Source organism: Panthera uncia, chromosome B1 (assembly GCF_023721935.1).
Source record: "Panthera uncia isolate 11264 chromosome B1, Puncia_PCG_1.0, whole genome shotgun sequence".
Classification (NCBI taxonomy): Eukaryota; Metazoa; Chordata; class Mammalia; order Carnivora; family Felidae; genus Panthera; species Panthera uncia.
This window is the reverse complement of record NC_064811.1, coordinates 56587745-56650647: the sequence shown is the minus strand read 5'-3', so window position 1 is coordinate 56650647 and position 62903 is coordinate 56587745. Positions and strand designations below refer to the sequence as shown.

Genomic DNA, 62903 nt, shown 5'->3' with positions numbered 1-62903 from the left:
CCAAAAAGTGGTGTGAATTAAATATATGTATATATAAATATACATATGTATATTATATGTATATATAATATATATAATATATATATAATATATATATATGTATATATAAATAAATATATGAAAAAATAAAAAATTGAAAGTTTCAAGAGCAGACACAAAGGAAAGTAAGGGCTCTCCCAATGAAAACAAAGGGAACAAAGACCTTTGGAGACCCAGCAATGCAATGTGCTCAGTAAACCACAAGCAGTTCAGCTGTACTAAATTTTAATATGCAAGGCAAAGAGTATCTTACAGAGGTGCATAGAATGTAGTCATGAACTTTAAACAGAGGCATTCAACTAAAGGTTATAATTAGGCAATAATATGGTCTCATTTGCTTTTTAGATAAATAATAGCAACAGAGGGAGGATTGATCTAAAGATCGGTTAGAGAGCCTTGAATTGCAGATGACCGGAACTGCAGCTTGAGTCAACTTAAATAAAAAGGGAGATTGGATATTGGAATTTCTCATGGGAGTCAAGAACAGGAAAATTGTTTGGCTATGAAGACTACCCTGTATGAAAAACAGGGCTTTCCCCATAAGGTTAGAAACAAGACCAGGATCACCACTCTTACAACTTTATTCAACATAGTACTGGAAGTCCTAGCCACAGCAATCAGACAACAAAAAGAAAAGGCATCCAAATTGGCAAGGAGGAAATTAAACTCTATTTGTAGAGGACATCATACTATATATAGAAAACCCAGAATAATCCACATACACACACACACACACACACACACACACACACACACACACACACCTACTAGAACTGATAAATTTAGTAAAATCGCAAGATACAAAATCAATGTACAGAAATATGTTGTATTCCTATACACCAATAGTGAAGCAGCAGAGATAGAAATTAAGAAAACAATCCCAGGGGTACTAGGGTGACTCGCTTGGTTAAGTGTCAGACTCTTAAATTCAGCTCAAGTCATGATTACAGGGTTGTGGGATTGAGCCTCGTGTCAGGGACTGCACTGACTTTGGAGCCTGCTAAAGATTCTCTTTCTCTACTGCTCCCCACCATCCCCACTTACAGTGCTCTCAAGAAAAAAAAAAAAAAAAAAGATCAATCCCACTTACAATTACACTGAAAATATTAAGATACCTAGGAATAAACTTAACCAAAGAGGTGAAAGATCTATACTCTGAAAACTATAAAATACTGATGAAAGAAATTGAAGAGGACACAAGGAAATGGAGACAATCCATACTCATGGATTGGAAGAAAAAAATTGTGAAACTGTATATACTACCCCAGAATACTATACGGTTTTGTAATCCCTATCAAAATACCAGCAGCATTTTTCACAGAGCTAGAAAAATGCTCAAGTTTGTATGGAACCCAAACAGCTAAAGTAACTTTTACAAAGAAAAGCCAAGCTGGTAGTGTCAATTCCAGACTTCAAGTTACATTACAAAGCTGCAGTGATCAACACAGTATGGTGCTGACACATACATAGGCACATAGATCAAAGTAGAAAGAGTAGAAAACCCAGAACTAAGTCCACAATTACTTGGTCAATTAATCTTTGACAAAACAGGAAAGAACGTCCAATGAGGGGAAAAAAAAAACCGAAAACAAGCAGTGTCTTCAACAAATGATATTGGGAAAACTGGTCAGCTACATGCAAAAGAATGAAACTGGACCACTTTCTTATACCACACACAAAAATAAACTCAAAAAGGAAGACAGACCTAAATATAAGACCTAAAATCATAAAAATCCTAGAAGAGAGCACAGAAAGAATGGTCTCTGACATCAGCCAGAGCAAAGGGTTTTAGATAGGTCTCCTGAGACAAGGGAAATCAAAGCAAAAATAAACTATTGGGAGTACATCAAAACAAAAAGCTTTTGCACAAAAGAATCAACAAAACTAAAAGGCAACCTGCCGAATGGGAGAAAATATTTGCAAATGACCTATCTGAAAAAGGGTTAGTATACAAAAAACCTACAAAACTCAATTAAAAAATAAGCAGAAGACATGAACAGACATTTCTCCAAAGACAACATACAGATGGCCAATAGATGTATGGAAAGATGCTCAACATCACTCGTCATCAGGGAAAGGCAAATCAAAAGTACCATGAGATGTCACCTCACACCTGTCGGAATGGCTAAAGTAAAAAATACAAGAAGCCACAAGGTTTTGGCAAGGATGTAGACAAAGGGGAACCCTCTTGCACTGTTGATAGGAATGCAAACTTGTATAACCACTCTGGAGAACAGTACGGAGGTTCCTCAAAAAGTTAAAAACAGAACTACCCTATAATCCAGTAATCGTGCTACTAGATATTTGTCCCCCAAAATGCCAAAACACGAATTCAAAGGAATACATCTATTCCTATGTTTATAGCAGCATTATTTACAACAGATAAATTATGGAAGCAGCCCAGATATCCATCAATAGATAAACGGATAAAGAAGATGTAGTACATGTACACAAAAGGATATTACTCAGACATGGAAAAAAAAAAATGAAATCATGCCATTTCCTACAATATGGGTGGAGGTAGAGAATATCATGATAAGCAAAATAAGTTAGAGAAATACAAATACCATATGATTTCACTCATACGTGGAAGTTGAAAAACAAATGAACAAAGGGGGAAAAAAGAGACAAGCCAAGAAACAGACTCTTAACTACAGGGAACAAATTGATGGTTACCAGAAGGGAGGTGGGTGGAGGGATGGGTAAAATAGGTGATGAAGATTAAGGAGTACACTTCTGGTGATGGGCACTGGGTGATATATTGAATTGTTGGATCACTATATTGAACACCTGAAACTACTATAATACTGTATTTATACTGAAATTAAAGAGCTTAATAAAAAAAAAATACCCTGCAATCTAGGTTGTGTTCAATTCCTACTCTGCACATCAACTTTAAGGATAATTACATACTTTATGCTACTAACATCCATCTCATCAGGTCATTCATCAGGGCAAGATACTGATAATGCACTTTATACTATTAAAGAGAATCTAAATGAAAAGAACACTCTGGGAAATGAAATCATTCTGAAGAAGGTCATTTGTACTATCATACTATAATGGGACAATTTCTAAACAGCCTGTAGGATCATAAAAATGTTCAAGATACTGCTCTGGTAAAGAGTATATGGTCTAAGAGTTAGTAAAAGAGCATAATAGGTAAAGAAGCAAAGATGGGCTTTGTTTCACAATTTTGCCTAGAACTATTTTTTTTGTGTGAAAAACCTACATTCCTTCCAAATCCAGTGACAAGATAAAAAAAGAAGTAGTGTTTAAGATTTTAAGTAGTTTCTATACCCAATGTAGGGTTCAAACTTATGACCCTGAAATCAAAAGTCACATGCTCTACCAGCTGAGCCAGTCAAGTGTCCCAACCAATTCTTTATAGGCAAGACAACTACTGTAAAATTCTACTTAAATATTTAATAAATCTGTTTAAAAATATATTTCAATAATAAATTTAAGTGGCCATAACTGCTACTATAATACAGTAGCAGATTTCAGTTGGCTGTTTTCACCTTTTGTCCCCATCTGACTTACTAGTAGTCATTGCGACATGAGACTTCTCATTTAAGCCAATTATGATTATTTCTTCCCAGTTTTAGAATAGTTATAAGCAATGAACACTTGAAAGATTAAAGAGTGATACACAAATAATACTGAGCAAAGGCTCATATATTTAGCTATTAGCAGGTGAGAGCTAATTTTCAGTTAGAAAAAGAAACTCAACCAAGAGAATGCTTTTGGCAGCTTGTGTAGAGATTACTCAAGAGGACTCCTAAATGAGATGTTGCAATTCTTGTTACATGTAGTTTGTCATTAAACAGAAGTGATAGAGGTTATTGCAAAAGCAGAGATAAAGTTATTTTTTAAGTGAAAGAACAGGCTGATCTTAAACTCTGTGGCAAATTTAATAGGAAACAATATAGTCTATCTTTGAATGAATCAAAAGAGGACTGAAATACTGTTAAGTAAACTAAGAACGTATGTTGTGTTATCTTAATGGAACTTATCAGTTATTCTCAAGTCTGGGCTTCTCAGTTATTTTTAAACTCTTTGGCCCTAATTTAGAGTGGATTTCCAAATAATTCACAGTAAGACTAAAACATTTTTTAATTAACTTACAAAATAAACCAGTAGTTTAGCCAAAGGAAAAGTTTAGAAGATTTTGAGGCGGCAGAAAATTCATCTTTCAACACTATAGAGTCGGTTCTTGAAGTGCAAGACTATCTTCCCATATGGTCTCTAGCAAGGTTTGTAGTATCTTTTAATCTCCTTTACCACATAGATGTCCATTGGCCTTACAGCAGTAACTAAACAAGATCAAAGCAGAGATCTTTTTCCAACTAACAGGACTCCATTTTCTGAACCTAAAACCCTACTATTTTCAATATAGATGGTGGATCAGACTAAAAATGTAACTGTTTAGTGCAGTTTACCAAGATTTGGAAGGAATCTGCCCATGTAATTAATCCTTTGCTACTAAATCATTACTGAAATTCTAAATTACTTGTCTGTGATGGTCCTAAAGCCAAGATACAGTGTTGGCTTTAAAATATTCTGCTGAGTTCCAGTGATCTTCTCAGTTTGGAGAGCTCTGCCAGCAAAGAAATTGGACAACAGCTAAAATAAGAGTAATAGCTAATGTAAACAACAGTAATAGAGAACATTAATGTTATTATGGGTTTGATGTCATGGTAAACTCTGTACATGGATTATCTTCATTAAGCTCACAACAATCTTGTGACAAAGGTACTAAGAGTTATCACTACTTTGTATAGGAGAAAAAAATCAGGCTTAAACAAAACTTCCCAAGGCTATAGGGTCAATAGGAGCTGAGGGAGGATTTGATTTCATAGCTTATGTACCCAACCCTTACCTGACTCAGTTTCCTGAAAAGAGGGCTACTCCAAGACCCAGGGACTGACCTGATTCCAACGATGGGATGAATGATAACTATGCCTTTCTGGGTAATTTACAAAACCTATCTGGGGCTTGGTTCCCTCTTCTGCATTCTACAAGGCCACTATGAACTCTCAAGTTATACTATTCCCAAACATATTAATTGTAGAGTGTTTGTAGAAAGAACTTTAAATGAGCTCCAGGGAGTCCAACATTTGCCACTAACTTTTGGGATTTGGGGCATTTACCACCACCACCTCCATCACCCCTAGTTATTTGCCCTTCAAGAGTTATTTTTAATATGTAGGTCAGTGCTTTAAAAAGTGTAATATAGGACATGAAGTACTATCCCACTGTATTCAATAAAATTTTAAAACATTAAAATTATGGAATGGGTGATAAGTTGGCTTCTCATTCTCTCCCTGCCCCCTTAGGACTTAAAAACAACTAGTCTGTGATATTTTAAAGATAATCCTTACTTGTTGTACATTTAAAGAAAGGCAGACCAATAGAGAGAAACCTCCAAGTTTCCATTTATACATGAGAAGGGTAGAGACAGTCCCAAGATGCTTAACTCACAGGGCAGGTGGGAAATGTGCCCATTAATACATTAAGTACATTTTAGTAAAAAGCAGCAGTGGGGGGAAAAATTCTATATATACCCTGACTCTTGCAGTTTGACAAAGTTAATGATTAAAATCTTCTACATTTTCCCCCAGGGTGTCTATTTGTCTTGATTGATATTATTTTATCTCTTATGGTCCAAGGATGACTGCCCTTGCTTCTGTGTAGAGATTAATAATTGATTGGTTCATAGTCAGGAATCTTAGTAAAAGGGAATTGGTTACTTTGGGCTGTCACTTTTACTGGGTGACATACAGGAGACGGGGTGCTGCAGAACTCACCAGCAGAAAAATGAAGAGAATCCTGGTTCTTCTGCTTGCTGTAGCATTTGTGCATGCTCTAGAAAGAGGTAAGACTTCCATTGGTGTGATCATTTATAAAAACTCTTAGTAGTCTGATTTTCCATTACCCTTTTGAAAAGTTATACAAAAATTAGAGAACAGAGAGTTGGTATATAAGAACAGAGTTGGTAAACATGTTGAGAAAGGATAGAATCAAAAAGGCACTAATGTGAGCTCAAATGTGGCATATAGCATTTAATTGGAATAGACAAGAAATCAAGAATCTCAGAAAAGAAAATTGAGAAGATTATTGTCCTTCTTTGATTTTTTTGAGAGCCAAGATTTGGAGAGAATCGCTTGAAATTAGAAATTCAGTTGTTAGAAGATAATGCAAATGGAAGCTGTGGTCAATCAATGAGCACTTTTCCCCCTAGACTTCAAAGATTGATGGTCTTTGAGAGCATAATACATTCTATCAATGATGCGTGAAGTCAGCAAAGATCCTAGATCCTCTTTAAGGAATTCTGTGTATGTTTAATATTTGAAAGTGCATTATAGTTTCTAAAACATCCACATGAAAGAATATAGCTTAATTATCTTGATAACCATGTTTTAGATTTTTCATTAATATTCTTTAAATGGGAGGGGCACCTAGATGGCTCAGTCAGTTAAACGTCTGACTCTTGGTATAGGCAAGGGTCATGATTCATGATTTGTGAGATCCAGGCCTGCATTGGGCTCTGCACAGAGATTCTCCCTCTCTCCCACTCTCTCTCTCTGCCCCTCCCCCAATTGCTGGCTCACTCTCAAAATAAACGTTAAAAATTTTTTTAAATATTCTCCAAATGGCATCTCGTCTTTGAGCAACGTTTAAAAATGTTTTTAAATGATAGAAGCTGAAATAGAAGCATGCGACTTCATGAAAAGTTCCCAAGCTTCAAATTCATAATCCTTTCCAATTTCCTTCTCTGGTTGATGCTTTAGTGCTTCTAAGGAAATCTGCATTCATCTTGGAGAAGTGAAACTTACATTTAGTGCTATCTGTGAGCAGCCTCACTCAAGTCATGTGGTAGTATTCATATTAACAACATATCTAACCAATAGAACAAGATGTATAACCCAAAAATTACCAGTTACTGTGACATGAATAACTTTATTCCTCTTCTCTGTACATTCACTTTTCCTTGATCTTTTATCCAAGTTATTTTACATTTTAAGTTCTATATATATATATATTTTTTTTTTTGATGTTTATTTTTGAGAGTGGGATAGGAGCAAAGAGAGAGAGGGAAACACAGAATCTGAAACAGGCTCCAGGATCTGAGCTGTCAGCATAGAGCCCCACGTGGGACTTGAACCCACAAGCCATGGGATCATGACCTGAGCTGAAGTTGGATGCTTAACCAACTGAGCCACCCAGGCACACCTCATTTATAGATTTTTAAGTAAGCTACAGATCCTATGCTCGACTACAAAGTCTGAGATCTCATGGGGTATAAATTGTGTCCTTTACAAGAGCTCTAAATAGGCCACGTCCCAGGAAACCCTGAAAGCTTACTCCTTTGCCTATGGTTTCCCTGGGGCATATACGAACCTGAGAAATCCTACTGAAATACGTTCACATCAAGATCTTCAAAACACAGAAGATCTAGTAATGGCTAGGTCCTGGGATTGTATGTGGATGCCCAGCATAGGGCAGGGGTCATCATTTTGGACTGCTGACTCTGTAAGTGCATATTGGCTTCCCAAAGGATCACAAACGTCCCCTGGAAAACAGTATTCTGCAACCTCTATTTTGACATTCAGCACTCCCTCAGGCTCTAATGAAATGGATCCTGAGAACTTCAATTAAGTTCAGACCTTAAAGGAAGCTTAACAATGAACTTCAGATTACTTAGATTCCAAAGGTCAGATGATAACCCCCAAGACATAAAATACATTTATAAGTAATAAATGTCCAATATTTGGAAATAGTACTCCTGACCCACCAGTCCTGAGCATGACCCAAATGATGAAGTCAATGATTTATTAGGGAGCTAGGTAGGCTCTCTTCTAGCAGAAAGTTACTATATTTTATATATATATATATATATATATATATATATATATATACACACACACACACACACACACACACACATACGTATATATATGTATGTATATAAAATAAATGGAGTTGAGAGGAGGCTTGGATGGTAGACAATAGGTATGTGTTGCAGTTCGATTATAGTTCTAGAGAGCTGATCAACAATCCACAACATGTATCTAGAAGACCTTTTTCCAAAGTATATTTCATTCAAGACTCATGTTAGGAAAAGTTTTATGGCCAAACACATATAAGAAATAAGCCATACATTAGTCTCTCTTGGTTGGTTTACAATCCATGTCTTTGTTAAGGTTCCAAGAAGTCATACAAGAAAGAAACCTTACTTCACCCAGTTTCCCAAACACACGGGCTCTTTCCTGAAGTGTCCAGACACCATGGAAGTATTCTTTGGGAAACCTCAGGTTTAAGATGGATACTGCTGCAGCTCAACATGAATAGCGGCTCCAGTCAGGCCAATCCTGTCCTATCAAATGGCCCTGGAGACTTAGTGCACAAGCCCTTGGGTACATCTTGGGAGAAAAGGGCTTACCAAGTATGCCAAATCCGGATGGAGTCATAAAAATACCTCCACATTAGCTACCCCATGAGAGGCAAGAAGTCTGTGTATGCCAATCACCTCTCCACTCAAGTTTCTTTCCTCAGGACTGAAATCTAAAATCTATCTCTCCCTCTCCCCAAGAAAGCAGCAGGAAGGCTGACACAGCTACACAATTACTAAGGAAATAATGCTACGGGAAATAAGCCTCTGCATTTTATAGGAGCTGTTGGCAAGAGCAGGATCGATTATTACAAACATTTTCCTTTTTGCTTGAAGTATCTCATTCTCAACATATGTACTGTTACTAGATGGGGTATCAAATAGCAAGAAGAAAGTAAGGAAGAAAGTAAGTTCTTTGAGTTGTGGGGGAGCTGCAGTTATCCTTCTCCCGCTTGCCTGTCAGAACAGCCCTAGACAATGTGGGTTATCCCAATCTCCCAAATCACCACTGAATCACCACTTCTCTTTTCCACAAGCTCCACCTTCATCAGCAGCCATGTTAAAAATAAGTTGCTCTAAGCTTGATTCAAGAGGATCGCTGCGCAGAATGTCAGAGAAGTAATTTAAGATACGTAGAGATCTTCTCTGTTTTCTTAGATAGGTCTTTGTATCCTCTCTCCAAAACCTACATAAATGGTTATTGAGGGGGTGACCCAGGATAGGAGGTCTACATGATGAAAAGGAGACAGCCATGAAAAGATCTAGAAGTGTGTTTCAAGGTGAAGGAACAGAGGTATAAAAGTCTTAGAACAAGTATGGCCTGAATCAAGTTCACAAAGCAGCCAGAGAAAAGGCACAAAAGAGGCTTAGCTCTTTTTGAGGGAAAAGGAGGAGCAGCCGAAGTCAGAGAGGTAGCTAACTTTATCACAAAGGCACTGTTAACTTCCCTGGAAATTAATAGCAAAGTTACACTCCACTGTTAGGTAACAAAGCCAGGTACACACTTACCACCATATGGCTAGTATAGGGAGAAGTATGTATGCTTTAAGCAGACATGAGGTTAACCTAGGAGGAAGAGATGAAGTTTTTTTTTTTTAATGTTTACTCATTTTTGAGAGAGAAAGCATGAGCAAGGTAGGGACACCAGATGGCAGAGGGGGATGGTGGCAGAGGATCCAAAGTGGTCTCTGAGAGGGCACCAGCGAGCCCAATGAGGGGCTTGAACTCATGAACCTAACCATGAGATCATGACCTTGGCCAAATTTGGATGCTCAGCCAATTGAGCCACTCAGGTGCCCCAAGAGATGAACAATCCTTAATAGGTGTCTATTACCCTTCTCCCTAGGTGTCTATGGCCACTTAACCTGTTTTTTTCTGCCCACCACTACCCTGCTCTGTCCCCTTCCCCCTTCCAGTTCACTCTGCTAAAGTCACACTGACCTCCACACTATCCCACACACTATGTGCTCTGTACCTAAGGAGCTTGTGCTAGCTCCCCCCCTCCTCTTAGAACACTGATCCACCTGATATCCACATGGCTCCCCTCCTCACCTCCTTTCAAGTGTCTGCTCCAAGTTCATATACATAAGAGGCTTCCCTGACCAACCTATCTCAAATAGCACTGACTATTCCATTTTTCCTTATCCCTTTAACCTTGATTTTTCTTTTTAGTACTCCTCACCTTATCTGATCACCAGCTGTGTATTATAATAAATATAAAATGTAGAACACAACCTCCAGGAAATCAAGGAGTTTATTTTTGTTCCTTGCTTAATTCCAAGTTTTAGAAGACTACTTGACATGTAATATGTGTTCAACAGATTTTTTGCGTAAAATCAGAAAGTTAGGATTGTTAGGTAGTTTTGATTATTTAAGGAAAATTAAACGTCAACTAGGACATATAATAGATATCCTGGAAGTAGTATACTCTGTAAAATTATAAAATAAGATTTATAAAGTATCCAATATGAAACATTAGAGTCTATGCACTAACTATATCCAATATTCATAATGTGTCAGCATGTTCAAAATCTTTTGAATACATTTCATCTTTACAACACCCTGATCAACTCAGTACTATTATCCCCACTTTGAAAGTGAGAGAAATTATCCAAGGAAAATAAGCTAATAAGTGGCAGAATCAGAATTTTACCTAGATTAGTTAGGTTTACAAAGATAATGCTTGAAATCATGGTTTTGCCGCCTCTCATGGGACAGATATCTGAACAATCTCTCACTAACCTAAGGACAAAAGAGAAAAACAGTTCATTAGCACCTGTTTAGGGGGAATTAAGTCAAGTTCACTCTGCCTACTATGGTCATCCAGAACTGATCCAAACTCTAGTTCATACTCCATAGGACTGGCTCTGTCTTCTAACTTCCCTGTTTTCCCAGTACCATAACCTTGGAATTGCTTGATGTCCAATCCTGCAGAGACTTCCTGAGTTTTGTTGTTTTCTTTTTTGTTATCTATATTCAATCATGTCCATATTCTACCAATTTCAGCCCTGAAGTAAATCAGCCTTATACAGAGCATTCCACTATAGGAACCTCCTCCGTATTCCCTTTTGCCTCTCTCCTTTACCTCCTATGTGTATTTAAGCTCAAACCCTGTGAACACTACCTCTCATATCTACATTTCCATATACGGTCTTTGTCCAGGCCCTTGTTCCCCCTTTGCATGGTTATTGTAATGGCTTCCGACCAAATCCCTACCTCTTATCTCTTCCCCACTTGGTTCATATTAGAATACAATACACAACCTGACAATCTGGTAACTGGAGTCCAAAAGATGAATTACATAAAAGTCAGGATCACTACTGAGAGATTAATGAAATGATCAATTTGAGCTTGTACAGCCAGCTGGTAGGATTTCAGGGATCAGGCTATCTAATACAAATCCACCCCAATTCTAGTCTGTTTAAAGCCGCCTAATGGTAAGTACAACTTCAAGCTGAAATAGGAATGAGCAAATGGTAGGCAGAATGGAGCCCTCTAAAAATGTCTAGATCCTAAGGCCCAGAACCTGTGAGTAAATAGGTAGGTTACATCACAAAAGGGAATTAAGGTTGCAGATGGAAAAAAGATTGCTAATCAGCTGACCTTCAAATAGAAAAATAATGCTGGATTACCCGGTGGGGTCAATGCAATCACAAGGTGCTTATGGTGGAAGAAAAGCAGAAGAGTCAGAGGAAGGGGTGACTAAGGAAAAAAGATGCAAAATTCTAGCTTTGAAGATGGAGAGGATGGCCTGGTCCCAAGAAATGTTTACTGCCTCTAGAAGCTGGAATAGAAAAGGAAACAGATGATCTCCTTAAACCTCCAGGAAGAACATAGTCCTATTGGCACTTTGATTTTAGCCCAAGGAGACCTTGGCCAGACTACCCAACAGAACTATAAGGCAGTAAGTTTGTGTTGATTAAACCACTAAATTTGTGGTAATTTGTTACAGTAGCAATAGAAGTCTCATACAGTAGGTTTCTGGGCCCTGTGACAAGTTGAGACTTCCCAGAGAAAAGGAGAAGTGAGGCAAGGCATCTCACGGTTGATGAGCTACCATTTTATTTGTCAGATCCAGTGAAAGCTGGCCAGGAGATGACTGGGGTGCACATTGACTCATTTCGCTGATTTCTTAGAGTTTCTATTTTTATCTTCTCTTTCATATTCCTCTTACCAGAAAGTAACTTAACCTATCTCCTGCAAGGAGGACTGGAACAAATCACAGAATATCTATATCACCAGAGTAGAGAATATCTGATAATATATACCATAATTGGATTTTGCTATGAAAAGTTGAATTTTGCTATAAAAAGTTTTTAACACATTAGGCAGGAGAGGTGTTAAGCATTTTTACATAGATTAATGTAGAAGAACCTTATGAAAAAGATACTATTGATTACCTTAAGCCCAAGATTACTCTTTCTTGAATTCCCCTACAGGAATAGATTTCAATGGATACCCCATACCTTAAAATTAAAACTTTGACTATTAAGTCTGTGTTTAAGTCTCATACTTCAGTTCTCTTATTGGACTATTCATTTTCCAAGTAGGATTTATGATTTTCTAACTTAAGACAGCTCTTCAAGTTGTACCCTCCACACAAATACTTCTCCCAATTCATTTACTCCTGTTAAAATCCTGCCTATTATTCATGATTCACTTCAGGTAATAGTTCCTTTCTTGAGGGTTTCTAAAAGCTCTCCCTTCCATTCTCAAGTTTCATAATGCTTTGTTTCAATCTCTTCTTGGGCAATGATCACTACTGGTATGACATGCTTATCTCTACCACCAGACTTCAGTTCCTTAAGTATCGGGGTCTTCTGAGTTTTGGCATAGCACCTTTTTATTCCTGAAGGCTATACAATGCATTCCAAATTTCCACATCAAGATGTAGAACATATCGCCCTCAAGTATCCCAAAAGTGGGAATATGAAACTTGCTCCCTGATCTTCACCCCTGCAAAAGCATTTGTAGATGACAAGGTACCCAACTTATAAAGGGAAGGGGCAGTGCAAGAAGATGTAGAAAGAATGCCCTCCTTTGAGACTTTGGTGAGACCACTACAGTAGACCCACGGACGTTGAATTTGAGTGAAGTCCATGAGGCCACTCTCTACCACAACTGTCGTTTCTAGAGAACTGACTCACTGACCCCGTATCTCCTACCGTTTAATTTTCAAAATATAAAATGAAGCTTTATTTGTTCTTCTGATGGCATCCTAAGAAGGACATTTCATTTCCTCTAAATTGTTTAATCTATAGAGGTCATGTAGAGTTCTAGGTTTAGTATTAGAAGGATTGAATTTCTTTCTATGGACTCAAACCCAGAAAACTGCACACTGGCCTATAATCATTATCAATGTGAAAGACCAGATCAGTGTTTTACTATTAAAAAAAAAAAAAAACAATAGAAATGAGAACCAAAAGAGCCTGAAAAAAATGAAATCAAGTTTTAATTCGCCACTGCTTCATTAACAGGGATTCTAGCAATAAATCAGTAGTTTTATCTCCAATAACTAGGGAAGCTTCCTAAACCAGTCCAGCAAGGCTCAATTTCTCAAGTAAAATCACTATTCTGAAATCAATATATAGTCTGCTTAGTTTAAATAAATGCTACAAATCATATTTCTAAGTTCACACTCACACACCTCCCCCCCCAAATATATGGACATTTTCTGACACCAATGAGTCTGTCAGTGCATGATGGAAATGAAAATGCCAAAGGAATAAAATTAAAACAATATATAATGCTCCATGGAGCTCTGAAAACCTATGATTCTCCAAAACAAAAAAGGAAAATAGCAACATTAATACGGTTTCAGCATCCTACATAAGCATTTATTCAATTCAATGTTATTTAGGGTACAGCCATTGCTCCTGGTATATAAATGGCTTTTATAGGGGACCGGAATTTGTTTTAGAGAAATACTGTAGCAGTAGTTCAAGCATTCAAAATACATTTTTTAGCAAAGTTTGTACCAGGACAGTAGTACCTTATGGTCTATTTTCAACTAGATTGAAAATTCCATGAGGGCAGAAGGAGTATTTTGCTCTCCATTGTATATTCACTACTGAATCCAACCACCTAGTACAGAGTAGGTCTTCAAAACCTATCTGTTTCATTTATTAATACTATTAGCTCTGTTGAGAGAGAGGAGGTACATAAAGCAATACCAATTTCCTAAAAATAAATCAAGTTTTCAAAAGTCTAGATAGAATTAAACACAACTTACCAGAATATTTCACAATATAGAAAGAAATGGGACAGGCTATTGCAAAAGCAAAAATTCCATTAATTTGTAAACATTTAGTGCTTAGGGGTCACTTGATGTCAAAGTGATTTCACCAGAGTCACTGAGATTATGCCAATATTTACTGGGGCTGTATCAAAGTCCAGATTGCCTTCTTTATAACCACATGGAACATTCAAGAACAGACTGTGTCATTTATCATTCATTCTAGATAGTATTTAATTACATGAATCAAAGTGGGTTCAACTGGTATGAAAACATTTAGCAGCACTCCCTGGAGTAAGGAATCAATTTGTAATAATCATATTGCAAATTAACTTCAGTATTTGTTTTTTCAACCATTAGATAATGATTAACATCTGCTTAGGCTTATAAGATATAGGTATTCTCTGGATAAATAAGTGAACAATTTTTTTTTTTTAATCAGAAACATATTTTGAGTAGTCTATCTGTAAGATACATGGTACAACAGCTTCCTCTACAGGTTATTTGAGAGCTTTTTACCCTTAATTCTAAACTTTCTCAGTTCACTCTCTTGAGCTGCCTTCCTTGCTTCTATCAAGCCCAAGGTTGAATTTCTAGAAAAAATGGTTCCAAAACCATTTTAAATCTTATGTAGTTGATCTAATTTCCCTCCCTTTTTTTGCATCGTTATTTTGAATTTTTTTTAATTTTTAAGTTTTATTCAAATCCAAGTTACTTAACATATAGTGTAGCATTGGTTTCACGAGAATTTAGTGATCCATCACTTGCATATAACACCCAGTGTTCATCCCAACAAGTGTCCTCCTTAATGCCCATCACCGATTTAGCCCATCCCCCACCCAACACTCCTCCAGCAACCTCAGTTTGTTCTCTGTATTTAAGAGTCTCTTATGGTTTGCCTCCCTTTTATTTTTCCTTCCCTTATGCTCATCTGTTTTGTTTCTTAAATTCCTCCTATGAGTGAAATCATATGATATTTATCTTTATTTCACTTAGTACCTAACACCTGTGGATTCTCATGCATTTCAGTACAAACACCAGTTGATTTAATTAAAGCTACTTAACAGGGGCTAATCTGTAGTGTCTGCTTATATCACATGTACTCACATTCCCATAATGCACTGAGTGAAACTTTTTTGGATGAAGTGAGAAATCTGAATCTGGAAGGCCAGAAAAAATATTTCTTTAAATGTTCATCAGAGGTATGCCCTTTGAATATAGGCTCTCACTTTGCATGTTATCGAGTGTTCAGCAATATCAACAAAAATTGACTTCTGTATTTTTATAGGGAACATTAAACAAAATTAGCTCTTATGCATTAAACAGAAAAGTTCTTATTGGAGTTATTTTTTGTGGTTAAAAACACGGTAAGTTCTGGGGGGCAAGGGGAAGATTCCATTTAATTTCTTAATATTTCTAAAAGGAATTATTTTGTAATCCCTTGTATGTGATCTTATTGATACGAGGATATAATCTTGTACTAAATTTAGGAATTTAATACATATGTTTATTTAAATTCCATTTGATTATTTCCAGGAAAAACTCACCTCCTCAAAAAGGTATTCATCATTTCAGTTATTAGTCATGGCTATAATAAAGTTCTCACACATTGAGCTAAAACCTACCACCAGTTTTTCTTAGCTCTACCTTAGGAACAACATAAAACAACTGTGGACATCCTAATGTTATATCCTTCATTATAGGAGGGCAGCTCTCCCCTAGATTCTTTCCCCCATGCCCTAGTGGTCAGTCTCATTGAATATCATTAATGATTAATGGAAGCTTTCAGCCCTTTGAAATGGTGACAATATCTGACCTTGCAAACTTGTCAATACATTTCAGAAAATGTACTAAATGTGAAGGTTCTCAGCTGTAACAAGTTCACTGCAAGTGGCTTTTTATACTCCATTGACTGTTAACTTTATCAATCCTACTGTCTTGTCCTGGTTTCCAAGAGGATGTGAAATTTGAACATGTAGTTTCTTTCCCACTCTGATTTTGATGGTATTTGTAATAAGGGGGCAACTCAAAGTACTGCTTAGGAATGTCTCTGTCCCCCAGTTCTGACTCTTCCCACTGCAGTAATATACTTTGAACAGTCCACCTGAAAGATATAGGGGGCAACAGCTTCTTCTGCAGGAGGTATTTGCCATTAAATCTAAAATCCTAAAGAGAACTTTTCAAAAGAAAAAAATTTTCCCTAGTCTACATCCATGCACCACCACCTCCACAGCAAACCATAGAAGACCAATTTCTACCCTGGATTCCTTATGTTCGTGCTTTCAAAGCCCTAACTGAGAGGCAAGGGCATGTGGGAGGGTAAATGCATGACAGAAGTTGCCATTGTATCACCTGAGATGGTTTTCTCAATATTTACAGTCCAGGAGAAGTTGCTAACCCTTAACACACTTAGAAACTCGGCAGTTTATATACTTCCTACATTTCTTTCCAAAAGATGTATCATTAAATGTTGAAGGTTTCCTAGACTTACTTGCATAAATGAGTCAGGGAAGGACACCATGGACCACTTCCACACATCTATCCTATTGTGTTATGTAGTAGGGATGTTGAGCAAGTGTGTCTTAATCTGTAAAGAACTCTTCTCCTGTGGGAACGAGCTCTTCCCAGCCACTTGAATGGACCTGAGAGTGGGTTCATTTGATTTTTCTGTTCCCTTAAAGAGGTCCCTCTGATCCTTTTGAACCTCAAAACAACTACCTCATAAAAGTCATGGGAAAGGCTGGTTTGTTTAATGGTCAAATATTTGTAAGTTCTTTTGAAGTTGAAACTACTCCCCCCCAGATCAGGACTGTTTCAGTCCTTTTGCCTGTGGTGGCAACAAGAGACATGTACAGTTTCTTCTCTGCTTATTCTTTTCTCCTTCCTCATGCTCACTTAACTGCTTTTACCTCTTCCAAGGTTAACAGAAAAGGGACAAGCTAGCAGGAGAAGCAAGCAGCAGGAACATTAATTCAATGGACAGTTTTGTAAGCTAGTGTTTCCACTAGTTATGGGAAATATTCAAAGTTGACACTTTATGGTTCGTTGGAAAGCTCTTTGCAACATTTCTGGAATCTCTGACATCCAGCTGGCACCTTAAAACTTCCCCTTGGGCCTCTGACTTTCAAGTTGTCGGACTCCACACAGAGATGTCCCACTGTTGGCAGCACACTGCCCTCTCGACAGGCCACCCCTTCCTCCCCCCAAATTAAGACAACTCCAGGTCAGATTGCTCTCCTGCTTGATCTATATAAGGTCCACAGACCACAACACAGCTTCCCACTCAAAGCCCTCACCTTTGCTGCCCCAGGCCACTTCACTAGCCCCTCCAACCCTCTAATATTCTCTAGTCTGAATCAGACACCTGCCATTGTACCCCAAACCCCAGGGGTCACCTATCAAGGTCTGAGTGTTTTCCTTTAAGCCTCTCTCAGTGCTTGAAGCAAGGGAAGTGCTTTCCACCATTTCTCCAAACCCACCTCACAGGCTATTTTTTGGGGGGGAGAAAATTGCCAAATTTCCATTTTCCCCCCTAAGCTGAATTCCTAGCCTTCCTGATAGAATTTGAAGTGGGTAATGGAGTTATGGTGGCAACACCAAGCCACAAATCTCCTTTAAAGTCCTGCATTAGAGGGGCTAGCTCTTCACTAAGTGTGTATGGGCATATACTCGCCATTTATGTTTTGTTCCTGTTTCTTTCAAGACCTTAGTTTAATGGAGACAAATAAGGGAAGGATTAAAAGTTACATTTTTAGCATTATTATAAAGAAGTGACTTAAGAGACTGCCCTATCAGTAAGTTCTGACATTTGACTTCTCTGCTTTCAGTATTAGGGAGTTTGTTCTGCTGTTCATTACAATGCATAGCAGGCCATAAAATTAATCTGTAGGAACCCAGCTAGAAAGGCACCCCAAAATGAAATTGTATATAGATATTGAGAAAATGCTACCTTCACCATAGATGCATCATGTGGAAGACCTATACATATAACGTTTCATTAGAAAGGAAAAGATACCAATTTTTCTATTTCTGGTTCCTAGGCCGAGATTATGAGAAGGATAAAGTTTGCAAGGAACTTGCCAATCTAGGAAAAGATGACTTCACATCTTTGTAAGTACGAGGTATTCACTCACTCTCTTGGTTACTTGACCTTGAATGAAACCACATGTGAGAGAACTTCAATTCAGCAGGGAGGGCTGAACCACTCTCTGCACATTGTGAGAACCCAAGACCAATGTGGGCACAGGTGTTAGGCCAGTGGAGGACATCCAAAGAATCCAGTTGGATTATTGTTACTAGAGTCTAAGAATTTGTTAGCAGTAAGGTTATTAATAGAGTTAAGAGAACAAGCACAGTTTAAGATAAAACAAAATGCAAAGAGTATATACAAGGGCTGTGGCAAACAAAAACAAGGCATAGAACAGGATTACTGGGGAGGCTTGAGAAAGGAAAGAATAGAAGACTTCTTGGATAAAACCCCCAAATCCAACTTCCATTTTACAAGGAACATTTGCCTAGAACAAAAACTATTTTTTAAAAGTGAACCTCAGGTTCTTTTCACTAATCAATGTATGCAATATTCTGGTTAAAGACTGAACAAATTTCATGTTTTAATATGTACAAATGTGAAGTTTCTTAAAATTCTAAATATATCAACCTACTGTTTTCCTCAGATCAATGGTCTCATACAGCAGAAAGTTTCCCAGTAGCACATTTGAACAGATCAGTCACCTTGTGAATGAAGTTGTCTCCTTGACAGAAGCCTGCTGTGCTGAAGGGGCTGACCCGGACTGCTATGACCTCAGGGTAGGTTCATGTGCCTGCCCATGTCCTTACGGAGTCACAGAAAGAAGCCAAGATAGGCCTTTATGCTGATCTTGGGGAAATCTTAGACATCAACTCTACCTACTCCAAGTTTGAGAGAATTACCCCCAGCCCAGACCTATTCTAGTATAATGAATCAGTTTTGCCCATTAGTCCTACAAGGTTCGGATGAAAAGACTGGGATATGTATTAGTTCATGAACCCCTTGAAATAATGCATTCTGTGTACCTTAAAAGCCTACCCATACTTATACATTTATCATGTTAAGACAGGTACAACTGTCCCAGAATAGTTTAGTGTTGGCCTCAAGTTATTTTGGGTTTCAAAAATTGCCTTATATACATACACTAGGTTCTGGGTTTTCTCCCTTTAAGTATAAATGCAGAAGTTAAAATGCTGAACTGACAGGATTCGAAGTGTAGACAGGACCTGAAAAAGGTAAAACTACAGGTGTTTCTAGCAGTTTACTAACACAGTTATCAGGCTTCATGCAAAGGACATTTAGATGCATCTTGATAGAGGCTTCTACCGACCAAGCTCTCTTTGTTCAAGCCCGCAGAAATCATGCTCCAAAGATCTGATTTGAATATATCCTACACAGGGGTGCCTGGGAGGCACAGATGCTTCGTGGGTTCTAGCCCCACATTGGGCTCTATGCTGACAGCTCAGAGCCTGGAGCCTACTTAAGATTCTGGGTCTCTCCTTCGCTCTCCTCTCCCCGACTCATGCTCTGCCTCTCTCCGTTTACTTTCAAAAGTAAACAAACATGAAAAAAAAATTTTTTTTAATCTTACACAATGATTAGTCTTACCTATTAATTGCTTCATCGGGCCCTTGTATATGTTCTAAGAATTTTAAATCATTTTCCCCCCCACCATCAATTCCATAAATACCTATCATTTCAACCAGACCTTCTATACCACTGTAAAATAAACTACCAACCATGATCAATAACAGAACGTGTTTTTATCTTATTTACATTTTATTTCATGCATTAGTTAACTGACCCCTTGACCTGAGATAAGCCCCAGGATTATAGAGACAGATCACATGAAACAGAGATGGCATTGCCTTTGTCAGGGGTGGGAAGCATTTTTAAAACCATGTTGATACTTTCTTTACAAACTTTTTTTGGAAAGAAGAAAAAAAAAAAAAAAGGACAATTGCCAGGGAAAGAAATGGAAAGGGAGAAAAAAATTCACCAACAAGAGATAAGGATGAAAAGGAGTTTCTAAGAATTCCTAAGTTCTGAGAGTCTGAGGAGGAGATGAGGAGGAGAGGTTTACTTTTGGCTTATGTAATTAATTCATCATGTTGCTTGCCTTCATTTACAGGAAATGATCTTTAGAAGTTTTTAAAAAGATGACCAACATGAATTAAGTGTAGGGATGTCTAGGCAGTTTTCCCTAGTAAATCCCCAGAAAGTTTTTCCCATGGGGACTCTATTTTACATTTATTCCAAGTATCAAATTCTTTCCAAAAAGAACATTTTGCTGCTGCAATTGGTTTAGTGGTGCCCTTACTATGGGCTTAGTCTGCCCACGTTATCAGTGCACAGTGTTGAGGCAGTAAATTAAGTTGCACCAGTGGTGCTCAATCTGTACTGCAGAGGAGAATAAATATTGGGGCTTTAGGAAACAGATCCTCAGGCTGCCTCTTTGAATTAATGAATCAGTTTCTGCCTTGTAAAACCCAGGCATCTGGGCTCTGATCCTGATGCAAAAGCAGGCTCCAGCACCAGCAGGTAAGAGAATGCAAACAAATGCAGAAGACTAAAACAGTCAAGAAGAGTCTGCTCATTTAATAGAAGGATGTGACCCTTCTCCCTGGGGTATTTGCAGCAGAAAGCAGGTGGGAGATCATAGCAGAATCACCAGCGAAGTTTTTCAAATGACCTCACTTACCCCAGAGATATGTTAATATTTACGTATAGAAACATTGCGCTAAAAACAAAAAAAAACAAAAACAAAAACAAAAACAAAAAACCCACCTCTAACAGCTGCAAACACAGTCCACTTGTTAATGAAGGTTCTATTTTCATTAATGAATAATTAACATAAGACCCTGTATTTACCTGTAACTATGTAAATTGTCATGTTGATAAGTCATCCAGTAGAGTTTTTGGCATGGACAGTTTGTTACCGATGAGAATTTTTAGATTTAAAGACTAATATGTCATACTCCATGGAGAATTACAAGCCTCGAAACTTCCATATAGAAATTGACTTGTTTTTCTTTTCTCATTCTAGACCTCAGCATTGTCTGCTAAGTCCTGTGAAACTGACTCTCCATTCCCAGTGCACCCGGGAACTGCTGAGTGCTGTACCAAAGAGGGCCTTGAACAGAAACTCTGTATGGCTGCCCTGAAGCACCAGCCACAAGAATTTCCTACCTACGTAGAGCCATCAAATGATGAAATCTGTGAGGCATTCAGGAAAGATCCCAAAGACTTTGCTGAGCAGTAAGCTGCTTTCATAACTAAAACTTCAGGGCATAAAATCTTCAGAAGTGTGTCAAATCTAACCCCCTAGTCTATATAAACGCCTCTTCTACAGCAACCAGGAAATTTCCATTAAGAACTTGACTCTTCCCTAAGACTTCTCATTTCAGTCAGTGCTGATTATTATAAATGCCTTTCTCAGACAGAGATAAAGTCAACTTTCTAAAACTTCCAAACTTAGTTCTATCACCTGAAGCAGAATCACTTGGATCCCCTGTCTATGTGACATTTTCAAATATTGGACAGCTACCATGATTCCCCTTATGCTAGGGATCCTTGCATACTCAGATAGATTTTTTTCTTTCCATTTATATTAATTTTTGTGATCTTCCAAGACTAATAGAAGAATCAATATATCATCTGGCTCCTCATGAATGTTAACCAAGGAGATCATCAAATTACATGTTCACTTATGTGGTAGAACACATCATGCTCGCAACTGTTTCTAGGGATATGAGAATTTAAAAAAACATGCTTTTCTGAAAATTAAACATTTAAAGTGTACACAGCTATACAATTCTATTTAGGATAATGGCAAAATACATGTCCAAGAGTCAAATGCAACGTGGCTCAGATTGGCCTTAGAATTGAAATTAAGGTCATGATTTTATAAAAATTGGTTGGCTTTCTCATCCCTGTAAATAATGAGGATTTTGCCCAAGATTTTAGAGTCTCATATAGACCCTTATGGCTTATACTCCTAACAATTAAAAAACATTTCAAGAAATAAGCCTACAAATAGCAATTGTGGAGAATAAGTCAACTGGGATAGATGATGAAAGGTAAAGGTGTTTCATTTTAGTTTGTTCAATATTAATAAGCAACTATCATGGGCCATGCACTTAGTAGACACTAAACGATAAAGAGACAAATGGCCCCTCCTCTCAATCCACTTGGAAATTTAAGAAACTACTAAAAATACTGATTAAAAGGGACTAGTATCCTATCTCTAAGTCCTTAGTGAGCCTTAGATATTGAAATTGAACTAATGTAACACATCCTTTTTCCACCAAACTAATGAAAAAGTAGATTCTGCTTCCCACAAATGTTGACCAATACTATTTTCCCCTCCCGCAGATTTATGTATGAATATTCCATTAATTATGGACAAGCTCCTCTACCACTCTTAGTCGGTTATACTAAGAGTTATCTCTCTATGGTAGGGTCCTGCTGTACCTCACCAAGCCCAACAGTATGCTTTTTGAAAGAGGTAGGTATCATTTTATTATGTAGTTATGTTCTATTTTTTTCCTCTATTAATGTCATTCAATTTAAGTAATAGTAGTTCAGATTCTGGAAGGAGAAACTTTCTAAAATGGCTCCTTTGCATTTCATTCATTGGAAAAAATATAACCACCTCTAGGAAAGAAATATCAGTAAGTTCCTTTGGTCAGAATTCAGTTTTATAGTCATAAAAGATAGCAGTTTCTTTTTGCCATTTCTGAAAACTGCTTTCAATGGATCTTGACCATCTAATAAGGTTCTCTCACTTATTTCCTAGAGACTCCAGATGAAACATTTATCACTTCTTACCACTATGTCAAACAGAGTCTGTTCACAATACGCTGCTTATGGGAAGGAGAAATCAAGGCTCAGGTAAAGATTAAGCACTAACAGTATGTTTAGCTGTTTGTGTCTACACGATCTAGAATATTAGAATTCTCTAAGAAAATATTTGTGATAGAATATATAGACTATAGTCTTATGTTCCTGTAATTCTCAAAATATAGTCCGGTTCTTTTTCTCTACATGAAATATGAATCAAGAACAAGTATACATTGTCAAATATGACATTTACTTTTAATCAACCTTTTCCATATACTTATGGGAAAACTGGTAGACCACTAGAAATGGTTTCTTCAGTATTCATATTAGCATATATTACAAACACAAAAACTCTTTACTCATCACCTGTTATTTCCTTGACCTATTTTTTTCTTGGGATGAGACTTCCTGAATTCTTATTATATGAAGCTTTGTCCTATATATCATGCATATCTCTTAAGCTTAATGAATATATTCTAATTAGTTAGCTACTTTATTTATAACCTTCACTTTGATTTTTGTGTGGCTACTGTTAACACTATATTTTAATTCTGACAGTTTCTAGGTTAACACTTCTCTCATCTCCCCAGACTTCTAGACTTTGCTGGTTTATCTTTTCAGTATTTACAGTCTATAATTCACAAGACTTTTTTCTCTAATGGTAATGAAAAAGCCTATTTTGTGTTGGCATCAGATCCTAAGGTTCTCTAATGGTAATAGAAACTACTTTCATGAGTCCTTTAAAAAGAATCTTCCAATAGAAATACTCAAATACTAAATGGCATTTTCTCTAGACCTTCCCTTTAGTTTTCCTTTTGCATTAAGGTAATATATTTAGGAAGTAGAACATAAGGATTTATAATATAAAACCACCTATAGTATATATTATATATATAATATATATGTATTAGATCTTAATCATTAGTTTATACTTGCATTTGTGTCTAGAATTTATCCCACAGAAATAGCACTGAACATGAACAAAGATTTAGTAGATATGTTGCTGCAACATTTCTTTTTAAATATGAATAGATTAGAAGCTTCCAAAATTTCCCTAAAATAGAGAATACTTATATCAATTGTGGTATATCCATAGAAGAATGCCATAGTTTGGATTAAATATCTTATTACAATATAATTAAAACAAACTATAGATTACTAGTAAAAGATATTGAAGATACAAATAAATAGAAAGATATTCCATGATCATTAATGTAAGAATATGGTTAAAATGCTCATACTATTCAAAATAATCTACAGATATAATGCAATCCCTATCGATACCCCAGTGACATTTTTGACAGCAGCAGAAAAAAAAAAGGCATCCTAAAATTCATAATTCATATAGAATGCCAAGGGACTCTGTACAGGCCTAACAATCTTAAAGAAAAACAAAGTTGGAGGCCTCACACTTTATAATTTCAAAACACACTAATAGCAATAATGATCAGGATGCTATGGTACTGGCATAAATACATATATATAAATGTATAAATATATAAATTTATAAATGTATAAATTTATATATATGTAGGTAGATCAATGGAACAGATCCAAATTGGCCAAATTGTTTTCAACAAAGGTGCTGGGACTACACAATGGGGAAAGGATGCTCTCAAATAGTGCTGAAAATATTGGATATCCACATGCTAAGGAATTAAATTGAACTCTTACAACAGATTTGAATATTCAATATGGATTAAACATAAGGCCTAAGACTATAAAACTCTTAGAAGACAAAAGGAAAAGCTTCAGAACACTGAATTTGACAAGGATTTTTTGGAAATGACCAAGAATAGAAAACAAAAGCAAAAATAGATAAATGGAACTACAAACTTAAGCTTCTGTTTAACTATTTAACTATTTAACTCAACAATAACAAAGTATTCAATTCTGTCTAATCAAGTTATTTAAACAGTTCTCCAAGAGATATAGAAATGGCCAACAAGCACATGAAGAGATTTTCAATATCACTAATCAGAAGAGAAATGCAAACCAAAACCACAATAAGAGATCATCTCATACCCTTTAGGATGGCCACTTTCTAAATGAGTGTTGGCAAGAATGTGGAGAAATTGAAATCCTTGTGCACTATTAATGGGAATGCAAAATGGTGTAGCCATTATGAAATACAATATGGAGTTCTCAAAAATTTTAAATTAGAATCGTATGATCCAGCAATCCCACTTTCGCATTCAAAGTAGAATCTCAAGGAGATATTTGCACACCCACGTTCATTGCAGTATTCACAATTGCCAAGAGGTAGAAGAAACCTAAATGTCGTATGCTAAGCAAAATAAGCAGTCACAAGAGGACAAATACTGTGTGATTCCACTTTGTAGTATCTAAAGCAGTGAAAAATCATAGAAACAAAAGGAAAAATGTGGTTGCCACAAGATTGGCGTGGAGGCAATTTTCAATGGGTACAGAGCTTCAATTTAGCAAGGTGAAAAGATTCTGAGGTCTGCTGTATTTACAGATATTTACTTACAGTAAATATACTTAACATTACTGAATTATATGCTCAAATAGTTAAGATGCAAATACTATTATGTGTTTTTGCCAAAATTTTAAAAGAATACTTGTCAATCAGGAATGTTTTCTGTATCATTAAGTGAAAAAGGCAAATATATAAATAGTGTAGCAGAGCAGAATCCTTTATGAAATACTTGGTAAACCTGATGAAATGCTTCAGGGTTATATACCAAAATACCAGCATTTGTTAATTCTGTGATCTAGGGCTATAAGTCTTCATATTCCTTTTATCTGTAGTTTCTAAGAGAATTTATAAACCATCTTTAAAAGTACAATGAGGGGCCACAAAAATAGGCTATTGGTCTTATGAATAGGGACTTAGTGCTTTATTGCTGTCGTAGATCTAACATTTTAAAGGCGTGCTTCGAGTAGGTGGATGGGACAAGAAGAAAAGCTGTGTATCAGTACTAAAAATACAAAATGATTTATTTAGGATGACTGAATTTTGAGTAGCGGCTCTAGCACATAGGAAGCATTGCATAGCAGATGTGTTCCACGCAGCTATCAAGGACAAAGGGTTGAAACTATGGTAATTTTCCTCCAGACTGTATGGTCATAGGGAAAAAGAGAACAGAATATGGGTAACCTAACAATCCATTTTTAACCATTTAGCCATCTCGTAAAATTAGCCCAGAAAGTGCCTACTGCTGATCTGGAGGATGTTTTGCCACTAGCTGAAGAGATCACCACAATCCTCTCCAAGTGCTGTGAGTCTACCTCTGAGGACTGTATGGCCAAGGAGGTAAGAGAATCATCATCATGTACCATGTACTGTGTGGCAGGCACTCTAAATTGCTGGTTACATACATCAACTCAGTGAATCCTCATGAAATTTAAGTGTGTCATTAACTCCGTTTTACAGATGAGTAATGATTAACAGGGATGAATAACTTGAAGTCTTGCAAATAGTAAATGGCAAAGTCCACACACAAGGACAAGATTATCTAATTCCTAAGAATTCCTTACTCTTCCTGCACAACCCAATGCAGTTTAATTATCATTAAACTTCACTTATTTAACTTAATTTTAATGTCTTAAATAATATTTAGACTTGAGTTCAATACACTAGCCACATAAGAAAAAACATTTTTTTAACAAAGTTTACTTAATCTATATACCCAACATGGGGCTCCAACTCATGACCCTGAGATCAAGAGCCACATACTCTACTGAGCCAACCAGGCATCCTACTAGCCACATTTTAAATGTACAATAGCATAAGACAGCATAGATACAGATCATTTCATCAAAGTTCTACTGAACAATACTGCAACAATTATTATTCAAAGCTGCTCATGTTTATACCTGTTATAACTTGATGGTCAATTTTTTTCCATCATTTTTCATTTACATAATCCTTTAGATAGGAATTTGAACTGGTGCTTTAGATAAGGGTTACTCCAAGTCTGGACAGCTTTAGAAATAATAGTGGGGAAAAAAACAGATGATAACAACCTAAGAAAACAGGTCTCCGTTAATAGGTGTTTTTCTATAACCTGACTTATAACTTTTCATCTATACCATGCCAAGGTTTGTAAGCCTACATAAGACTTCCTCTTTTTTTTTTAATATTTGTTTTTGAAAGAGAGACAGACAGAGCATAAGCAGGGGAGGGGCAGAGAAAGAGGGAGATCTAGAATCTGATGCAGGCTCCAGGCTCTGAGCTATCAGCACCGAGCCCAACACAGGACTTGAACTTGTGAACTGCGACATCATGACCTGAACCAAAGTCCGACTGAGCCACCCAGGCACCCAAGCCTTCCTTGTTTTTAATTAGGCCAACCAAGAAACTAACAATGCACAAACTCACAATTGCTTTTGCAGCTGCCTGAATACACAGTAAAGATCTGTGACAACTTAGCCACAAAGAATTCTAAGTTTAAGGACTGTTGTCAAGAAAAAACGCCCATGGACGTTTTCATGTGCGCTTACTTCATGCCTGCTGCCCCAACACCAGAGCTGCCAGCTGTTGAGCTGCCCACAGGTCAAGACGTATGTGATAAAGGAAACACCAAAGCCATAGATCAGTGAGTTAACTGGAGTAACTTTCTTTCTTGACAGTATGGATATTCACTAGCATTAAGTGACAAAGAAATTAAATGGAAGAAAGGGTAAACCTTTATCTGTTTTGATCCAACAAAAACTAAAAATACACCCTTGCTGCATATACCCTAAGTTGCATAAGCTACAAGTATATGCATATTCATTGCATAGAAATATTTCACAAATAGGTTGTATTAACAGGTCAGAAAGTTATCAATATTAGAGAGCAGAATGGAGACTAACTTTAGGCTGGAAGTCTGTATTTGTCCAAGTACGATTTTTATAAATGCATAGATAACAATGGAATAAAACAATGGAAGAATTTATAGAAATCTGTTTTCATAGAAAAGCCAATTAAGGCTTTTACTTGATGCTTTATGTGAGATTCATGGTGTTATAGTTGCACAAAAGCTAGTTCCATGTTATTTTGAAATAGATAGGTTTCTATAGAACATATACATATGCATATATAGTACACACAGCTTTAATTCATTATGAACTAGTCAGAATAGTTACAAAGCAACTGCTAATAATTTGCATTTCAATGAGAATATTAATCCAAAATCTGTCAATTTGGAGTCACATTTACTTAAATCTTTTATTTTTAGTTAAGATGCAGAAGTCAGGTGATCTGCCTTTTTATAATACAGAGAACATTTACACAAATCTACACATGTTAAAGAGCATTCTCTCCTTTCTCTCTCATACCAGATATATATTTGAACTAAGTAGGAGAACTCCTCTTCCAGAAGTATTCCTCAGTAAAATCCTTGAGCCAACCCTGAAAAGCCTTGCTGAATGTTGTGAGTCTGAGGACTCTGCTGCCTGCATTAATACACAGGTACTATATGCTCTATTTTCTTCAGCAACCTTGGTTTAGGTCGAGTTGGAAAACTGTAGCTCATGGGCCAAATCTGACCCCATATCTGTGTTCACATGACCCATGAGCCAAGAATGGTCTTCTAATTTTTTTAATTTTATGACACATTAAAATGTGAAACTCAAAATTCAGGATTCATAGTGTTTCATTAGAACACAGCCTCACTCCTTGTTTACATATTGTTTATAGCTGCTTTTGTGTTCTATTGGCAGAGTTGAATAATTATAAAAGAGACTATATGGTTTACAAAACCTAAAATATCTACTATCTGGTTTTATGTAGAAAATGTTTGCCAATGTCTGGTGTAGATAATAAACACACATAATAACACATTACACGGAATTCTGATTAATGCCTCATAGAACAGTGCTTCAAGACAAATAATTTTGTTATGTAATTGTTTTCTTACAGGGCCCTCAACTGAAAAAGGAATTATCTTCTTTCATTGACAAGGGACAAAAACTATGTGCAGATTATTCAGAAAACACTTTCACAGAGTTTAAGAAGAAGTAAGGAAATTTTCGGTTTCCTCCACATTTATCAAAAATATTAGCATGGTATTATGATTTGAAAGTATAGTTGAAGACTTGAGACTTTAAAAAGTAGAATCTGATATTTATATGGAGTTCTATCTAAATGGAGTTCTTTTTGGAGGGGAAAAATGGTCATGTGTATCAGGTGAGATATCAATTAGAACACAGCCACAAAAGTATATTTATAAGACCTATAGGAACTTCATAAAAAAAACAAAAACAGATTAGCCCACAGTTCATCAACATTCTTGCCCTAAAGCCACATGTAGATATTGCTATCAATAACTGAGGAACTGTAAAACTACTGAAGTTATCTAACTTCATGGCAGATGGTCTGACAAACAACCCAAACTTTCAATCAAGTGTAGTACCACCCATGACCAGCATGTATTCTCTATAAATTGAAGATACAAACGTTAATTAATCATCAATAATGTTGTACAATAGTCAGTAGTCCTATTTCTCAAGAACGGCCATAAAAGTGAAAGAAATTTTGCTGGGTTCCTAAAGACCCATTGCATTCCTAGTTTCATTAAGTAGATTGCTCACATCCATTTCAAATCATCTTGCTCAACATAGGCCTAAAGCAAGCACAAATAGAACTCCACAAAAAGACCAAAGAATCCCCAAAAGTAGGACCCCAATGAAGTCTACTTTAGCAAAGTTCTAAAATGAAAAACTGTGAAAGCCTGAAGTTCAAAATATTCCCCAATTATAAAAAAATAGTATAGAATAACATTAAACAGATAATCCAAGTTTTGTACTCCAGGGTCGCATGGGACAATTACTGATATTTTTAACATACTGAGATTATAGAAATTATCAATATAGTGGAATTGACATGTAGGGTTATAAAATCACAAGACAGACTAGAGTCTAGGTATTTGAAACACTGCACCAGGGTACGCGCACACACACACTTTCTCCATCCTCTGAGTTCCTCCTGGTCTGACTTGCCTCCCCTTCCAGCTGGGACCAACTCATTTCAGTAATGCTTTTATAAGCAAACCAGCCCCCCTCATCCTCCTGTGCTTTCCCAGGATCCACCTTACCCCAACTAGATAAATTCGGGTTTCTACTACCTCCCATTGCCCACAACTGGGCTGGCAAACAGTTCCTGGAGAAGGTAGGAAAACCAGACTGAATTGCCCATTATAACAATAGAGAGATACCAAGATTATAGACCATTCAAATTGGGAGAGAATCTAGAGAACTCAAGTCCTAGCACCATCTTGAAAGTGAGGTGGAGACATAATGGATAGTAGAGCTAAAAACAAGAGCCCGTTTCTGACCTTCTTTGTGTTTTCCAACATAGCCAGTTGGAAAGTAGGCGCGCTGAGGGGGAAGTTGTATAAAGTGAGTAAAGAGAAAAAAGATTAAGGTGGCATAAAGTCCTGACAGGGAAAGGCTTTTTAAGGAACTTGAAATGTAGTACAGGAGAGAAGATAGAACATCAGCAAGAATAGGAGAGGAAGTCTTCTATGTTGATATAATGGAGCAAATGAAGGGGGAAGCCTGGAGTTCAAATCTAGCAGCAATTTGTAAATTTACTTTTAGGATCTGAGAAGAGCTGGAGATTTCATTTTCTAACCTCAAATTGAGTCGCTAAGAATCACTCCACAGACCCGTAATTTAAGAACAACTATTTCCATCTTTGTATTGTAAAAGACCAGAAGTGGGTTATCATTTTGTATGAGAAAGGTTTATAAAATACAAGTATGGAAACCTTACATAAATATGGTTTTTCAGACTAGCAGAACGATTAAGAGCAAAATTGCCTGACGTCAGTGCCCTGGAACTCCAAGGGCTGATTGACAAGCGTTCAGACTTTGCCTCCAAGTGCTGTTCCGTAAACTCACCTCCTCTCTACTGTGATTTAGAGGTAAGAAAATTTAACCCCCTCCTTATCACCCAACAGCATTTTAAGAACTTGTGTACTCAGATTTACTCATTCCTTTGTTATTGAAATGCCCGTATGTGGCAGACTTTTCCTGATATTTTCATTGTAAAGACAAAAGTTGTTTCCTGATTATGCCAATTTAAAAGCAAATGAGGCAGTTAAACTTTTTTAACAAAAGGTTTGTGAATACAACAAAGTACAGGGCAGGGTTTTTCCCAACTGTAGGTGGTAACATATTAACAGCTTTTTAATGTTTATTTTTGAGAGGGAGAGGGGGAGGGGGGGGGTGCTGGTGATACAACAGCTGCATTAGGTTGCCTTATCCCAGGAAAATAAAGTTACCTTACCTAGGAGTTGTTATCAGATTTTGCTCTGACAGTCTCATTCAATTTTAAGAAATATTTTTCTTTTACATTCTGTCAAAAAATAGCAATTCTACAACCCTTTCCTAGTCCCTTTTATCTGCTTATCCAATTACACTTTCCTTTTTGACATCATCAAAAGACAAACTGAACTGCACACAACACAGGCTTCCTTCAAGTCTCTTGCTTTTCATTTGACTTGCTTTTCCATTACTTTCTATAACATATTGCCATTTAAAACCTTTGTATTTTCAATTACAATGATGAAAAGGCAGGTTCGTAACTATTTTCTTGCTTTATAACCAGTAAGTGTGGAGCCGTGCTGCTGAGCAACCAGTCTTTCAGTAATTGCTAGCAAAGAGGGAGATAAATGGAGTTGAGGCACTTGCGCATATTTGATGGTCTGGAGCACTCAGAAGAGACCTCTGCTATTTGTATGAGCCTTTTAGATGGTCTTTCCACACTCATCTCACAGCTGGGTAACCAAGCTGCCTCTGCTTTCTGACTTCAGCTTACAACAGCATGTTCTTTGATCAATGCTTGGTATGCATATTTGTCCTGTGACTCTGTAATATTTGGGGTATAATTTATTAAATCCCCTTGTCCTATATTTGACAAATTTTTTCCTGAAAAATAATGCCTATCTACTACACTGACTCCAAAGTCATTTATATCCAGGGATCTGCCTCTATCTGCCATTCTAAATATACTTGGCACAGCCACTAGAAGAACGGCCAAGGGGCTTCTGAACCAGACTAAATTAACATTAGGAGTTGACCTATCCCTACCCCTCACCCTGATCTTGAAATGACCAGCAAATAGCCACCAGTGTAATTTTCTTTTAGCTTCACCATGGTACCCTCAGAACTAGTTCTATTATATTATTATTATCCCATAGAAGCTCATTAGCTGCAGAAACAGTTGTAAAATTAGACTGTAATTTTTTTTCCTCTCCACCCATCATTCAGTCCAGGCACTACCATGGATTCTTCTGCGAACTCATTACTATGCTCCTCTAAGATCCCAACAGAGTGCTAGGGGCATTAAATATGGTTTCAGAAAGTTTCAGAAAGTCTCTGTTACATGCTGGAGTTGGTCATTACAATTTTGACAACAAAGACAACCGCAAATGGCCAAGTGGGAGCCAGGCAAGGAGGAGACAGACTCTCTCCTCCCCCTTTCTTTCGCCCATACTACAGGGGAGACTGGCATATCCACTACAGCTTATCCTAGCTCTTAGAAGTAGCTTTTATGATCCTCAACATCATAGCCAGCATTTATTAAGCCATTATTAAATGTGAAGGATAATAGCCTTACGTGCATGTATTTATAAAATTATCTAAAACCTTTCTAAGTGAAAGGTACGATTTTTAATTTCCCTTTTACAGATGGGTCTAAGGAAATATGCAAAGATTACCAGATGTTAGGAAAATCATGTTTATTCCTTTGCAGTCCATTACTCTCACTCCAGGCATGGTCATAGACTTCAGCCCCAACTTAGCTAATGATGATAAAAAAATCAAAGTATAGATACCAAAAGACTTAATTATTGACTGAAATCCAAAATTATTTCTGAAGTTGAACAAAAATTGTGCTGGGTCAGCTTTGTCCATCTGAATGCCACCCATCCCACTACCTTGCTCTTCTTCCATTAGTTATACTTATTTTGCTTCAACAATCCTTTTTTACTGGCTTCATCCAATTTAAAGTTACTTCTCTCCTGACCTTGAATAAGACATTCTAGACACTACTCCCTCATTATTTTTCTTTTCTCCTCCCCTTACAGCCAAGATTTTTGAAATAGTATGTTCTCTTTCCTCACACCTGTTAATTCTTTAGTTCTTCACAGAACTTCTGATGGTACCATAACAATAACATTACACTGACCATCTCCTTCTTGCTAAATCTAACCAACGTTTTTCAGTCCTTTTCTTACCAGCCTTCTCTGCAAAAACACTTGACACCCACAACTATTCCTTCCTTCTTGAAACAATTTCTTTGGCATCTGTATCATCATTTTCTACCTTTTGTCCTTCTAGTTTTCCCTTCTCATGCTGTTTTATACTGTCCTCTTCTAGCCATCCTTTACCTCCTTTCCAGAGTTTTCTTCCTTGATCTTTATAGTACATTTTCCTTGAGCATTCTCATCCAAAGACATGCCTTTAATCTCCAAATCCCTACCTTCAGGCCAAGATCTCTTCCTTCAGCACTGAGCATTTTATCCAACTTTATGGGGCTCTCTTGTTCCAGAAGAAATTCAAATTCAACGTGACCCAAATCTTCCCCTTAAAAACCTCCTCTTGTATTTCCTAAACTTATGAATATCACAATTCACCCACTGTCTAAGATAACAAATACTCCTGTATTTCACCTGTTTTCCATATTCGTCCAAATTCCAAATCCTACTGATTCTAGGATTCTAACACCTCAGTATCTTGGTCTCCCTATCTACTTCTAAGTTACTGGTACTTAAATTGAGGCAATCCTTTGCCTGGATTACAACATCCCGATTGGTTGTATCCCCCCCCCTTCCTTTTCTTACACCTAACTTCATCTCTATACAGAGATCAGAATAATCTTTGTAAACTACCAAATAGTTAATACATTCCTATAATTGCTCTCCATTGCATCTAAAGTTTTGTTTTGTTTTTAAATAGAGTTTGGACCTTTGCCCCTTCAGTCAGATCTACCATTACTTCTTGTTCTTCCTCCTTTGACTCCTCTGAACTATTTGCAAGTTTTCAATTACCTTAAGCTTGCTCTTACCTCAAGGATTTTGCACATTATGACTCATCCCCTATTGCCTAATCCTTCTACTTCATCCTGACTAAATTTTTCAAGTTTCAGGATACAATTTAAACCTCACCTCCTCTGGGAGTCCTTCCCTGACACTCAAGCTCTTCTGTTTTCTCTTTGTCCTCTGTGCACACCCAATAATTAGATCTTATTAACTATTGACTTTTTTTCTGGTCTGTTTTTCCTGGGACACTGTAAATTTAAGAGCAGAGACAGTATAAAACCCAGTGTGAATGATGGCCAATAAATAATTTATTATGAAACGACATTTTGACAAGAATCTTTTCCCCAAGCAAGTTTCACATTTTTGTATACCATCTGCAACAGTCTACAAAATACTTTATGACTTAGAAGACATTTTTTTTCATTGCAGATTGAGGCTGAAATGAAAAATACCCTATAGTCCTGATGCAGGTGTATTGTCTTAGGTAAGTATAGTTTTTGAAGGCAGCAAAGAATGTAGATTTATACAATGTATTTTAAACATCAGCATTTGAATAGTCTCCTTTCTGTTAGCTATTCAAACTGATTTTACAGATGAAAATATTAAGTATGTGAAAAAGTTAAAGAGCTTATACAAGCATACACAACCAACTTCTGACCTGTCTAGGACTAGAAAACAGGTCTCCAGCTTGATATGTACCTATTACAACCTCACATCTAAGGTAATGACAGCACAGAGATCATTTCAGGGATTTTGATGAATTAAAAGTTTAAAGATTTAAAGACCGAGTCCATCAAGTCTTAAAGACCACAGGGCTCTTAGGAGGAGAAAGGCATTTTTCAAATTAAAGCATGTTTGAAATATTCTCACTCGCTTATTTTAAGTATTACATTTTTACCCATTAAAAAATACATGAAGAGGCTAAGAACAGAAGCTAGAACCCCATACTTTAAACTGAAGGTGACCTCAACTCTGCAAATTAACAAAATTATTCTCTCCAGATTTAATTATATTCATTTTAAAGAGATTACTTCTGAGATTTAAAGTGATGAAAACAATCATTTGGGTTTATCTCAGACCTTACTTGAACTGAGGCTTTTCACCACTGTAAGATTTTTATTTTGCTAAATTACTGACAACATTCTTAAGAATGATGTGGAAGCAAAAACCATTGACTAAGGAAATTAAATTCTTCTACCACATTCAGCCTTTCAATATAAACTATTTGCATCTGAAACAGTAAAAAAGAAAATTAACACTCAGAGGCAGTACAATGGAGGGGGTGGTGGTCACAGAAATTTGGGGAATTGCCCAGTCTACATTAGAATCTCCACTCCAACTATCCGTCTCTATGAGCAAGTTATCTATACCCCCTAAAGCTCGGTTACCTTTTTTGTAAAAAGAAAATTACAACTGCTCCTCCCAGCATGGTTGTAACGATGAAGGTGAGGTGACGTGTATAAAATGCCAAGAAATACTATTAGCAAAGTTGCTACAGTTGCTTCTATTACAGATGTAAATCTAAACTAAAACAAGTTTCCCCCAGAGAGTCTTTTCAGATTTTAAATTGCTCTAGAATAGATCCATTTTCTTTTGATTTTTCTCTTACTAGAACACATCAGCTCTCCAATGACAGAAGTGGCACATATTTTTTAGTAGGAAGCAGTTCCTACAACTGTTAAACCAACTGGCTAGCGCTGCCTGCCTTCTCAGTGAAAGCCTTCATCTCGTCAGAGATTTGGCCTTGGAGAAGCAGAAGCCTTTGTCTCAAGGTGTTCTCATCCTCAAGGACACCTATGATTCAGGTCTTCCAGTCAACAGTGTGATGCTATTTGATTAACTAAAACCATTGTAAACCTGAGTTGTCATCTGGACAGTTACTGGTCCCCTTGATCATTTTCTTTCTTCAAGCCCCAAAATTGATGGATTGTGGCCACATTTGTAGGTCTCACTGGAGAATTATGGTCTCTTAATAAATCCCATAAATCTAGTTATCTTTTTTCTTCAGCTTTGGAAATAGTGTTCCCCGAGTTGTCAACAGATAAAGGATTTGGTCCACATTGAAGATTCAAGTTGGGTAGAAAGCACTACCAGAATTACACTCAGCAGGTGCTTACATGAGAGAAACCTAAGAACTCAGCATAGCCAGGTGCTTACACTTTGAAAGAAACAAGTGAGGAAAACACAGGTGTGTCTGTCTCATCCTCAGACATAACCTCACACAGGACAATGAAAGGTAGAATTTCTTGCACGGTGCAAATAGAACTATGGTATAACTGCTGTAGTATCTTGGGGGGGGGGGGTGGGAATCAAAACGGAGACACATTTGGCTCATTACAATGTAGAAGGGGATTTGATAAGAACTTACACTAAGTGTTTTACTAAAATAAAAAAGTATCATCTCAATCCCATGACTAAGAAGCCTCATGGTTGCTGTGTTTTTTGCTATGGCAGAGAACATTCTCAGAGCACAAAGCTACATACATCCTTAGTTCAAAGAAGAAAAGCTATGATATACCTTGGCATAACAACAGTGATGGCCTTAGGTACAGGTTTTGGGAATTTCTTACATTTTTATTCTGGACCCATCAGGTGGGTCACAGTGGATATATGGGTCATGCTAGACAGGTTTCTCTTAAAACATAAAAATAACCTGATCTTATAAACTTCTGCTGAGCAATATTATGATTGTGCCCATTAGCTGTTTGTCTAACATTTATTTGCCTTGTTCTCCTAGATCTAGTGCTGGAACCACCCTGGGAACAACATCTGATGGCCTTACCTAAGCAAAACCAGAGCTCCTGGGGAGACCAGTAGAATACTTCCTGCTTTTTATTAACTACAGTATCTTTATACAATGAGAAGTATGATAATTTGCTATAAAATAAAAACAATGCAGATCATAAATGTCACCAAGGATGTCACCACGTTGATCTTCAGCGCTGTCCCTGTGATTTTCACAAAAATGCTGAGATAGGCAGCCCCCACCTTACAAGCACCTGTTTTCTATCTATTTCTAGAAGATTCACAACGTTAAGTATCCACTTTCAAATTCCCAGTACACGAAGTTCCATTCCTTAATTGCTCCTCAGGCCTAATAGGTACCATTAAGGAAAAGTTAGCCAGGCTTCTATCATAAATAGCCTGGGATTACTCACTTCCTTAAGAACCATCACCACCACCTTCTGGAGAAAACCTTGCTCCCAGGTGCAGGTTGTATGGGATTAAGTAACATCTACCTTGCAAAAAGAAAATCTCTGTGGCCTGAACAAGTTTTTGTTAAAGATGACTCCTCAGAGCAATTTATTGGGTCAAAATTCTAAAAACCTGATTTCAGCTTAATCCAATTTATCATGTGTACACTGCAGAGAATATTTCTATGTGCTTTCTCTGCTCAGGGAAAGTGAAGGTGTTCTAACTCAACATATTTAGTTTTGAAAAAAAGATCATACCTTTCAAATAAATACATCTCAAACCAATACAAGCCAAGGAAAACTTCTATATTTATAATTAATTACCTGAAGGACTTTACATTTATCTCATGGTAGATATAGAGTTCTATGGTAGAGATATAGATTTTATAGCAAATGTAACTGGAGTCACATTAACCAAAGTCATCCCTGGTCACTCCTCAAGATTCTAAGTCCCAGTAGGGAGAATTTCATTAACTAAGTCAAGGTCAAATGCTCAAGACTTTAGCTGCCAGTATCTGGGAAGTAAAATGCCTGTCCCTTTGCAGTGTCAGTAGAAGGTTGAGTCCTACCTTACACAAATATTCCCTAATGTTAGGAAATTAACCTCAAATGAGTTCTTCAGATACAATGAAGAAAAAAAAAAAAAGAGGCAACCAACTATACGCTACATACTTAGGCAGTATTTTAGATTTCTTAAAGTTCTTTATCATTTCTGAAAGTACCTTGCTGAAGTTTCAAAACCAATTCTGATATGTAAACATCACAGATAAAAATGAGAGAATGAAACTCCAAAAGGCAAATGAATGGCCCAATGCAACAATAAAGAAGAAGAGACTTCGTTTTCAAGGTCCAGTATGCCATGCAAGATTAATGGGCATACTTGAAGAATGTGTTCCTTAACTAAACTACTTCTGGAAACAATCTAGTTTAGCTCCCTTGGAGAGTCACAATTTACTGTGTACAATTCAGTTTTCCCTAAATTTAACCACAGACCACCTTTTTCTTTGGATGTCACCCAGAATTATCTCTCTGTAAATTTAATCTTGGAAAATTCTACTGTTCTTATTTGAGAAATTACATTCACAAAATGTTCATTAATCACTACAAACAAGTCAATTTTCGTCAAGCATTTTTATGCCTGACCAAGCAGCACCGGGTGTTTTTTTACCACTAAGTATTCAGTAAGTATTACATGATGGGCTGAAGTAGTGTTTTCAGGGCTCCTGTGGATAGATTTTCCAGCCAATTCCGAACACCTTTCATTATTTTTTTATATTAAGCATATCTGACCCAAATACACCATCGTTCTAATGCAAGAATTTTAATTTTAGACTTTATATGCATAATTATGCCTGTATTTGTTCCACTTTATGGGAAGCAGAGGTCTTTTGAGAAGATATTGCCAAAACTTACACTTACTTCCTAAGTGCTTCTCATCGTTAAAGACATGCTTTTGAATTTCCATATACTGTCAACCATAGCTGAATTTACTTGTGTCTATTAAATAATCCTCAGTTTTTTATGCATTGCTTATCACCTTCTTCCAGAAACCAAATACTCACCATGATAAAACAAATAAAACTGTGTATTTCTAAAAATGGCACTTACACACTATATCGATAAGGGTTCTCCAAGAAAATAGAACTAAGAGGAGATAGAGAAATAAAGAGATTTTATAGAATTGGCTTACATAGTCATGGAGCCAGCAAGCCTGAAGTCCACAAGGCAGGCCAACAGAGTGGAAACCACAAAGGATTTGTTTCCGTGCTGCAGCTTTGAGGTAAAAGTCTCCTCTGGAAAGTCTCAGTTTTTCCCTTTAAAGCCTTTGACTGATTGGATGAGGCATTTGCATATCATCAAGAGTAATCTCCTTTACTTCATGTCAGCTGATGGTAGATGTCAATCACATCTGCAAAATACATTTACAGAAATGTCTAGACTAACATTTGACTAAACAAATGGCCCCCATAACCTAGCCAAACTGACACAAAAAAGGGTGGCCATCACACAAAACTTCTTTTATTTGCACTGTCCTTTATCAGGCTTACTGTCTTTCAAATTGTAGTACTAACCCCCTGTGCTTTTCTAGATGCCTAAGTCACTTCACAGGTGATTCTCAGAACTGTCACCTGAGAACCATCACCTTAATTGGTCTACGCCATCAATACCTTTTCCCTGAAATCCTTCAACAAAAACAAAGCTCTTTTTTTATGGAGATTTTAATTTAAAAACATAGCAAAGGCATTGTGTCTATGATGTCATTTAATTCAACAGCAATAAACTCTCATGAAACAAGAATTCCATCAACTTGACAGTGTACCCAATTTCCAAATAGCTAAAAATAAATCTGAAGGCTTAGAAGCTTGTGTTTTTATGACTCTGATCTTCCCACCACGAAAGCCTCACCTTCACCCAAATGAGAGACCAACAATTCCCAGAGACACAGATTTAACTAGTCTTTTTTTTTCTTTTCTTTTCAAATTTTTATTTAAATTCTAGTTAGTTAACACATAGTGTAATATTGGTTTCAGGAGTAGAATTCAGTGATTCATCAAAAAGACAAATACCATATGATTTCACTCATGTGGAATTTAAGAAACAAAACAGATGAACCTAAGGAGGATTGGTGGCGGGAGAGAGCAAGGAAAATAAGCCACAGGACTCTTAAAGATAGAGAACAAACTGGGGATTGATGGAGGGAGGTGGGTGGGAGAGGGGCTAGATGGGTAATCAGTCTTGAGTGGAACCTGAAGTGCAAAAGCCTGCAAATCACTGCCTTAGAAGCTTGACACCCTCACCCACATTAGGAAAAGGGAGACATCTGAAATTAACTAGTTAAGGACCTTTAGGCTAAGGGTAAATTTATTTGTTTTTTAAGTTTATTTTAGAGAGAGAGAGAGAGAGCAGCGGAGGGGCAGAGAGAGAGGGAGAGAGAGAGAATCCTAGCCAGGCTCAGCACTGTGACTATAGAGCCCTACTCGGGGCTTGAACTCACTAACTGTGAGATCATGACCTGAGCCGAAATCAAGAGTCAGATGCTTAGCCAACTGAGCCACCCAGGTACCTGGGGCAAGGGTAAATTTCTAACATCATTTTCTCTAGGTCTGCCATTGCATTAGGAAAATGTTGTCAATTATACAACGCGGGGCACCTTAGTGGCTCAGTCTGTTAAGCGGCTGACTTTAACTCAGGTCATGATCTCACTGTTCCTGGGCTTAGGCCCTGCATTGGGCTCAGTGCTGATAGTGGGGACACTGGACCCTGCTTCGGAATCTGTGTCTCCCTCTCTCTCTCTCTGCCCCTTCCCCTGCTCACTCTCTCTCTCTCTCTCTTTCTCAAAAGTAAATAAACATTTTTTTTTAATTATTCAGTGAAATTTTTGTCTCCCATTAAAGAAACCCAGTCATAGGGGAGGATTCTTGGTTTCTGCTCAGGTCATGATCTCACAGTTCGTGAGTTTGAGCCCTGCGTGGGGCTCGGCACTGTCAGTGCAGATCCTGCTTGGGATTCTCTCTCTATTCCCTCTTTTCTGGCCCCTCACGGTTTGTGCTGTCATGTGTTCTCTCTCTTTCTCAAAATAAATAAATAAACTTGAAAGAAAGAAAGAAAGAAAGAAAGAAAGAAAGAAAGAAACCTAGTCATAGATAATCAAGTCAAAAGATGCCCCTTTCCAGAAGCTATTCCATCCTTATCCATTTCTTCCAGGATCTGAGCTTTTTTTTCCCCTTAGGCCAAGAAAAGTACCTAATTATTCCTTGCACTGCACCCACCACCACAAATCTTCCTGTTGTATAACTAATGCTTTTCAGCAAATTCTAGTTTGCAATTAACAATAGTACCTACTTACCTATCCACAGATGAGCGGTTTAGAAGTCCTGTATTGTTTTTATCCCAGTAAGAAAGTTTCCAACAATGAACTAGTGTCTCTTCCCACGCTTCAATATCAGAAATATGGATCTTTGTCACATTGTGTGCTGCACCATGAAAAGCCTCTGGAAGGCGTGCCTGTTTCAAATAAAAATCTTTGCCTCCACCTTGTGGTTGACAGGCCTAAAGACAGATGGCCGTGCAGAAATCTATTCTGAAATCAGATTTTCATAAAACGGACAGTACTAATCACCTGGAATATGCTTACTTTGTGCTACAGCTCTATTTAGAACAACATGAAAAGCCAAGTTAACAAGATATAGAAGTTTAAACTTTTCTAGGAGATTTTAACAACTGTGTCAATTTGGCAACTTTGTACTCAACACAACCGAATGATCAGTCTAATTTTTTCATTTAGTTCCTGAGAATGTTTAAAATTTTGAGAAAAAAAAAATTAAGCCATTTTTCTCTCTTTAAATACAGCATAAGTGATGGAGTAAGAATTAGGTAAGAACCTGTAAAAGACTAGGTAAGAACATGTAAAAAAAAAAAAAAAACAAAAACTAGTATGATACTTCACTTTTTACACACTGTATCGTTGTCTATAACTGACCTGTGTGCTTCGGGGCCAAAATATAACTCGAAAACAGAGTTTGGGATAAAGAGGAACAAGAGGTGTATTGCTTAGTGGGGCAAGGAGGCTGAAGCAGGCTAAGGTCTTCAGAAACTGCAAGCCTACCCAGAGGAAGGGGCTTGACGATGCGGTGGGGTGGGTAGGGAAATACAGGACCTAGTCGGTTTATACACGAATTGTGTGTGTGTGCCAGCCTCCTTAGTGGTTTTTCAGGCTGTGTGGTTCCTGAAACAAAAGACCAAAAGAGGAGGAGAGGTTTGGGGAAGAGAGGAAAAAGGTTACTTTAAAATCAAGCTCCTCTGAAGAATAGTGCAGCCATCTTGATTTTTGTTCAACTTCATGCTTTTAAGCAGTTTTGATGTTACTTTTTCGGAAACTTTCCTCTATGATCTCAACTAATCTTCACATTTACATGAAGCAGATAATCCAGATCCTAACACATTTAATTTACAGGTAACATGGGTTCGGTGAGATGAACACAAGCTAACAGCGAAGACTGATCTAGCAATACTGAACATGCACTAAGCACTTCCCGTAAGTCAGGTACAGCATGTACTACTTGGTAAGTGTGCCACTTACTATGGCTTAGTCAAAAGCCACCCTGACAGAGCAGCTGAAGACAATTGCAATCATTAAAAGTTTGCTCATGTCTATCCGAGTTGACTGAGCTCAGGGTCTCTCTCGTGCAGTTGCAGTCAGGCAGCAGTGGGGCCCATCCTGAAGGTGGTTCCATTCACATAAGCTGGACTGGGCCAGAAAGGAACCAGCGGGCGGGCTCCAGGTAGTCTGGTCAGGTGGTCTTGTCAGGCAGCCTCAGGACAGCCAGACCTTTCTTAGGTGGCTACAGATTCCTGAGTTTCCCAAGACATAATGGTGGCAGCTGTCCTTTCTTTCTTTCTTTTTTTTTTTTAATGTTTTTATTTATTTTTGAGAGAGAGAGAGCTGGGGAGGGGCAGAGAGAGAGGGAGACACAGAATCTGAAGCAGGCTCCAGTCTCTGAGCTGTCAGCAGAGTCCCATGCGGGGCTCCAACTCGTGAACTGAGATCATGACCTGGATTGAAGTTGGACTGAGCCACCCAGGTGTCCCTGGAAATTGCCCTTTCTAATCAACCCTTCGATGTCAGGCAGCATCCTTCCCACTGCATTTTTTTTTTTACTTATTTTTTTTTTATTTATATTGATAACATACGGTATAGTCTTGGCTTCAGGAGTACAACCCAGTGATTTATCACTTACATATAACACCCAGTGCTCATCCCAGCAAGTGTCCTCCTTAATGCCCATTACCCATTTAGCCCATGTCTCCACCCAACAGCCCTCCAGCAACCCTCAGTCTGTTCCCTGTATTTAAGAGTCTCTTATGGTTTGCCTCCCTCTCTGTTTTTCTTATTTGTCCTTCCTTTCCCCTGTGTTCACCTGTTGAGTTTCTCTTTCCACTGCATTCTATTTTAACAGGCAGTGCTTCAAGACAAGATGAGATAGACTGCATTTGTTGTTGAATGAAGTATCAAATAATTTGCAAACATTTTAAAACCACCCTCCAGATAAAATCTGTAGATCAACCTATTTGTCATTGGCAATGGCTATGCAGAATATGACAAAGCACTCCTAAGCTTGGAGAAATCATGTAAATAGGAGTCTAAGCCAAATATAGATTTGCTGAACAGAAAGAAAATCACCATTTTTAAAAAATTACTTTCTAGATCAGTAATCTGAGAAGTAGTGCATAGAATAAATTTAGATATTATAAAATTAATCAGATGAAAATAAGAAACTAATATAAACTCAGAATAAGGTCAAAACTACTACAAACTTACCATTGAAAAAAGTGAATTAGTCTACAATGAGTTTTTCTCGTCCAGTTTATCATATTTGGCTTATTGTCATTCATATGTTCCCAATTATGATGTCTAATATATTCAAGTCAAGCTGACAAATACACTCAGCTATTAATCTAACTTCTAATAGAATGTCTCTATGTAAAAAGCACAGAATTATATAGTGAAGCATCATCAGTTATTAACTCAAAAGACTGCAATGATGAAATCTGTGATTAATTTTGGTTCAAATAAAATCAATGTTGTCACCAATTGGCAATTATAGTCGATTATATAATTTTTAATTAGCACAACTGTATTTCAAAATGGTTGCTCTAAGCACTTCCATGGCTATATAACGCAAACATTGAGTAAAATTTTCTGACATGTTAAAAATTTTAGAACCGCATCATTCTTGCCGTAAATTTAGACCAGATCATTGTTTGTGAAAATAGACCTCCCAGATCTTTCTTCTATTTCTTAGCTGTTCGTGGAAAACAACCACGAAGGCAGGATGTACTGTGGTTTAATACATAACTAAAAAGAAGACACTTCCCTCAGGAGCACCTGTCTATGAAACTGGTCACTGCCTCCACTCCACTGCTTACATTTCTGAGCCGTATGCAGAAAACATGAAAGGACTGGACTTCTACCCAGAAACTCAGGTTATCAGAGCACACCAGCAGCACGACCTAGACCCACCCATCCCTTGTGCTGCAAGTGCGATGAGGCCATCACTATTTATCATTCATCTACTTCACGAAGATTTGAGACACAACAGGGACCGGAAGTAGCCAGTCGTTTAAACTCCACTGTCTCTCTGACTTGTGTACCTATGAGATTTGCACCTTTTCTGCTACTTTATGCAAAATACAGTACTGTTCACCCCTCCCAAGCAGAGATTGATTCATGACTCTGCCAGTCCAGAACACAGTCCTTACAAAAGAGGAACAAAGGTTGCATCTTGTCCTCTTCACCCTCCCCTCCTTAATAAAGGACTGTTTTATCCCATTAAATAAAATGCTAAGAACATCAGTGATGTGGACTTTTCAGGATTGAGCCCTTTTTTTCTATGCACAGATAATTAAGGAAACACATTATTTGATTTTAATCCTAACCATAACACAACTTCAAAACAACTATATGATCCATCCTTGGTGAAGTCTCATTAAAAGCAAGCTTGCTGGGGCACCTAGGTGGCTCAGTCAGTTAAGCATCTGACTTTGGCTCAGGTCATGATCTCACAGTTTTTGAGTTCGAGCCCCCCATGGGGCTCTGTGCTGACAGCTCAGAGCCTAGAGCCTGCTTCGGATTCTGTGTCTCCCTCTCTCTCTACCCCTCCCCTGCTCATGCTCTGCCTGTCTCCCTCTGTCTCTCGAAAATAATAAATAAAACATTAAAATATTTTTAAAAAATAAAATAAAAAATAAATAAAAGAGGGCTTGCTTTCCCGAGTCACCATCCACACTTCCCAGCCTCTGTTTTAAGTCAGTCCATGCTCTTTTAGGAGCCAGGCTAAGAGCAAACTTGTGATTCATATCTACATTCTGCAGGTAGAACAGGAAGAAAAGCAATTTGGGAGGAGATGTCTTTCTTCTCATAATCCATAGTTCATTTTACCCCCAAAACAGAAAGTTCTCCCCTACATCAGGTTAGGCAACAACTATACCTCTTCAGAACTGAAATGGAATGGATGATATTTCTTCAAAGCCTAAGCCTAAAAAAAGCAACAGTACTTGACCACTACCTCCCTTAGACCTAGGCACACAGAACTCCAGCTCTGGGCACCACACTTTAGGGTACCTTGTTCTTGCCTTTGCCTAGCCAGGACTCTCCCATGGCACCATGGAGCCAGACATCCATGGAGCCAAAGGAATATGCCAACCCTAGAATCTACTCTTCCTCCTTCCACACCTCATTCTAGTACCCAGGATGCCAGAATTCCATTCCATTGCAGCACTTGCACAGCTCTCCTCACTAGAAAGACCACACTGGTGGCCCAAGAGGCAGTTGTCTCTAGAGGATGTGGACAGGGGTTAGTTTTGTAGACCAAGGTCTGCATATGCATATGTGTGAGATCGCCACGGAGGTGGACAGAGACAGGCCACTGGGTAGACGCTGGCTTTTTGCATTTTGCCAAGTTCTGTTACAGAATTCAGAGGAATCTAAGGATTTTAAGCTTAAACCTGGATTTTCAGGTTGTTATAAAAGTATGTTTGCCAAACAAGGAGGATACAACATGTTTTATTTATTTAACAGTTTGTCAGATTGCTTTCAAACCTTCAAATATTTAGACATATGCTATGTGGGCCTCCATTTGTGCTCCTCCACACGGGCCTGCAGTTTTTCAGGTCAGGTCTGTATTATACAGGTACCGAAATGGATCAAGTAAGAGACTTCTTTCCTCCGCCCCTCCCCTCCCCCCACACACAAAAGCAATACACAGCCTTATTCAGGCCCCTTTAACAACAAATTGCACCAGGCTTATCAGGATGGTGACTTAAAGCAAGCTGCTGACTCTTTCCTCCAAACCTGAACAACTATAAATGTGAAAGGAAACTAAAATGATTTGAAGAACTAACCGCCATGATAACAATAATTATGAGAACGTTTGGAGAGTCTGAAGGCTGGAGAATTCTCTAAAGGCTGTCTTGAACTTGGGAACATAGTAGGGGAAGAAGGTTGAATTGTAGTGGATTCAACCTCAGGCAAAGTATGCAGAAGAAAGCTTCTAAACTCTGCTCATGTATTCAGAAAAATTTAAAAGTCTGATAAAATCATTAAAGGTGGGCTGAATAAGTGAAAAGACAGTCCATGCTCTTGAAGTGAATGACTGTCATAAAAATATAAATTTTCTTCAAATTTATCTATAAATTAAATGCAATACCCCATTAAAATTCCAGGTGAATTTTTTTAAATAATCATTCAAAATCCTTGTTGGAAAATATATGTAGAAATTTTAAAACATCGATAACAAAGAAGCCTAAAAAAAGAAGAGTAATGTCTGGGAATGTGCATAAGCAGATATTAATACATAATACAAAGCCATACAAATAATAAACAATATAATAACATACAAATAGTTAAGCAGAGTAGAATACAAATCCAGGCATATATGGGAACTTAAAACTATAGTAATGGCATCATAAATCAATGTGAAAACATTGGATTATTTTGTACATGGTGTGGAATTTTTCTTTGATGTGTAGAAAAATTAAATCTGAATCCTATCAAAGAACATATGTAAAGATACAAATGGACTAAAGTCTTTAAGATAAAATTATAAAACTCTGAAGTTGATAGAGAAAAATGAAAGCAAACATATTCATAACATGATATCAAGAACAGCCTATTTTAAAAAATATTCAAAAAGGACAAATCATAGGCAAAATAGTGATGGATTTTATTACATAAAGGTTAAAGAATTCTGTTCAACAAAGTATACCCTGAGTAAACTTCACAGACACATGCAGACAAAATGCATAAATGAAAAAATAAATATCTGTCGATCAAATGACTAGGGGAACCACAGGGCATTTTTAGGGTAGTGAAGCTCTTCTGTATGATTCTGTAATAGTGGATAAATGACATTATGCATTTATCAAAATCCACAGAACTGTACAACCCAAATGGTGAACCTTAAAGCACGCAACTTTAAAAACATCATTTATGAGGTCAAGGACCACAAGAAAGAATCCAGACTACGACAAGAGAAGAAACAACTTCACCAACAGAGTTAGGGGGAAAGGTGTCAACTTAGATAACTTTAGAAACAAAGTCTGGGGGCACCTGGATGGCTCAGTCTGTTAAGTGTCTGACTTTGGCTCAGGTCATGATCTCACTATTCGTGAGTTAGAGTCCCATGTTGGGTCTGTGCTGATACCTCAGAGCCTGGAGCCTGCTTCAGATTCCGTGTCTCCCTCTCTCTCTGCCCTTCCCCAGCTTGCGCTCTTTCTCTCTGTCTCAAAAATAAGTAGACTTTTTTTTTTTTTAATTTAGAAACAAAGTCTGTAAAACTAAGGGCAAAAGGAATTGCACATAAGCCCTGTGTTCCAGTTGATAAAGTTACTTCCCATGAGGATACTTGTTAACAATTCTGATACTGCTATAGGTGTATACTAGAATTGAATAATTAAGTAAGTGGATGGAAGATAGTAGGAGCCAGGTTTCTCACTGTTGGGATGGACATTTACAAATAAGTGAGGGAAGGAGGCTGAAATGATCCATGTGGCAATGGAGTAGAGTTGGAAACATCAATAAGAACTCATGTTTAGCTTAAAATGGACGCAGACTGTTACACATAGAAATATTTATGAATATATATATGTATGTGTGTGTATATATATATATATATATATGTGTGTGTGTGCTTGTTCTGCCAGCTGAGAAGGCCTAAAAGAAACCATAACCCAGAAGCAATGAAAATACCTAGCACTCTGATCTTAGTTTCTAATACCATCCTCCAATAAAAGGAGCTAGACACCCTTGGAGAAATGGCTATCCCATAACCAAGGGAGAAAATATTCAAAGTGAGAAAATCTCCAGAAAGAATGGAAGTGCTAAAAAAAAAAAAGTATGGTGGGGTGGACCATGAACATTGGGATAAGTTAAAAGGACACAGGAGTCAATGTAAGGAGTTTCTAGTGGTCAAAACTAGAACAAAATAGATACAGTAGTATTGGATTATAGCTCAAAGTATAAATAAATGTCGATAAGTTAGTCCATACCAATATAAATAAATGATTGTATAAATTAGTAAATGAGGAGAGACAAAACTTCCTTGCAAAAGCATTACAATGAATTCTGTAAATATTCTCACCCTAAAAGAGGGGAAGCATAACTTCCCACTCCTTCTGTATGGACTTTGAATAGTGACTTTCTTCCAAAGAGTATACTATGTAAAAAGGGGGGAAAAAAAGAGACTTTACAGGGAAGAAACCTAAAAAACACTGCTTCAGCCAAGTAATAAAAATCAACATCAATAATCATAAGTCATGTAGATAGAATGTACTCTTGATAATGTTGGAATGAAAATGAAACTTTCCGTCAGTGGTCTTTCTCCTAAAAATCCATAAACTCTGTTTATTAATGAGAAAAACATCAGAAAAATTCCAATAGAAAGACATTCTACAAAATACCTGGGCCAGTACTCCTCAAAATTCTCAAGGTCATCAAAACCAAGAAAAGTCTGAGAAGCTGTCACAGCCAAGAGGGGCCCAAGGATACATCAAAATTAATACAATGGGGTATCCTGGTTGGCATCCTGAACCAAGAAAGTGTACTAGGTAAAAACTAAAGAAATCTAAATCAACTGTGGTTCATTAATTGTAACCAATGTATCATACAAATGTAACGTGTGAAGAGGGGAAACAATATGGGAGTTGGGGAGGAAGTATGGGAACTGTACTATTGGCTCAGTTTTTCTCTAAATCTGAAACTGCTCTAAAAGATAAAGCCTAGTAATAAAAAAAAATTTAAACCTATTAATAAAAAATTAAATAAACAAAATACAGATGAGGAAACCCAAAAGACTTGTGAGCATATAAAGAGATAATCACACTCATTAATTATCGGAGAAAAGCGATCAATGAGATATTAATGAGATATCACAATGAGATATCACTTTACCTCTGTGAGACTGAAGAAACTTGGAAAGCTGTGTAATGACAAGAGTTGGTGAAGATCTGAGGACAAAGGACCCCTCATCACTGCTGGTTGGAGTGCAGTCTGGTGTATATGTTGTGGGAGGAATATAGAGGCCCTTAGCCAATTACTCATAGACGTAAACTCTGACCCCACATTCTGTACTTGGAGATAAATACATAAACATATAAATACATTTAAAATTATCACGTGGGTCTGAAAAAGAACATGGAGGAGGATGCTTTTGTAGTGCTGTTTGTGGAGGTAGAGAGTCAAACAAAAACTGCCTATCCAGCCCTAGCCTAGAAGAATAAACAAGTAGAATGTAATGGACCCACACCATGGACTATTACACAGACATTAAAAACACCAAACAATGTGCATATAGCAACATGGATGGATCTTAAAATCATAGTGCTCACACAAAAAAGTAAAAAAAAATACAATGACATTTTTTTACACAATACCATCTATTCCAATGAAAAATACATACCTGCAAAACACAATTTTTATATTTCACAAGAACAGAAACATTGTGAAAGTATACATAGGAAGCACATAGAATGATTAGTCATAGGCAGAGGGATATGGGGTTATGGGGATATATTAAACGCTGAGCCTTACATGAACCAAAGATGATAATGTATGTTAACTGAAAAGTATGATTAACATCATTAACTACCTTCTATCCTTGAGATCCAATGAGAAAGCATAAAGATTCCAACTAAGATATGGAGTTGAGACCTGAAATGTCAAAATGCTATACCAAGACTTCCTCATTCCTATAAGTGAAATATAGTCTAGCTCCATACTATCCATGGCTTTTCCAAGAGCTCTCCCATGGTCTGTGATAATTGTTGAGGGAGATGAGGAAGATATTATGTGGTATCCAAAATATTCTCCAGTGTAAATCATCTAGGGCCTCAATACCCATGCCTCCTTGGCACAGGCCCAACATTTCATAAAGATATCACTCTCAGAGATCAGGTGTGTCCATAGTCTCCTGCCCAGGGACCAGTAAGCCAATGAGTAGGGCAAAACTTAGCATCTTCCATGTGCTGTTGAAGAGTAGCCTACATTGTCACTTACTCTTGTAATACCAACCAATTGTGACAACTGCTGAGAAAGAAAAGGGATAATGACTTCCCCAGTTGGAGTCCTGCTGTAGCATCCTAGCCCCCACATTAAGTACAGAGTGGAGCCAGATTCAACACATTCAGAGGAAACTATGATCTTTTCAAGACATTGAAGAACTATTCTCCAAGGAACAGAATTAGTTCGAAGTGGTTAAAATGGAGATTGGTCCAAGAGAAATGTTATCTGATTCATGGTTCCACTGAGTTAAGCCTAGACTTTAATTTCTTCAAGATCTCTGGAGCCATTAATAACAATTATTTTAATAGCTGAAGATTAGTGTTTACTATGTGCAAAGCATTGTTCAAAACACTTTAACTGCACTATCTCATTCCAACACACACACAAAAGCTCTATGAAAAAGCTACAGTAATTATACCAATTTTATAAAGTAGAAAATTGACACATATGAGATTAAGTGACTGGCTAAATGGTACTTTAGTAAATGGTGGTGGAGCTGGGATTCAAAGCTAAGCAGTCTGACCTCAGAGCCCATGTACTCAACTTGTACACCTCATTGTCTGTGTCCACTGGGCATAATGGTTAAGAAAAAAGCAGCTTCTCTAAATTATGCCCAAAGTTATGATAAAAGAAACATTTATGTTTGGCCAGGAAGGCATTTTCTCCAATATATTCTTTTTTTTTTTTAATGTTTATTTATCTTTGAGAAAGAAACAGATTGAGAACAGGGGAGGGGCAGGGTGGGGGGTGGATACACAGAATCCGAAGCAGGATCCAGGCTCTGAGCTGTCAGCACAGAGCCCAACGTGGGGCTCGAACCCATGAACCACAAGATCATGACCTAAGCCAAAGTCAGATGCTTAACCAACTGAGGCTACCCAGTCTATTCTACCTATATATTCTAATAGCCAGGTACATTTTATATATTTTTGTTTGGGTCCGAAGATTTTAGTTTCCTTCCACCATCTCTCCTTCTTTCTTTCCTCTCCAGTACTGTTATAACATTGCTAAAGATATGGTGGAATTTTTTAAATGTGTCAAGCATTTTTCAAAATTGAAGATGATACCAAACAATAAACTTGATGTTGTTTTCCACCTATTGGAGAATTATATCTAGAACATATAGTAAAGAAGTAAAAATCAAGAAAATCTCTAAAATCTCCCCTATGGCCTAAATCATCCAAAAATGACAAGAACTCCTTTTTCCAGATAGAAGTCTGTTTTTCTCTGTCCCAGCTCCCATACAGTTTTTCAAAAACAATGTCACCAAATAAACAGTTCTTTCTTCCCCAGATACTCAGTACATTGTTTTAGGTAAAAGAATTGAAGAAACAAATGAGTAAACGTGACAAAGAGAGAAGGAGTCACCATTTCCACTCACTGTCCATTTCATGCATAGATTCAACAATCTAATTCTTAAAGAATATTTAAAGGCTTATTGTGGTAGACCTTGTATGGTACCTGATATGCAAAATGAACTTATCAGAAGTAGAAACAAAAATCTAATTTTGAAATAAGCATCTTTGAAATTTGCTATAAAACTCCTCTACGGCTATGCCTATAATGGCATAAAATATATTTTATTAATTTATACTGTATATTCTATTATGTGTGCTCTATTAACCTTTTTTTAATCTCATTAACTTTTTAGAAAATGCTGACCAGCCATCTAATGCCATCCAGTGTACTTCTAGGTTATCATAGGTAATCAAGTGCCCAAGAAATGGAAATTTATTCTAGTGTTAGCATAAAAAAAAAGATTATAGTTCTAGATAGAGGTAGAGACATAGCCATATATAGAGATATGGAGACTTAGATGTATGTCCATATTACATACACCAGTTTTCTCTTATATATTTCCATATATATTTCCCACCATATACTTCCCTTATATAACTAAGAACTGATAGCCAAAAGAGAAAGTTGACTGATCTTGCATGTGCTGAAACCCTCACAGCACTTCAGGCAAATACACGGATTTTGGATTCTGTAAATTGAAAGGAACTTTTGTTTCCCATTAGTGGAGTACCAGAGGAAAAGAGCACTGAACTAAATGAAAGTGAAGAGACCAGGGTTTTACCTCAGTCTCCCCATCACACTGTGCGACCTTGGAAGTTTCATTCAATCCTTCCATACTCTCATCTGCAAAAATGTTCCCAGCACACTAGATAGCCTCTACAACTCCTTCTTCACCTTGTATTTCAGACAACAGTATATACTGTGTGTGTTTGATGCAGCTCAGATCTGAAAACTGTGAAAATATTACTCAGTTGACCCACTAGATGGTAGCAGAATCCTGATTACTGTAAGATTGCAGGCAGCCAAGCCAACTTTCACATCATTCTGAATTCCACTATCAGAAAGTTAATGGAAGGACTTTGGTTGTTGAAAGATTTGAGTTTTACTGTCACCTCTGCTATTTATTAATTGGATGACCTTGGGCAAATGAGCCCATTAAGGTTTCTGATTACCTGCCACAAAATCAAAGGGCACCTTCCAGATCTAACACTATGATTGAATTTTGTTTCCATAGCACAAACATGATACCTTTAAATAGTAATGTTCTCTTATCCTGCTTTAAGCCATTCAAACCATCTCCATTTGGCCTAAAGAAAAATTCCATTTTCTCTATTTAAGTCCTTGGACAATTAACAATATTTTTGTTTCCTCATCTGTAAAGTGAGAAAAATAGTATCTTTAAGGGGTATTGTAATGAGTAAATAGATATGACATAAACATTAGTCATATTTTTTTTATTATTATGGTTTTGTTCCATGGCATCTGGATTTTTGCAGACCATTTCATACTACCCCTTTTTCCTGATATTTGAGGGTATACACCAGTGGTTTTAGCCTGATTCTCACTCACGGGTTCAGAGTCTGCACAGAACAGCACATGCGTCCAGAAACACCTTACAGAATTTTCTCATGTTAGTGTAAGTTGCTACAAAAAGTTCCAGGCCTTGGATCTCTAAGTCCTGAAGGAGTCTAGGTGTTCAGTCTCAGTCAATCCTCACTAAAACTTCTTGAAAGAGTCCTCTAAGGGCCCTCTGATATGGAGTTGTAACCCGTAGTCTCTTGGATTCCTCCTTAAGAAATGCAGTCAACCTGAAGGTCACCAGGCAAGCCCAGTGAGTTTCCAATCTTAGCAAAACACTGCAAAGACTAGTAACTGAAAGATACCTCTAACCTAGATCACAGATGCCAGTGTATCTGGTTCCTCCTTAAACTGGCTCTCTTTATTCACCACAATCATCAATTGCATTACTTCTGTGTTAAAACATTGTGTTATATATTATGTGACAAGAGTTGCCACATTCTCTCAGATATTGGTTTATGGCCTTGAATATATAAAATACTGAGGATGCCAAACGCATCAAGTCATTGAAACTAAATTCCCAACAGTCACTGTGCTTCTTTGACCTCACTGGCTATCATCACTTTGAAAATATTTAATGTAGGGGTGCCTGGGTGGCTCAGTCGGTTAGGCACCCCACTTTGGCTTAGGTCGTGATCTCACGGTTGGGGAGTTTGAGCCCCGTATCAGGCTCTGTGTTGACAGCTCAGAGCCTGGAGCCTGCTTCAAATTCTGTGTCTCCCTCTCTCTCTGCCCCTCTGAGAGAGACACACACACTCTCTCTCTCTGTCTCTCTCTCTCTCTCAAAAATAAAAATAACATTAAAAAATTTTTAAAGAATATATTTAATGTTATAACCTAGCAGAATTAAGGTGGAAAGCAAAGCACAACTAGTTATAGTTACTACCAGGAACCATCCCCTAAATACCTCATCTCTTTTTCCAAAGAACTACACTGTCAAAAATTTCTGGGTTTTTTTTTTCTGTAATTCTGTGTTTAATATACATAATTTATTTATATATATCTCCATATACAGATATATGTTGATAACTTGTTCTGTGTAACAGGGTGAGTCCAGTCAAGATACCAGTGCTAACAGGCAGTGGTGAATTACAGAACATGACCCAGCCACCCAAGATCAGGGTAGGTGATGAGAAAGCAGAACTAGGCATGAGCTGGGTCTAGAACACCCAGAAGGGATGAGGACAAGAACCTAGAGCCTTTGGAGTGTTCTAAGATCTGAAGCTGCTGGGGTATTGGAGAAACCAGAAGAAGAGTGGTTATACTGTCAATGAGGCAGTATTAATAATCTGTCTGCTTACACCAATGATGCCAAAGGGCCTTCAAAAAGGCAAGTTAAGACTGAAATAGTTCAGTGCATATCCCACATTTAGAAAGAATAATGAGCACAAAATAGAAGAGAAGGGGAGGGGGAGAAAAGGCCCACCTCCAATTACATATTCTTTAGCTCAGAAAACAATTCTTCTGGTACAGACCATACTACACTGATCTCATTAAGGGCAGAGATCAAACCTAGCCTGCCCTTTTTATCACCAGAGACCAGTCTGGTGCTTTGCACTCATATGCTCTCAATGACTGTTTACTGTTACTTTGTTACTGTTGGAGATGACCGACTGAGTATACACCAAAAGCAAAAGTCTGTGGTGGTGTCCTGCTGAGTGACCAAAGTGTAGAATCATAAACTCTCTGATTTTTAGCCCTCTGCTGTTCTTTAAGCTGAGTGCATATACTAGTATGCAAAAGAATGCAATCGCCCCAAACAAGTGAAATCAGGATATAGGCTTCAAAGGACATAAACTCCCTACATGCCTGTTACAACTGGGGGCCACTGGCACCCTGAACACCATTCCCACTACTGGTGAATTCTTTAGAATTGCTTCATAAACATGATACAATAGGCTGCTAGTCCAAAGACCTATAGCCCACACCTAGTCTTGGCATCCACTAGCTGTGTGACCTGAAGCAAGTCATTTAATTTTTTTTTCATCAGTTAGACTAACAGTCTAATTTCAGCAATAATAGTCCATTTCAGCAATAATATTCTGACTCTAAGCTGATCATGAAGAAGAGAAAATTGGATTCAACAAGGGCCAGCCAGCATTCCTGATTTGTATAAATTCCCACACAGTCTTTTACTCTCCCTAATCCACATACTTTTCAGTGTGTGAACGACTAAACTGCTTACAGGAGATTTACTAGTGACATAAACTCAAGGAGGATTCCAGCAAATTCCATGTAATCATCTTTCTGTGTGCCGAAGAGCAGTGTGAACTCTCACCGCTCCAACATGTCCCTGAACTGGTTAACCAACAGGCTGGGGGCACAAAACATAAAACAGTTTAAAGTGAAGCTATAAAAATATAAGGATCCTTATACTTGTTCCAAGGTATGTTATATGTAATGGTCTTTAAGTTTACCACAGATGTCACATGAGAATGATGATGAATTGGGCAAATGTTGACAACTGAAATCATCAGAAGACAACGGATGCAGGGAAATAGACCCTTGGAGGGGGAATTCTGGGATGCTCAGTTTTCACTCCTGTGACACAGGGTCTGATGGTAAACAGTGTCCCAGGGCTGAAAGGGACTCCTACCCTTTAAGGTGGGGCCTGCAAGGAGGGGCAGGGATAGGGGATGATGAATTTGGAAGCTGAGGCAGCCTGGGTGAAGTCATGAAGAAAAGCCATTTAACGTTCAGTCATACCTGCCCATCACCACCATCCCATCAGGGCGCGAGTGTCCTCCACCAAATTTACAACTGCAAACGTTCATTGCTTTATAGTGTGCTACCTTCCAGTCTAATAAAAGCTTTCTAGCCAGTCCCAATTTGGAGTATGACAGGATAAACATTCTGTTCTGTTTCTCCCACTGAATGTAGCTAATAACCAAGACAGGATTCATTGAGGGGCTCCTTGAAGAACAGAGCAGGTAAATTAGGAAGAAAGACAAGATTTGGAGTACCACTGAAACAGTAGTGTATTTACCTTTTTTTACCACTGCTGTCACCACGCCTAACCACCAACCTGCCTAAAACCTAGAAGTAAGCACCTGTGAAGGCAGAAAAGTTTCCAGAAAAAGAGCTCTAGTTTAGGCTTACGTCGTGGTTAAGGAGTCACCTGGCAGTACAGTGCAAGAGGTACAACAGAGGCCTAAAACTCTGAAGGAGAAAACACTTCCTTGCCAGTTGGAAAAGCTGTGGTCCTAAGACCTAAGAGAGTGGGGTGAGAAGGGTAAAATCTTACAGTTGTTTTCCCTATCTTTCAACCACCAAGCCACAAACACTGCTGGAGTCACCAGAAATGTTGGCAGAACAGAGTAAATCAAATTTCAGATTTCTGGCGGCAGGACTGAAAAGAGGGACCTTGGGGAAATGGAAGTAATGGAGAAATTACAGAGAGGGAGGAGCTCAGGGAAGCAATCCTACAGAGTTGGCTGTGCACTGCTGAGCTCACCTCCAAGCTATGCATGCATGGATCTGACCTCAGGTGGCCTAGGAAAGACTCAAAAGACTCAAAAACTAAAAGTTAGATCATTGCCCAGGTCCCAGACTTGCAAACATGGTAAAGGCACAGGTCAGATCCAAACAGGACTGCAAAGACCTAGAAAATAGGACTGAAAGAGGGGATGTCACTACAGACTCTGTAGACACTGAAAGAAGAATTAGGGGATACCACACAGATGTCTAGGCACACGAAATTGACAACATAGATAAAATAAATTAATTGCTCAAAAACCACATACTATCTGAATTTGTCCAAGATGAAGCCATTCTGGAGGTCAGAAGCCAAAATCATTGGCAGGTCTGTCTTCCTTTCCTAAAGCTCAAGAGGTGAATCCTTTATGTAGCCCCTTCCAGCTTTTAGAGGACACCCACATTCCTTGGCTCATGGCCCTTTTCCTGCATCTTCAAAGCCAGCCCCAACCTTGTATCTCCCTGTGTCTTTGGTCTGTAATTACATTTCCCTCTGACTCTTCTGCTTCCTTCTCAGTTTTTAAGGACCCTTGTGATCACATTGGGCCCACCTAGATAATCCAGGATAATCCCCTATTTTAAATCCCCCTGATTAGCAACTAATTCCATTTGCAACCCTAATTCCCCCTTGCTATGTAATTTAACATATTCACAGGTTCTGGGGATTAGGACATGGACGTCTTTGGGGGGCCATAATTGTGTCTGGCATAGCAGACCTTACTAACATGAATTTTAAGAATCTGGAGGGGCTCCTGGGTGGCTCAGTCGGTTAGGCATCCGACTTTGGCTCAGGTCATGATCTCATAGCTAGTGAGTTCAAGCCCTGCATCAGGCTCTGTGCTGACAGCTCAGAGCCTGGAGACTGCTTCAGAGTCTGTCTCCTCTCTCTTTTTCTCTCTCAAATATAAATAAACATTAATTTTTTTTAAAAAAAGAATCTGACATGGAATTGAAAAGATTTTGGGAGAGTTAAGGCAAAGCTGAAGCTAAGGAAGAGTTTCATACAGCCAAAGAAGCTGATTAAAAACTGATTTTTTTTTATGTTGTTCTTATAGATTCTCCATATCTCATTAACATGACCCGAAAGGTCAATAACTATTTTAGGTCAATAACTCCATAGGCATGAGGTTGAATTAAAAGTCCATTTGGTGTTCTGTGTGGTTAGGAAACTGAATGAGTGCATCACATATTCTAAAATATAAGCCTAAACTGAATTTAGAAGTGCAGCTTAACATGATAAGTGTAATCAGAGAACACAAAAAGGCATAACATATTGATGTACCTGAAGTAAAATGAATATAATTTCATTAGTGGAGGAAAACTCTGAGAAGAAAATAGAATAATGGATAGAAAAATACCATAATTACCAAAATTATTCTTACACAATGTGTGTTTTTGAAGAACAATCATTTGATTAAGCATATAATTATGACCATATAGGATGAATGGAAGCAATGTTTACAAGGACAGTACCCTAGGGTTGAAAATAAAAACATCTTCATCTGGCAATAGCTAATGAGAAATGTAATCTAGGATTCTATTAGATAAAGGACATCTATGTTACTTGTCAATAAACTATATTGACAAGTGACAGTTACTCCATATTAGTAAGTATATTCCTGGGGGGCAGATACACCAATGATTCTCAACCTTTCTTCCACAGAGGTTACTCATGAGACATGACAGCATTCAGACATGAAATGGACGTAAATGAGATTTAAGCTCAATTCCCTGTACATTATTTCTGACACCACCTCTTTCTTCCACTCCAGGTAATATGGGCAACAATTTGAGAATTAAATTCATGTTATTATAGGCATAACACAGGAGCTCACTACTCTATTGGATTCTCTCTCTTTCCAATATTGTGATAATTACCATCTGGGTCTCCATTATGTGTGACTACCCAAAGTGCCCCTTTAGAAGCTCTGAGAATCCGCAAATGGAGCTTATGTTCTTCTGGTTTGGGCTATGCCAGGCTTCCTCACCACTTTTCCCCACCCCCACCATCTAATAACTAGTCTCCATACTAGTGAAGTTGTCTCTGCTCTGCCTTACTCCGAAACTAGAAACTGCCTTCCTTTCTCCAAAACACAGCTGACATGAGACTTTATTCTTCAAATGGCACGACTAAAGGAGTCCTGCTATGATATAAGTTACCCTCATTTGGAGATCTTTGTTTTGTCCATGAGGTATCTCAAACACTTAGAACGTTACCTGACCCATAGTAAATGGTTGTAAAGGCCTGTTGCAAAGTTTATGGAGACTTAGGGCAATTATGGTGCAAAAGAGCAGGAAATGCTACTCCTAAACTCTGTAAGTCACTCCTCAACTCTCAACTGAATTCCTAGGACACATTCATTCTTTCCACTGAGGAAAATGCCACCTTTACTTTGTTCTGGCCGCTCAGGAGAAATCAAACCAGTTGACCCCATAATAATCTTACAGAAATGCTCTTATTGACCACAGAAAACAGTCATTGGCGTTGCTTTGTAGAGCAGTTGGGTTTCTTTTATTCCAAATCCAGTGTTCTCAAATAGGATCTTATTATTTTACCTTTGTTTAACTACAGGTTCATGCAAATGTTTGCTCCCCAAACCAAAATGACATCTATCTATATCTACATCTACTTCTACACCTACATCTACCCCTACACCTACACCTACATCTACATCTACGCCTACATCTACATCTATAATTATATCTATATCTATCCCCAAAATGATAAGAAACTTATCTTTAGCAACACAAAGTACCAATGAGAACTTTGAAGTTCCAGGATTTTTTTCCTTTAACACTGCAAAGAATCCAGATGAGTTCTCTGCCTTCCCCAGCCCCACCCCTACACACACACAGCAGCCTTGCCAGTGGAAAATGTTTCCCAACTCATTGTTAAGAGAAGGGAAAGAGATAATTTGTCTGTTTCTGGAATCACAGCGGTCATGCTTCTCCCCAGCCCCTGACCTACCACATACATGCAAAAATAATTTTGAATATCCTCTAATTCTTTTTATTTTTAAAAATAAGTTGTACACAAACTGTCATATGAGACTGTTATTAGCAACCTATTCACCACTGATCTTCCCCCAAAACCAATGGTCCATCCAGTGTGTTATGACATTTCAGCTGAAAGCACAAGGCAGTCCTTATAACCTAAGATCTTCTCTCTCCTAGCTTTGTTTCCAAACTTAGTCATGCTGTGACAGGAACATTTTCCAAAATATATACAGATTTGGAATAGAAAGCACATACATGTATATAATCAAAGCAATAATAACTGTATATTGTAAATGAATAGAGCTTACACAATATAGCACAGCAATTGGTAGCATAAGTAGTGCTTCATACTATCTAAAATCCCAAGAGTTTTAGTGATGATACAAGGCATAGTTAAGTATACAGATCTTGGAATCAGAAGGATGTGGGTTCAAATCCAAGCTCTACTTCTTATTACTGTGAATATGAGCAAGTTATATGACCTCTCTGAGTCAGCTTTCAGACCTGGAAATAGGCACATTAACACAAGTCTTAGAAGGTTATCGTACAGTGATAGAGATATAGTGGTGCTTCTAGAAAATCAAACCCCAATTCAGTTGGGCCTGAAATGCCATCTTACAGCCTTTTTGGCTCTAGTCAGCTTATTCTCCATCCTCCATAGCTACTACTCCATACCTTTTCCCTCTCCTCGAACCTGTGCCTGCACCTCACCTCCAATGCTACTAAGGAAAAAAGAAGCCAACCTAAGTAGGATGACTATATAATTTTTCATCCAAAGTGAAACAATTTTGAGAGTAAGCAGGAAACTCTTATAATTACACCAGGACAATAGGTATCAACCAAGATTTTCCAAAACTAAGACACACAGTTACTTTAATTATAAAGACAGTCCCTCAATTTCCAATCACCAAGCTGAACTAATGCCCACCTATATCTGCACCCATCTCTTTTTTCTTGGCTTCTGTTAGGGTGAAAAACGTATTGCCTCTTCTATTAATGGCACATCCCTCTGCTTATGCTCTTGACCCATCTCCTCTCACCTTGTCAACTTTTCAGTCCTTTCTCTCTTGTCTCCAACTTCTCTCTCTACTGGTTCCTTTTCATTGACATTTAGATATTCTTCAATCTCTTCTCATTAAAAACAAAAGTCCTTCCTCAATCCCATGTCCTGCTCTGACATTATCCTATTTTTGCCTCTTATTTACAGAAAAATGCATTGGAAGTTTCCCACTTGTTTTCTCAATTTTAGCTACACGTCTACACTCTGCAGTCTGATTTCCACCCCCACCATTCCACTGAGGTGCTTTTGACAAGATCACCAGTGCTCTGAACAAGATCTCAAACACTGTTTCCAATGTATTTTAGTCCTCGTATTTCTTAAATTCTCAACAACGTTTGATAATTTTGAGAGGTAGTGCTCTCTTTCTCCATACTTTCTCCCCTTTTATGATACCACATTGTTTTTTTTTTCAGTTAGCTCCCTAACACACTCTTTTTTTTTAACTTATTTTTTACTTTTTAAAATTTTGCATCCAAATTAGTTAGCATATAGTGAAGCAATGATTTCAGGAGTAGAGTCCTTAATGCCCCTTACCCATTTAGCCCATCCCCCCTCCCACAACCCCTCCAGTAACCCTCAGTTTGTTCTCCATATTTATGAATGTCTTCTGTTTTGTCCCCCTCCCTGTCTCTATATTATTTTTGTTTCCCTTCCCTTATGTTCATCTGTTTTGTCTCTTAAAGTCCTCATATGAGTGAAGTCATATGATTTTTGTCTTTCTCTGACTGACTCATTTCACTTAGCATAATACCCTCCAGTTTCATCTACGTAGTTGCAAATGACAAGATTTCATTCTTTTTGATTGCCGAGTAATACTCCACTGTATATTTATACCACATCTTCTTTATCCATTCATCCATCGATGGACATTTGGGCTCTTTCCATACTTTGGCTATTGTTGATAGTGCTGCTATAAACATGGGGGTACATGTGTCCCTTCGAAACAGCACTCCTGTATACCTTGGATAAATGCCTAGTAGTGCAATTGCTGGGTTGTAGGGTAGTTCTATTTTTAGTTTTTTGAGGAGCCTCCATACTGTTTTCTGAGTGGCTGCACCAGCTTGCATTCCCACCAACAATGCAATAGAGATATGATACCACATTCTAAGTTTCTGGTTATTCTTCCTCCATATTCTTGGTAGGCTTCTCCTCCTTTAACCATCCTTTATTCATAAGTGTTCTTTAAGGCTGTGTATTAAGAATTTTTCTGTTCACACTCTCCTAACCTTTCCTACATAATCTCATCTACTACCATGGCTTCAATTACCATCTTCATGCTGATGGCTTCCAACTAGATGTCTCCAACCCAGATTTCGTTCCTCGTGTTCAGGTCAGAAGACTACCCTTTTTTAAGGTTTTTATTGAAAACTGAACTTCAGTATCTTCCAAACTAAACCTTTCTTCTTCAAAATATTCAGACTATCTTCAGTATTTCTAGTCTCAGCAAATGGCTTACTGGTTTTCCTGGTTGAAAACCTGGAGCCATCCTAGACTTTTCCTTCTTCTTCCTCTGTATCCAATCAGTTCTATTTTCTAAATATTGTTCAAATCAGTTCACTTTTTATCATTCTCATTGATATTAATCCAGTTCAGATCATCATTATCTCTCATCTCTATCACAGCCACCCTAGAAAGAGGCTGCAGTCACTACCTAAGTGTATGTCAGAAGTATAGTGTAGGGCTACTGTTTTCCTTCCTTGCTGCTCTTTTAGGGTAGCCTACCTAAAAATAAAGCTGTCACAAAGAAAGCAGAACACAAAAGTGAAGAGCAAGCAGATACCTCTCGTAGTACACAAACCTCTTAGTAAACCCTACCTAAAGCCACATTTCTCAAACTTTCCAGCTACCTGAGCCAACGCATTTTTTCTTTTTGATTAAGAAAGTTTATTGTATTTCCATCACCTACGATCGAAAATTTATGACTTAAAAAAATCACGTGACCAGGTCATAATCTATCTTTAATCCTCAGTTTCTAGCGCAGTGCCTGGCCAGGTGGTTAACATGTTGAGTAGATAATGTATGCAAAGTGCTCTACATTCATCTTTACCTCCTTACCAACAAAGAGCAATGTGTCGTCACTCGTTCAGCAAGTATTTATTGAACATATTCTATGGATCACTGTTCTAGATACCGGGAACACAGCTCTGAGTAAAACATACAAAGCCTTGCTCTAATGAAATTTATATATAGTATATTCAAAAATAAGGAGTAAGA

The 62903-nt window shown here is 37.7% G+C and overlaps 1 protein-coding gene across 1 annotated transcript; it reads left to right on the top strand.

Moving 5' to 3' along the window:
• The first annotated feature begins 2160 nt into the window (after positions 1 to 2160).
• GC (GC vitamin D binding protein) lies at positions 2161 to 36827 on the top strand. The gene is made up of 14 exons (XM_049630032.1): positions 2161 to 2169; positions 5737 to 5917; positions 18209 to 18278; positions 18842 to 18974; positions 21242 to 21453; positions 22570 to 22702; positions 22994 to 23088; positions 26185 to 26314; positions 27397 to 27599; positions 28327 to 28456; positions 28907 to 29004; positions 30778 to 30910; positions 34460 to 34514; positions 36768 to 36827. Exons 1-13 carry the CDS (start codon positions 2161 to 2163, stop codon positions 34487 to 34489), a joined length of 1557 nt encoding a protein of 518 aa, XP_049485989.1. The 3' UTR covers positions 34490 to 34514; positions 36768 to 36827.
• The last annotated feature ends 26076 nt before the right edge of the window (positions 36828 to 62903 follow it).

What these genes read in the sequence shown, in the direction of transcription:
- GC (XM_049630032.1), top strand. An exon ending in AAGGAGAAATCAAGGCTCAG is followed by an intron (nt 23,089 to 26,184) that starts GTAAAGATTAAG and finishes TTAACCATTTAG; the next exon opens with CCATCTCGTAAAATTAGCCC. An exon ending in AGGACTGTATGGCCAAGGAG is followed by an intron (nt 26,315 to 27,396) that starts GTAAGAGAATCA and finishes TTGCTTTTGCAG; the next exon opens with CTGCCTGAATACACAGTAAA.